The sequence below is a fragment of the Squalius cephalus genome (genome assembly GCF_949319135.1).
Source record: "Squalius cephalus genome assembly, chromosome: 1".
Taxonomy (NCBI): Eukaryota; Metazoa; Chordata; class Actinopteri; order Cypriniformes; family Leuciscidae; genus Squalius; species Squalius cephalus.
In genome coordinates, this window is record NC_137122.1 from 16168691 (window position 1) to 16221826 (window position 53136).

A 53136-nucleotide genomic window follows, 5' to 3' on the forward strand; every position below is an offset into this window, starting at 1 on the left:
ATAAGTTTAAATAGGATTTCAGTAAGTTGGCTCTCTCAAGCCAACTTAATAATGTGTAATGGCTGGAAGTCAGTTGTAGTTATTGTGTTTCTCTATTTTCTGTTCTGGGTTTCTCTTTCCTTCAGTGATTCTGCTTGTTAACAGCAGGTGTTCATCACTAATGCTCAACAATCACTTACATATTCACTTAATTATCTCACTGCAACACTGTCTCAATGTTACTTTTTACTCTTTGTAGTGTGTATTTTCCTGTGGGGTTGAAAGGGTTAACAGTGTACGATAAAAAGACACTCCCACAAAATGTATTTTAACAGTAATAAACTGTAAGTTATGAAACAGGTTTATACTGGCAACACTGTTGCCAGTAGTTTTCTGTACGGTCTAGTTTTTTGGGTCACCGTTGTGCAGAAGAGTAGAGCCCGTGCTTTAGTCCAGGAGAAGATCTACAAACATCGATGATACGCTGCGTGTTGCTTTATTTAACAGACGGTGACTGTGTAGTTGCTGGTCTAGTGGAAATCTTTTTATGTACAATATTTTGTTAATGGTTTCAAATGATTAAGTTCACAGTAATTCTTTGCTCACATTATTTGTGCATTATAAATTTTAGTTGATACATTTAAAATGACAGTTGGTCCATTTAAGGCAGTCGGTTTCTACAAGTGAAATTAATTAACTCTAAATTTAGTGCATTTTTACAGTAACTGTTGCCAGTATTTTACTGTAAAAAAGCCTGGCAAGGTCTAACAGTGCACAGACAAAGCCATGATCAATTAAAGCACTACTAGATTGTTAACAACATGATAGAAGAAGAAGCACACAATACTTTAGGCACAGCAAGTGTATAGACATTCATTTTCAGGGTAATTCAGTGTTTGTCTTCTGTATATGATCATTTACAAGTTTCTCACTGAACTGTGCACATTTTTTCTTTTACTAGTTTTCTTGTTGCAGTGATTGCAAGGTAAATGGCCTCTGCATGTCTGAATCCTTTGCTCTCAGCCTCCTTTATGGTGCTCTCCTTCTCCTCAAGGGTCACCTTCTCCAGTGCTCTGCGAATATCTGATACATTCACATTAGAATACATAAGAAGTTCTCCCACGAACGTGTCAGAAAAAGACTTCTTAGCTTCATGTCGTGACTCCTCTGCTAAACGCCAGTATAATTCTTGCCATTCTGTTTGATTTAGCTGTTTGTGCTGCTTTTTTTTCTCACTGAGTATCTGCTTCTGGATCTCCTGAATGCGTTTTTCTGCCTCCTTAAACATCTCATTTGAAAAGTATCCATTTTCTTCCATCATCTTCTCTATTTTACTGATCAGATCTTTGATATGTGGGAAACTGGCAGACTCATTATCCAGACAAAAGAATCTGTTTCCACAACTCTCTACAAGTTCTTTAAGAGCTGGTTCACCTTCCTGTAGATACTCTTCAATTGTTTTCTTTCCTTTCTTTAACTGATTTTTGTGAGTGAACACGATCATGGAATATTTTTGCATCTGTTCTCCGAACACTTCTTTAAGTTTCTTTATTGTATTCTTCTCCTCCTCAGTGAATCGACCCACTTTAATGACAATAATAAAAGCATGTGGCCCAGGAGATGCGAACGTTATGCATTTTCCTATTTCAGTTGTAATCTCATCCTCACTGAGTTCAGTATCATAAAGTCCAGGCGTGTCGATCACTGAGATCTCTTTACTAAACCTCACTGTAGTTTCTGAATGACACTGTTTCGTCAGAGAGTTTAAACTGGCTGAAGATTCAAACACGTTTCTGCCGATGATGGTGTTTCCAGTGGCACTTTTCCCAGCTCCAGTTTTTCCTAGCAGAACCAGCCTGATCTGGTCTTTCCCCGCATCTGGAAATAAAACAAAATTATCAAATGAAACTAAGGCAGAAAGATCAAATCACTGATAAAGGCAAATAAAGGCACAATATGTAATTTTCCCCTCTACAGACGACGGAAAAGAATCCAACAATACTCGGACAGGAAATCATGTTCATGGATGAGCTAATGTACTGAGTTATTAACATAACTAGACACCTGACTTTCAAATGAAAGATTGGTATCTTAGAGCACACCCAGGCTCCTAACCGACAACGAAGACTTGACAGAGCAGCCATCAAGTATTATACATTATACTACAGGGCCGTTGAATGCTTGAATCTGATTGGTTGACGAACGTTCTAAGGTGTGCATTATTTTCAGGGAAACGCACAGCTAAAGTAGTTCCAGGCAGATCTTGACCGCATTACAGTTCCATATCACTTCGCGTAGTTAACTGTAATAACGGAAAATAGGATACAATTCATAACAAGAAAAAACATTTAGCCCCATGCGCTTGATCTGCAATTTTCAATGTCTAGCTTCACAATCAATGGAAACATGCAGTTTAATTTTAATAAATAAAGTATATAGTCCTATCTATAATCAATAGAAAATTAAACTGAATAGGCCTATAGGCTAAATAAATGGATAGTCCTGCAGCACAGATTTTTATTGCAGATAATATAACAAATAAATAATTATTGATAGGCCTACTTGTTAAAAGGGCTTTGTGTTTAATTTATTTGGCTAGTCTACTGTCATCTGTCAATAATAGAAAAGAAAAAAAAAGAATGAACAAATTAATTCAAACGAATTGAATTAATAAATAAATAATAATATTGACACACATGCTTTTCTGTCTCATTATTGCAACATATCTCTCTAATAACTGCATTAATAACTGCATAAAGCCGGGGACACACTTTAAGGCCGGTTATGAATGTAATTTGATACTTATGACTGATCATGCCCAAACGCGTTTTCAGCGCGTTCAGTCTGTGTTCAAAGTCGGTCTTTAAAATCTGCTGCAGTCGATGAAAACAGTTAGAGAATGTGTCAGCTAGTCGTGTGTCCCCAGCATTAGTCTGCTATCAGTGGCTCAAACCTCCGTTACTAACTCTAAAATGATGTTTTGGAATTAGCAACGGAGGCATGGGATTAGACGCGTAAGAAATTAGTCCTACATACAAGAGCGTTTTAATGACAAAAACTTTACAAACGTCTTGAAATACATAATCTGAACAATGTTTCGAGGTGTGGTAACTGTAGTATAAGCGGAATAACTGACTTCAGGCCATTGAATTATTAGAAAAATAATTACACTTATTACATGAGGAAGTTTTTTTCCAATAATTAGAATCTCTGTTTTTTTTCTTCAGAATTACATATAGGAAGTTGCTAATCATCCAGTTCCCTTTCAGTCGAGAACGTCAGATGTAGTCAACGTGTTCTTCGTACTACTAATTAATCAAGCCAATTCAACATTGGCGTGCGTGATTACACGCTCCGCCCCGCAGCGCGGGTATAAACACGGAAGTGGACGCATGCACACTAGCGTGACTTGAAATGTATTGAGTTACAATTACACTGTAAAAAATAAAATCGTAAAAAAACGGACTGTCAGCTGCGGCTGTCAAACAAAAACCGTAAAAATAAAGTAAATTATCCTAATTTAAATAAGTGCAAAATACTTTTACAGAAATCTTTTTTAACAGAAACACACAGTTAAAACACAGTTATTTCACATTTATTTTCTGATTTTTTTTTTACTGAAAAACATGCAGTTAATTATATGCATGATTTGTTGTGACTATACGTCACTACATCAGCAACTACACAGTTACTGTCAGTTAATTAAAGCAACATGCAGCATTTCATCAGTGTTTCTGTGCTCATCCTGGACTGAAGCTCCGGCTCTACTCTTCAACACAACGGTGACACACAAAACACACCATACAGAAACACTTTAAACCCCAACAGAACATTAAACACTAACAGATCTCTCAGGATCTCAGCATCTTCACTTATTACAATCCAGACTTTATTTCTTTCATACTAACATTCTTATTGAGAATTAACAGAGGTTTAGAAGTTGAAGTTTTATTGAAAAGAATAAAGTTTGATGTCACCATGATGGAGATCAGTGTTTGCTTTAGTTGGGCTCTTGACCTTTTAGTGTTTAACTTTAATGTTTCTCTGGCAATCCGGAGGAGCTTCCAGATGAGCGCGCTGGTTCCTCTGTAGCGGACCGACCAGTAGTTTCATTTGGGGCTCCAGAGAATAGAATGTCTATCGCAGCATCAGAAGGGGAGCTGGCCTCTAGAGATGCCGACTCGGCTGCGCTGCCTCCCTCTGGGAGACCATCATTGCCCGAGCCGGATCCAGAAATGTCAGCTATGCTGAAAAAGGCCGCCGAGGCGGTAGGGCTCGCGCTGAACCCTCCATCGTGTCCCGAACCGTCTCGGTTGGATGATTGGTTTCTCGGTACCTTTCTTTCCTGAAGTGCATGAGGAGCTTACGAAGGCATGGACGGCACCTTTCTCTGCCAGAAACTGCCTAAGTAGCTCCTCCCCCCTCACTACCCTTGATGGGGAAGCGGTTAAGGGTTATGAGGCTATCCCTCCGGTGGAGCGGTCTGTTGCGATGCAACTGTGTCTGACGGCCGCTGTCTCATGGAGAAGTGATCCTCGTCACCCCTCTAAGGCCTGTAAGTTCTCGTCCGCTCTCATGGGCAAGGCTTACAAAGCCTGTGGGCAAGCCGCTTCCTCTCTGCATGCCATGGTGCTGCTTCAGGTCCACCAGGCCCAGGCACTCATGAACATGCACAAGGGTAGTCTAGACTGTGAGCTCATGGGTGAGCTCTGCACTGAAACTGATCAAGGTTGCAGCTTGCGCGATTGGTTCAGCGATGTCCAGGAGCGCCATCTCTGGCTCAACCTGGCTGATATGAGAGAAGCGGACAAGGTTCGGTTCCTGGACTCTCCCATTTCACAGGTTGGGCTATTCGGCGACGTGGTGGAGAATCTTGCCCAACAGTTCTCTGCCGCTCAGAGGCAGACGGAAAATTCAGTGATATTCATCACACCTAGTGTTGAGCAGTGCCCCTGTCTTGCGCGCGCATGTCGCTGTCCTACTGGCGAAGGACGCGATATAGCCGCTTCCTCCAGCCGATATGAAGGCCAGTTTTTACAAACTCGTTCTTCATGTACCCAGTATGTGGTGGGTCATGACCATCTTGGCCCTGTGTCACTTGTTATGGGCCCTTTCTATGAAAGCCTCTGTCCAAGTTACTACACAGAGTGGCAGTTTAAAGCCCCGCCCTGAAGCTTGGTTTGCAGCGTTTGACCTGAATGACATGTACTTCAGATCTCTAACCTTCCGCACCACAGGCCATCCTGCACGTTGCGTTTGAGGGTTCGAAGTATCAGTACAGAGGCCTACACTTTGAGTGCTCCATAGCCAGTTGGGTCCTCAGGTCAACTGGGAGAGAGTAATCTCGCCCACGGGCTGAGTATCTCTGTTCCAGTATGGAGATGGACTCGGTCTGTCTGGTCAGTGCTAATTCAGAAGTGAGAAAGGGTCCCACTGAAATAATTTTTGGCAGATATCATATGGCAGATGCAGCCACTTGGCTTCCTCCGTATGAAAACCACTTCAGCACTGGCTTAAGCTCGAGTCCCGAGGTGACCGTGGCAGAGCAGCACATCCTGTGTGACAACAGATCACCCCGGCCTGCTGCCAAAACCTCAGCCTGTGTCCGAGAAGCCATGTATGAAGGGCATGCTTTAACAGAGGCCTGGGCGACCTCCGACTGCATTGGTGTTCATTACTGTTGCAGTTCCCTTCGCTTCGAGCCACCGCTGCTCAGCGAGCTGGTACTGGTCTGAAAAGCCAACTTTAGATTTTCTCTGACTGCTTTAACTGTGTGTTTATAAAACACATTCATTATAGCATGAAAATCAGAGAGAAAATACCATCAGGTGCTGCAGGCTATTTATTGAGAATTCATTGTATGAGGAATATTTACTACTACTATATTTCACATTTTTGAGAATAATAGCTCTGTGACCCTGCTGAATTCGAGCCAGCAGTGACAAACAAATAATCTGAATCAGCGTATGAATCTTAACAACGGTGACAATCAACAAAATAATCAGATACAACTCTGAACATCACAAAAGAAGCTACTAAAAAGTTGCAACAAAAACAACAGCAAAAATAAAAGCAGATAATAATAATAAAAGAAAATACTAAGGCAATTCAGCATAATTTATTCACACTGCAATGCATGCTGGGAGATATTGATGAGTTTTAATTGATGGCTCCCATCATGCACTGCACTTTTATCATCACTGTTGTTGAGATTCATATGCTGATTCTTGATGTCTGTGTGTGTCTGAGATATACAGTAATTCAAACCTTTATTGTGCACAATGTTTTTAAAAAAATTTAATATAAAATTGATGTACTGCAACAGCAATTAATAACCCATATAATCAAAGATAAGACTCTATGAGCTCAGTGAATCAGGCCATTATATGGTGATTATGTCATCATCAACACATAACCAACACCACCTTATTCAACATGTCTTATAAACACAGAGATAAAGCAGCCAGAGAAAACTAATGCTAGGGTCAAGGGCACAACTAAAGAAAACACTGATCACCATCACGGTAACTTTAAATGAAACAATAAATAATCAACATCTAAACCTCTGTTAATACTCAAACAGAGGTGTAAAGTCCAGGTTCAGAAAGAAAAAAGTCCTCCTCAGTATTTTGTTCCAATCACCTGGATTTGCTAATTAGCTGTTTTTCAGCCAGGAGATCAAACTAATTAGTGAAATCAGCTGACTGAGTTCATAGGTGGAATAAACATTAGGGATGGGCATTTTTCAAAAATATTGCATTCGAATATTCGGGCTCATAAAATTCGAATATTCGAATATTCGTTTATTTAAATGACGTTTAACGAAAAATACATTATTTTTTAAGGTATTTTTTTTTTTTTACGTTTTGTCACCATTTCTGAAGAAGCTTACGATTAGGCAATATACACAACAAGCTTACAACATGTGTTAAAGTTTTCTTTTAATTGAAAACATTAAACAGTAGGCCTATGTGTAAACAAAAATATATAAGAACAAAAGGATATAAGCTCAAGCAGCGCGAACGGAAAAAAACGCCTAATAAAGCAGAGTAGCAGATTGCGCCAGTTATGCTACAGAACGTAGGCTACACATACACTCGAGTCAGCATATGATTATCGTGTTTATATTGTTTCACGTTCATGTTGAGAAAAACAATAATATCCACATGGAGGGACGCCGCGAGCAATTTATGCTCGAGTGAGAAAACGCGCTGCGCTGACAGACGTTTCAGAGAAACAAAGATAACGGTGTTCTAGTTCTAAGTTTCTAACAGCACCCTGCACTTTCTGTTCTTAAACCTCTCTCTCAAAGAAAACTTAAAGGAACAATATACCTAAAAATCATTTTACTATTAGATAAGTTATCATCAGCTGCGCTTACCTGCAGTCGTGATGCAGTGATAAACAGCTGTCTTTCCTCAGTCGACTGCTGTTTGGATTTCATGTGATTTCTCATTGTGGTGATGATATTATAACTCCAGATTAATTAATTAATTTGATCAAAAGTAATTCCATTTTGTAAAATCATTTAGTAACCTCATTTTCGACTAGTAATTCCAAACTTCGCGAGGCAGACGACGACATTATGATAAAATACAAACAACTTGTTAAACACGCGCCACAGTGCCACCCAGTGCATTTAATTATAACTGCGAGTTAGTGCTTGGGATTTATCAGGGATTCAATGCATTTACGACCCGCAAAGTATTTACGGCTTCATAAATTCGATAAAATTCGAATAGTATTTTATTTTCCTAATAATAATTACAGATCGAATATTCGAAAATTCGAATATTCGTGCACATCCCTAATAAACATATGGCAGGACTTCTACTTTCTGACCCCTGGACTATACACCTCTGATTAAATCAAATACTGCTTCAGTGTTACTTTAACACCCTGGTGGTGGTTCCCATATGAACACTGAGTGGTGTTAATTTAACACCGGTGATTTTACTGTGCACTTAGTGAACAAATCACCATATGTTTGTATTTTTGGAGTCATTTATAATGGCAACATGTAAAAGGCACTTACAAAAGACCTCAGGAGCATCCATGCTTGATCTCCTCGTTTGTTTCATGATAAATTTCCCTTTTTTCTCCACCATCATTCCTTCTATCTTCTGCAGTAGTTCTTGTATCTCATCGTCTGATTTACTCTTGTTATTGAAACAGTGAAACTTTCCTCCACATTCAGTCACCAGTCGCTGGAGATCTACATGGTTTTGTAGATGTTCATCAATGGTCTCCTCCAGATCCTCCAGTTCATCTCCATGTGTGAACAAAATCATGATGTAATACTGAACTTCAGGACCAAATAAACCTTTAATGAAATCCAGGATCTCCTCCTCATTTTGCACAGGTTTTTCTAGAGGAACGGTGATCAGAACTGCACTGAGACCTGCTAAACATAGTTTTATCAGCTCTTCTTTCAGTTCTTCCAGCTTCTCCTTATTCAGATCTGGATCCAGTAGATCTGGAGAATCAATCACACACACCTGCTTCTCTCCTTTCTGTGTTTTACCATCACACACTTCAGACTCATGATTTTTAATTTTAAACTTCTTTTCTCCCAGTATAGTGTTTCCAGATGAGCTTTTCCCAGAGCCCTTCCTGCCCATTAGAAGAATCCGGATCACTGGATCATCTGAACTGGAGCTGATCACTGACATCTCTGAAAGATACAGAAAATGTATGTATGTATATATATATATATATATATATATAGTATGATATGTAAAAATTATTTTATTTATAGATATTATAAACAGGCAAAGTTAAGTCATTCTTATATAAAGAAAAGTATAGAAAAAAAACAAGACTTTTACAAGACTAAAAATCATATTTAAATCATATTAAAACTCATTAAATAATAAAATAAATGAAAATATATTTGTTGTTAATCTGTTAATTTGTTGTTATAATTATTTGAGTTTGCTAGTCAACATCAACATAACTTAAACATTACTACATCTTCAACATTTTTATTAAACAAAAACATGAGCAGTAAAATTACACACAGGCCTATTTCTGCAGCAGCTCTTGTCTCACTTGCAAAGAAAAACAGATTCCATCTCCCTCCATATTAAAGGTGGTATCAGTGATTTCAGGCCCAAACATAAATGATCACATGCATCTAATCTTTCCTAACAATCTGCTAGCTGCCCGCCCCATAAGCAGGCCGTCAAAAAACTGCGTCTCTGTAGGCAGCCTCTGAGATCTGCACACAAAAACAATTGGTTTCACCACCACTCAACCAAAATAAATAGTGTTCCAACCAATCACCGACAGGGGTGGGCGTTGTGAGGTTTTCGTGTGCAGCCGTGCACGAGGTCCAGTTCTGGTTTATTTCTTTGCTCTTGGCTGACATGTGGCATTGCTATGGCCTGCTTGTGGCCCAGATCTGGCAAACAGGAGTGGCCCACTCAAGTGCCATCATTCCACGCTGCATGTGGGCCAGATCAGTATTCCACAAGTGCCAGATGTGGGCCGGATCTGGGCCGAAACAATGTTGCTATCTGGATTTTCAGGCAGTGGGACCAATTAAAGATCAAGGATAGAATACTGTACAGCTCAAACTCATTTTCACTGAGGGCCACTTCAGCATTTTTCTGCCTGCCCAGGGAATGGAATGACCCAAAGATAGGACTACATTTTGAACTGCCTTAGGCTGGACATACACAGTGCGATTTTTTTTTGTCCGATTTTTAGTAGAATTCTGATCTGTGAGACTCTTTCTTACATCCAGTTGCAAAATGGATAAACCATAATTAAGCACGTCTTCCAATCCACCTGCGATGTAGCTCCACAGGTGTCCCTTTTATTAATTTACTTGATAATTAATTTCACATTTTTAACTTTATTTACTCATGTATTTAATATGTACTAGATTACATTCATACAAAAAAGTTATTTATATATAGCTGGTCTGGAGAAAACTGTGATGTCAGCTCCCCAGTTCACAAGCACTTCACCATTCCACAACATTTTTCTTTTATGTTGATTATATATGCCTACATGAGCCTTGCCTACACTGTCAGAAATAGGGGTACAGTAGGAGTCCATTTCTGTCCCCCAAGGTACATATATGTCCCCAAGCATTAAAAGGTACATATATATACCATTTCTTTTAAAGGTTAAGGTACAATATCAAAAGACAGCCTCTGCTAAGTAATTAGTAAAAAATTAGTAATAAGTAAAAACTACGGTTTTAATGATACCTTAATCATTTAAGGTAGATTTTAACTTATCACTATATTTGAGTAGCCTTGAAATAAAGGAAATACAAGTTTTGTAAGTCAATTTACTGATATTAAATCATTATAACACAGCAAAACCTCCAGTGTTAATTGAACTCTCCTGGGAGTTTACATGGCTCCAGACTCAAGAGTGTTAAAATATGAATGTTAAATTAACAATGAAGTTTGTTAAAGTTAATGAGCTAATTAAGTGATTCATTGAGTGATGATTGACCATTATTGAAGACACCTGATGTTAACAAGCAGAATCACTGAATGAGAAAATATAATTTTTTAAGACACTGTTATGGTGATCAGTGTTTGCTTTAGTTGGGCTCTTGACCCTTAAACTGTTAACATAAGGTTTTGTTTGGCTGTTGTATCGGAGTTATAACTGCCAGATGAATAAAGAGAAATGTTGTTCAGGTGGTGTTGGTTATGTTTTGTCATAATCATAATTTGACCTGAATCACTGAACTCATTTAAAGGTCCCATTCTATGTGATCCCATGTTTCAAACTTTAGTTAGTGTGTAATGTTGTTGTTAGAGTATAAATAATATCTGTAAAATTATAAAGCTCAAAGTTCAATGCCAAGCGAGATATTTTATTTAACAGAAGTTGACTACAAAAAACGGCTGGATTGGACTACACCCCTCTACATCCTGCTTTAATGATGTCACTAGAACCGTAACCTCCGCCCACAGGAACACAGGCGTATTGATGGCGAAATGTCAACAGACGTGGTTGATGTTTATCTATAATCGGATACCGCAAAAGTTTAATTCGAAGTTGTTAGTTTGCTCTGTCCATTTCACCACGGACTGTTTTTCTAACCTGGAATAATATCAAGCAGGCTTCTCTCAGCGTTTCATACTGACGAAGGGGGCAATTTCAACTATATTCCAGCAAGCGGTAAGTAGTGATTTAATATGGAAGTAGCGATCACTCTTCACATCGTTCGTTTCTCTTAGTAGGATGAAAATAATCTTACTTAAACTGTGATTAATATACAGAAAGTGATCAAAGAACAATCCCTTTCCAATCGCCCAAGCTATCAATCACACAGCGCGAGTTTATCTGGACACTTGCCAAAACTCGTTATGAAATCAATGACGCTGTTACACTGCACAACGAAGCTCTTACTGTATTTATATGCCTCATGTTTGCATTGGTGAAATCATTAGTGAGTGCAGAAACTGCGTTGCAATGATAAGATCTTTCACGCGATCAACAGACTGTCATCTGCTCAGTGCTCATCACTGCAACCTTTTATGTGATGGTAATAGATCTAAATACTTAAAAAACTTCTCATGATTCGTTAATCCCGATAGCTGTAATAGTAAAAACGTATAATAGCTGTAATAGTAAAAGTTTTCCTGATAGTTCCACATGTAATGCCAGATATTTCATATGCAAGCATGTCAGCCAATCACAGCAGAGGGCGTTTACACTGAAGTCTCACAGCAGACACGCCCCTTCAAACAGAGTGTTCAAACCAGGGAATGAAATCAGGCTAGGAAATATGCCTTTTATTTCTAAATTATAACAATTTTTGATCTAAAAAACATACTAACATTATAAGTAGGGATGGGCGATATATCGCACGATATTGTTATGCGCATCTCGTCAGTAATGCCGGTTCCCTTGATTAGTAGTAAATCGCCATCACCTGCTTTCAGATGGAGTGGTGTTAAATTAACACTCCTGGGGCTGGGAGTGTATATGAGTCCACACTCAAGAGTGTTAAAGTTAATGAGATAATTAAGTGATTAATTAAGTGACTATTGAGCATTATTGAAAATACCTGATGTTAACAAGCAGAATCACTGAAGGAGAAAATCACAAATTGTAAGTTACCATTAAGGTGATGGGTGTTTGCTTTAGTTGGGCTCTAGACCATTATATGTTTACTTCAATATTTACTGTTGTTTGTCTGCTGTTATTGATTTCTAACAGTTAAATGAACAAAGTAAAATGTGATCTGATAGTGTTGGTTATGTTTTGACATAATCATGCTGTGATCTGAAAAAGGAAACTTATTGAGATAGTTTGTTTTAACTTGTTAGCAGCAGTTTTGTGGTTCTTCAGCCTATGATTATTGGTACTTTACTTATTCAAAATATTAGGCGGTGGGCCAAGTCCGTCTATCTCGTTTAGTTTTTGATTTGACAGTTACCCAGCAGCTGTCTGGCTCATTTTTTTTATTTGTCTGTATGAATAATTCACAAAAAGATTACCGATTGTTTCCAACGCCAATTGTTGCACATTAAAGTATAAAAATAGATTTAATTTCGCTAGCTGATCACAAACGTTGGCCGGAGTGAGATCCAATCAACGCTCGTGTTGTTACCTTGTTGAATTGATTTGGCCAATCACGTTATTCGTTGAACCGGCGTCGCGTCAGTCTGAAGCCAAATCAACCCACCCTGGAGAGACCGTTGTGTCTCGGCAAGACAACGTCAAGGTAAGATTTGTTTTGCAATGATTATACACCCTTATATCTTAATGCTTTTCATATAAGTTGTATTTAAGACTGCAAGCTATAAAATGTTTTTTTTGATGAAAACAGTAACGTTAGCCACGAAAGAATGTTGGTAGTGGAGCAGTAAAGCTAGGTCTAACGGTATGTTGCTTAGGCTAATCCAAAATAATCATTCGGTACATACACAATGAACTAAGCAAAGAGTATTCAAATACGGGATAATTACGGGAAAAATATTTAAACGGGAAGACAGCAGGAAATAAGTCTGACTAAGGGAGAATCACGGGGTAAACGGGAGGGTGTGTCCAGGTTGGTTACAGCAAGCTACCTAGGCTACAAGTAAGCTAGACTAATTATCAGCTAAAAAGAGTGCAAACCAAAACAAAGAAATGATTTCAAATCAACTTTATAGTGGTAGTCATGGAGTTATTTAAGACAATTATGGTTGATTGTCACGATTGATAGTGGTTGGGCTTCACCTACATAACAGAACAGGTATACTGTATGGTGGAAAAATATTTTAGTTAAAGATGGCTGTTTTTGAGTTATTTAACAAAATTATTTGTGGTCAGAACTGCAGTAGTCTTGGCAAGCTCGTTTAAGATGGTTAGCATCTTAATACAAATGTCAAGATGAAAAGTGTGATTTAAAATGAGTAATGTGCGCTTTCTGTGTTTATTTATCTGAATATAATTCAGTTGTTTATCTAACTCACAGACACGGACAGGACAACATCATACATATCTCTCCACACCCAAATGACAACAGAGGTGATCGTTGACAATCATCACATCAACAGCACCATGATGGAGCAGGTCAAGATCACAGAGTTGCTTAGTATCCACATCACAGATGACCCATCTTGATCTATCGACACCACCAACAGAACCTGGCACCAACAGTTGAGGAAGGCTCATCTCCCAAAAATCCATCCTCTTAACTTTCTATAGGGGAATCATAGAGAGCCTCTTCCTTCCACCCCCACCCTCCAATAACCTAAGGGCAGCTGATTGACTCTTGCACAAATACACTGGTAGTTTACACTATGATGCCGCTACATTGGTTTATTTTGAAATTTGCTATGAACATTTGACCCCACTTACACACAAATTGCACTGCCTTTTGCTGCTTGTCATGTCATCCACTTACACAATAACACTATATTAATTAGGGATGAGTCACGATTTTCGAATATTCAATTAGCTGATTTTATTATAGAATAGGATGTGCGGGATGATTGTCTTTAAAAAATCCCCATGTTTTAGTTGTGGTTATAAGTTTCAGTCCTAAATTCACATAAAATTTTTATACATTTAATAAATATATTCTTAATATTTGTTGTTTTCGTTTCTATGTTTGAGCTTATTTATCTCAATATTAATAACAGTCTGGTTAATTTTGAGTCTTGAATTGTAAACTCTCAAGGGTTGGATTTTTAAATATATATTGGTTGTGTCTATTCAGAATGACTTCTGAGCAGCTACCTTTTTATTTGGGGTATGTCATGTATGCATCACTTGCCAAAATTGGGGCTGACTAGTAAGGGGTTAAACTTATATAAATTAAACGTATGTTTAAGTTTTTTAACTTATATTTAAGCGTCACACCGCTCCGCTTTATTCATATGCTCTCATTTTATTAATACAAATAATTTAGTAGCCTATCCTTGCCTTGTTTTTGAATGAATAAATCAAATTTTTTTCTCAATCTTTTCCACTGGCCAAATAGTATTTTTAATTGATTTCTATTTTTAATGGAAACAGATAGACCTTGTTGTGCATTATTTGCACGAAACCATTTTCTCAGACAATCTGCTATTATCATAAGCAATTAGTTAAAACATTAAAACACAGCATGCCAGAGGAGAAGTGTTCAAAAGCATTGCATCTACAACAAATATTTATATTTATTGAATATAAAAATGTTGTAACTTCTCAGTAATTATTTCATGTAGTTAAAGTGTTTAACACCATTAATGAGAATGGCATATTTAATCTAAATGTTTATATCAGAGGTAAAACATGTATTATTTTATTTATTTAAACCGTTATTGTGAACATGCACTGTATTTATGATTAGGACTTTACAGAGATTTACGGTTTTACTTCATCTGCCGTTAGACAAGCTATGCGTCAGTTTCACTATATGGCCCAGCTTTCTGGCCACTGACAAAGATGCCTCCGCCGTAGAATCTGTGTTCATTATTTACATTGGTTGTCAAGGAAACGGGAGGTTTTCTAACGTTATGATTAGTACTCCTGCTTCTTTGCCGGTTTAAAAAAGTAAGAGTTTGTAAGGACATTTTGCGTCAAATGTGCATACAACAAAGTTGGAAACAATGTCTATAGTACTTGTACGATTTTATTACATGACCTCAGCAAAAAAAAACGTAGACAGCTGTGAGGTAAGTATTAAATTCGTAATTTCGAGGTCCGGCCCACCGCCTATATTTAATAAACATTGTTCTGATCAATAGATGTTCAGATTACTTCATTTAAAACACAGACATTAATAATCAGCCTGTGAATCTCAACAATGGTGACAATAATAAAGCATGTTGCAGTGGCTGCCACCAATCACAACTCATTAATGGCTCCCATCATGCATTGCGGTATGAATAAATTATGATCTGAATTGTCTATGTAATTTACTTTTCCTAATTGAATATTCTGCTCCTCACCATTGTTGAGATGCATAGACTGAATCTTGACATCTGTGTGTGCCTAAACAAATGATTTTTTTTTAAAACAACTTTTAAGAAATCCTTTATATTATATAAAAAATTCTGGGCATTTATGCAGATTCACAGTTATGCTGTAACCAACAACATAATTCAAAGTCAGAAAGAAGGATCTTAATAAGTTCAGTGATCAAGTTCAAATGATGAATGTTATAATATAACCAACATCATCAGACAACTTTTTTCTTTGTTCAACTGGCAGTTATAATTCAGATACAACAACCAAACAATATCTAAAGTAAACATATAATGGTCAAGAGCCCAACTAAAGCAAACACCCATCACCACAATGGTAACTTACAATTTGTGATTTTCTCCTTCAGTGATTCTGCTTGTTAACATCAGGTGTCTTCAATAATGCTCAATCATCACTAAATTAATCACTTAATTATCTCATTAACTTAAACACTCTTGAGTGTTGACTCATACACTCCCAGGAGTGTTAATTTAACACTGGAGTTTTTGCTGTGTACAAAGTGCCGTAGTTAACTGACAAGCTGAGCCATATCGCATTAATTATTGCTGCCGATACGTCCGCGATATTGATGCGATATGGCTCAGCTTGTCAGTTAACTACGGCTCTTTGTAGTAAATGCCGCTCCATCTGAAAGCAGGTGAAGGCGATTTACTACTAATCAAGGAACCGGCTTTACTGATGAGATGCGCATTACAATATCGTGCGATATATCGCCCATCCCTAATTATAGGGGCACCCCTGGAAACATTATTAAATAATAAAAATAATCCATGGAATGGGACCTTTAAAGTAGGGCTGCACGATTAATCGCATGAGATTGTTATGCGCATCTCGTCAGTAAAGCCGGTTCCTTGATTAGTAGTAAATCACCATCACCTGCTTTCAGATGAAGCGGCATTTAGGGCTGAGGAGATAATTAAGTGATTAATTTAGTGATGATTGAGCATTATTGAAGACACCTGATGTTAACAAGCAGAATCGCTGAAGAAGAAAATCACAAATTGTAAGTTACCATTAAGGTGATGGGTGTTTGCTTTAGTTGGGCTCTGGACCATTATTTGTTTACTTTAATATTTACTGTTGTTTGTCTGCTGTTATTGATTTATAACAGTTAAATGAACAACGTAAAATGTTAGTTTATAGTGTTGGTTATGTTTTGACATAATCATGCTGTGATCTGAAAAAGGAAACTTATTGAGATAGTTTGGTTTAACTTGTTAGCAGCAGTTTCGTGATTCTTCAGCCTATGATTATCAGTACTTTACTTACAATTCAAAATATTTAATAAACATTGTTCTGATCAATAGACTTTCAGATAAATTCATTTAAAACACAGACATCCATCAGCCTGTGAATCTCAACAATGGTGACAATAATAAAGCATGTTGCAGTGGCTGCCATCAATCACAACTCATTAATGGCTCCCATCATGCATTGCGGTATGAATAAATTATGATCTGAATTGTCTATGTAATTTACTTTTCCTAATTGAATATTCTGCTCCTCACCATTGTTGAGATGCATAGACTGAATCTTGACCTCTGTGTGTGCCTAAAAGAATGATTTCTTTTTAAGAAATCCTTTATATTATATCAAAAATTCTGGGCATTTATGCAGATTCACTAACCAACAACATAAATCTAAGTCAGAAAGAAGGATTTTAATGAGTTCAGTGATCAAGTTCAAATGATGATTATCATAATATAACCAACACCATCAGATCACTTTTTTCTTTGTTCAACTGGTGATTATAATTCAGAAACAACAGACAAACAAAATCGAAAGTTAATAATATAAGGGTCAAGAGTCCAACTAAAGCAACCATTGATCGTCATAACGGTAACTTACAATTTGTGATTTTCTCCTTTAGTGATTCTGCTTGTTAACATCAGGTGTCTTCAATAATGTTCAATCATCACTAAATTAATCACTTAATTATCTCATTAACTTAAACACTCTTGAGTGTTGACTCATACACTCCCAGGAGTGTTAATTTAACACTGGAGTTTTTGCTGTGTACAAAGAGCCGTAGTTAACTGACAAGCTGAGCCATATCGCAGTAAATATCGCTGGCGATACGTCCGCGATATTAATGCGATATGGCTCAGCTTGTCAGTTAACTACGGCTCTTTGTAGTAAATGCCGCTCCATCTGAAAGCAGGTGATGGCGATTTACTACTAATCAAGGAACCGGCTTTACTGACGAGATGCGCATAACAATATCGTGCGATTAATCGTGCAGCCCTACTTTAAAGTCTAATCTGTGACTTAAATGTATATTGTTGATTACAGCATCATTGTGATTCTACAGCATAAGATCCAGAATTTTTAAAATAATCTAAAAGATTTCTTAAAAGTTGTTCTGATTAAACAAATCTTTCTTTTAGGCACACACAGACATCAATAATCAGTGTATGAATCTCAACAATGGTGACAAACAGAATATTCAATTAGGGAAAGGAAATTACATAGACAATTCAGATCATAATTTATTCATACCGCAATGCATGATGGGAGCCATGAATGAGTTTTGATTGGTGGCACCCAGAATGCACTGCATCATGCTTTATTATTGTCACCATTGTTGAGATTCACAGGCTCATTATTGATGTCAGTGATGTCACAGTGAATCACAGTGATGCTGTAATCAACAATATACATTTAAGACTGAGATTAGGCTCTAAATGAGTTCAATGATTCAGATCAAATTATGATTATGTCCAAACATAACCAACACCACCTGATCAACTTTTCTCTTTGTTCATCTGGCAGTTATAACTCAGATACAACAGCCAAACAAAATCTAAAGTGAATGAATTAAGGGTCAAGAGCCCAACTAAAGCAAACACTGATCACCATAACGGTGTCTTAAAAAATATATATTTTCTCCTTCAGTGATTCTGCTTGTTAACATCAGGTGTCTTCAATAATGGTCAATCATCACTCAGTGAATCACTTAATTAGATCATTAATGTTAATTTAACACTCATATTTTAACACTTTAACACTCTTGAGTCTGGAGTCATATGAACTCCCAGGAGAGTTCAATTAACACTGGAGTGTTTGCTGTTGGACCTCAAGGTATATATATGTACCTTTTTGAGGATCAAAAAGCATTAAAGTTACATATATGTACCGTTTCTTTTAAAGGTTAAGGTACAATATTGTACCCTTGAGGGTACAGCCCCAGTGACAAGCCATTGTACCCCTAAAGGTACAATTATGTACTTTATTTTCTGAGAGTGTATGTAGAGCCAGCCCTGATTGGCTGCTTGAATCTCCATTTAAAAGAATGTCCAGTTTGTGGTCTTTTTGATTATTTTGGCCATCGGTGGAAAAGAAGTCATAGCACGGTTACTCATGGTTCTTACAGGACTTTCAACCGAGGAGGTCCTTCAGAAAATATCAGAAGCAGGCGTAGAAGTAACCGGCGTCGAGATGAAAGGAGATGAAATGGACTTTCAGGCAAATGATTCTTACTCAGATGATAATAATTTATATGTCACAGTTAGACATTGAGTTTAAAATGAAATGTTGGAAAATGTGAAAATGAAAAGGATTTAATAAATTCTGATTTTAATTCAGTGTGTGTGTAATATATATATATATATATATATATATATATATATTATTAGTCAACGATAGTACCCTGTCAAAGCCAATTGTGTACCATTTTTGAAGGGTCCATTTTTGAACTGTTAAATAAAGGTACAAAATTGTCACCACAGGTACAAGACTGGTCTCTTAAGGTACAAATCACAAGGGTACAATATTGTACCCTTGAGGGTACAGCCCCAGTGACAAGCCATTGTACCCCTAAAGGTACAATTATGTACTTTATTTTCTGAGAGTGTACAGTGAGTCTGTCCAGTCATTGAGCTTGAAACATTGTCTTGTACTTTGTGTGCACATGCATTCTGTACTTGACTATTGATTAAATGGTTAATATTTTTGCATCTGGCCCTTTCGCTTAAAATGACACAATTTGTGTGTTAAAATGACTTACACAGTGAATGAGTTAAAATTAACACAAAACTAGTAGTCCTGGAGCTCACCCACACATGTGTCAAAATTTAACACAGGTTGTGTCATTTTTAACACATTCTTTCTAAGAGTGTAGATGAAAACAGAGGGGGAGGTGGGCCCCTGGTTTCCCTTATAAAGCGTCGTCGGGAAAACTAAATTTGCGTGTCTACCCCAAATTGATAAAATAAAATAAAATAAAATTCTTAATCAAAACTATAAGGAAACACCAGTAATTTGTTTAGGCTTGGTTTGTAGGGAATTACAAAACTGCGCACATATATTCAAACGCACATAACTATAGAACCAATTCTTAATGCGCATGTGACCGCCATCAGCGTTTCTCACAGGTTCGCGTTTAAAGTCTGTGTAGAGAGAATGGTGTCATCTTAGCGGCCTCTAATTTAATAACAAATGATCGTTGCGACGGAAGTGAATCAATCAAAACTAACTTTAGCTGGAAAATAACTTTATTAAAGAACCGCTATAAAGCCAAAACAATCTTACCTTTAATTATATGTTTATCTCTGTAAAGCTGCTTTGAAACAATCTACATTGTTAAAAGCGCTATATAAATGAAGATGACTTGACTTAACTTATTGTTTTTTTGTTTTTTTATAGTTGGAAACGGTGTATGTGCAATATATTTATTATAGTTTGCTTTGCAATACTCTAATAACAAAGAGTAGTTTTAGTAGTAGTGTTTAAAAAGCACATCTGTTCAATAATTAGCAATGCACACACTGTTAAAAATGTTCGTAATTTTAACAGTAAAAAACTGTAAAAAAGCAACGGAAAAACAATGTTAATTCCTTAACGGTATGTACCCTTACTATATACAGTGAAAAACTGTAATAGCTCTCACGGGACATTTCATGTAATTGTACATTAATATACTGTTAAATGTACAGATTTTGGAAGTACACTGTAAAAAAAAAACTTACCGTTGCATTTACCGTACCTTACCGTAAAAAATACGGTAGCAAATGTTTACTAATTTTACAAAGTTTTACATCATCGAACTAAAAATTACGGTGAAAAACTGCCAGCTGGTTGCCAGTACTTTACCGTAAAAAATACGGTATAAATATTTATGTTTTACGGCATTGAACTAAAGTTTACGGTAAAAAACTGGCAGCTGGTTGAAAGCGATTTACCGTAAAAAATACGGTAGTAATATTTTAGATTTACGGCAGTGATCTAAATATTACGGAAAAAAACTGGCAGCTGTGGTTGCCAGTACTTTACCGTAAAAAATACGGTAGAATTGTTTTTGCTTTTACGGCACTGAACTAAAGTTTATACGGTAAAATACGGTAGTAATATTTTAGGTTTTATGGCATTGAACATTGAACTGAACTTTTATATAAAAAATAAAAACCTGCCAGCTGTGGTTTCCTGTAATCTAATTATTTAGAATTACCAGAGGTTTAGACGTTGATGTTTTATTGAAAATGATAAAGTTTGAAGTTACCATTATGGAGATGAGTGTTTGCTTTAGTTGGCCTCTCTGACTTTTTAACTTTAGATTTACTCTGACTGCCTTAACTGTGTGGTTATATAACACAAATGTTATGGCATGAAAATCAGAGAAAAAATGTAACCAGGTGATGATGGCAGGTTAATGATGAGACAATCGTCATATTGTGGCCTGATTCACTGACCTCATAAAGAGTCTTATCTCTCACTTTGAGCGAAGTGATAATATTGATTATAATATTACAAATAAATATTTCATATTATTGAGTATAATATTTCTGTAAATGAGCAACAGATAATCTGAAGAACTTTAAAAATACATGGTGTAGAAAAAAGGATTTAAACTACTGCTTGATTTAAACCAACACAGACATCAAGATTCAGCGTATGAATCTCAACAACGGTGACAATCAACACAATAATCAGATAAAACTCTGAACATCACAAAACAAGCTACTAAAAAGCTGCAACAAAAACAACATCAAAAATAAAAGCAGATATAATAATAAAGGAAAATACTAAGGCAATTCAGCATAATGTATTCCTGCTGCAATGCATGCTGGGAGATACTGATGAGTTTTGATTGGAGGCTCAATTAGGGCTGGGCGATTTAAATCGCGATATGGTTATGCGCATCTCGTCAGTAAAGCCGGTTCCTTGATTAGTAGTAAATCACCATCACCTGCTTTCAGATGGAGCGGCATTTAGGGCTGAGGAGATAATTAAGTGATTAATTTAGTGATGATTGAGCATTATTGAAGACACCTGATGTTAACAAGCAGAATCACTGAAGAAGAAAATCACAAATTGTAAGTTACCATTAAGGTGATGGGTGTTTGCTTTAGTTGGGTTCTAGACCATTATTTGTTTACTTTAATATTTATTGTTGTTTGTCTGCTTTTATTAATTTATAACAGTTAAATGGACAAAGTAAAATGTTATCTTATAGTGGTGGTTATGTTTTGACATAATCATGCTGTGATCTGAAAAAGGAAACTCATTGAGATAGTTTGGTTTAACTTGTTAGCAGCAGTTTAGTGATTCTTCAGCCTATAATTATCAGTACTTTATTTACAATTCAAAATATTTAATAAACATTGTTCTGATCAAAAGACTTTCAGATAAATTCATTTAAAACACAGACATCAATAAACAGCCTGTGAATCTCAACAATGGTGACAATAATAAAGCATGTTGCAGTGGCTGCCACCAATCACAACTCATTAATGGCTCCCATCATGCATTGCGGTATGAATAAATTATGATCTGAATTGTCTATGTAATTTACTTTTCCTAATTGAATATTCTGCTCCTCACCATTGTTGAGATGCATAGACTGAATCTTGAAATCTGTGTGTGCCTTAAAGAAAGTTTTTTTTTTTTTAAACAACTTTTAAGAAATCCTTTATATTATATCAAAAAGTCTGGGCATTTATGCAGATTCACTAACCAACAACATAAACCAAAGTCAGAAAGAGGGATTTTAATGAGTTCAGTGACATCTGTGTGTGCCATCATTGATTCACAACTGCCATCACACGATTCATTTTTTCTCTGATTTCCTAGCCATAATCAACATGTCTTATAAACACAGAGTTACAGCAGGCAGAGAAAAACTAAAGTTAGAAAGTCAAGGGTCAAAACCCCAACTAAAGCAGTCACTGATCTCCATCATGGTGACTTCAAATGAAAGAATAAATCGTCAACATCTAAACCTCTGTTAATTCTCAAACAGAACTGTAGACGTCTGACAGAAATAAAGTCAGTCTGGTTAGTAATAAGTGAAGCTGGTAATGCTGTTTGTGGAGTTGTTTAATCCTCCTCTGCTGAGATCTTCACAGATGTAATGTTTTTTTATCTTCAGTTGATTTCATCTGAGGCTGTGGCTGAAGTCAGTTGTAGTTCTTGTGTTTCTGCTCGTCTCTTTTTTCTGTTCCTGTTGTTTCTCTAAATGGACATTCCCAGAATTCCCTGTGTGACACTTCACATTTGATGCTATTTAATTTAAATAATTATGTTTCTTCTTGGTTTTTGTTATCAGTTTATATTATATTTTTTTGGTTTATATTACATCATATATTGTTTAATGAATGTTTATGCCATTATTTGGAGTCACGTGTGTATGTCACCATGATGGTGTTTTGTGTTTGTGTGTATGACACTGTGCACCTTCTCAATATTACCATGTACCTCAGATTGTAAAAAACTAATGGTATACTTAAATCATCGTGTTTTTTTTTTTTTTTTTTTTTTTTTTGCCATTTGTGTTATTATGATGGTTTTCAGTATATTGCAAAGATATAAAGTAAACTTTAATACTTCAGTGAAATTTAATGATAACATTTATCGGTTTATATAATATAACGGTTGTCCCGTGAAAACTAAAAGGTTCCTACTGTATTTTTTATGGTAAAGTACTGGGAACCACAGCTGATGTTTTTTTTTTTTACCACACATTTAAATCCTGCTGAAGGTTTTTTTTTTTTTTTTTTTTTTTAAGTAAGGTTGCTACCATATTTTTTACGGTAAAATACTGGCAACCAAGCTAACGTTTTTTACCGTAAATTTCACAGGGGTTTTTTTACATTGTGTTTTTTTGCCCGTAAATTTAAATCCCGTAAAACATAAAAGGTTGCTACCTTATTTTTTACGGTAAAATACTGGCAACCACAGCTGCCGGTTTTTTACCGTAAATTTCACGGGTTTTTTTTAACAGTGCACATATTTTTTGTCAACACCGTCAGTTTTTCGTCAACAGCGTTGGATGTATGTTTTGTTAATTTTTTTGGGGGAAAAATATTCTTCCTTCAATTTATGTTGTTTTTGTAATAAAGGACCATCTGATCTACATCCTCTTATGTTTTATTTATTTAAGGAATTTGTTTTTACAATATTGAAATTAAAATCAAAGTTTGAAAATGCAAATATTTTTCATTTTTTCGAGTTTTCAGAATAGTGTGAAATCACAACTTAAGTTTATATATTGTATTTTTTTTTTACATATCAGAGTAACTAAACACTATTACAATATACTTCAGAACTTTAGATTCTTGTTGGATTGGAATAATTAAAATTGTATACTTTTTAGTGTGTCTGACGGAGTTGATACAAATCCAGCTCTGAAGGGAAACATGTTTATTTGTTAAAAATGTGTTTTTATTTAGAACCTGTTCCTGTACATGGTTAAATAGCTAAGACCTTTCTCTGCAGAAACATACAACTCTAATTGATATAGTGTGTATTTTAATATTGATATAGTGTGTTTTGTCCCGACTCTCAAGAATCAGGGATATAGCCTAGTAAAAGTTTTTTTTGTTGTTGAAAGTTTTGGGTGGGCCTGTTGAAAAATGGGGCCGTGCCTGAGCTACAGGACATCGTCTTTCAAAACATAACCTGCGCGAAAGAGAGAAAAAAATGAATGCGTCATTGTACCCAGCACTTCTGAAAATGCACTTCCGAATGCGTCTCTGTCCCCAGCACATTTTCAAACCAAACTGACACCCATGCTTTATTGATACCTCTATCAGACAATGCCTATTTTTTTGGATGTAGGTATAGTCAGATAACAATATTTAACAATGTATACATATATTTTTCATTTGATGGTTCAACCGCCCGCCAGCCGCCCGAATTTAATTAAAATAATATTTTTCGTCACGTCATCCGCGGTTTATCCGCGGCTGTAACCGCCAACCACGCATCTCTTGTGCAACGTGTTGAAAAGCTTTGAGTAATGCATTCAAGGGATCAGTTTATAATCCCACCCACTTTGAAGCGGTTCTAACCTGCAGTGGAAAAGCAAACAAACCGAGCCGAGCCGCGCTGAACCATGCAGTGGAAAAGCGCCTATAGTCTCTTTAAATCTGTGTGAAGATATTTCTTACCTGTCGGTGATGAAGGTCCCTCTGCCATCTTTAGTGAATGAAACTTCAGATAAATCACAAGAATAATGCTTCAAACAAAACATTAATAAATCACACTCTTTAAATGAAACTTGTCGAGGTTTTGCTCAAAAGAAAAACTGAGAGCGCAGTAGCTGTTGAGGTTAGCTTTACATCCACTTTGTTTGTGATGAAAAACTCCTCCTTCAGTTAGTGTCTGTTCTTCCTGTTAAACCGGTTAGAGGAGGAATGTTCATCTTTGTTTCTGGCTTCCTTTGCAACATATTATATGTTTTGGTAAACTAAACACTGTTACAAAGACCACAACCTATGGAAGGAAATGTGTAAAGGAAATGTGTGATTGTATGTTGTATGTTTAGATTAGTTATGTTTGTGATTTAGTTAATAAAACTTGTGCGCAATACGTATTTGGTTCTGATTCTCTGCTTGCAACAAAGTTTATTTCATTATTTAGATTTTGACTACAGGCTCTTACTTAGTAGTAAGAAAGACATTTCCCTCCCCCGGAAATGAATATATCTTAGAATTAATGAACAATAAACACTGATTGATCACGGGACAAACAGGTTGATTGATTGTAATATTAATTTTACTACATTAAATTAATTCTATTAACTGATCCAAATATTCATAATTAATTAACATAATTAATTATCACAAGTTATGATTGATTACTAACATTTATTTTGAGCTAATTTGCTACACATAACAGAAGTAAATCTGGAAAGGAAATACTGTGACAGAAATTGTGACAAAGGAAAGTCAAGAACCTTGGCTCCTATAAATGGTTGACATCAGTCACTCCTCCCTCAGCTCAGTTTAGTTCATATTTCAGTAACGCTCCTCCCTGCATGTTTCTTAGTATCTGTCTCACACATTAAAGCTGACAACGCTCTCTCAGTCTACAACCAGCAGCTGTTGGGACGAAAATCCTTCAGCTTTCATTGTTTATTTTAGTCAAGGATTCGCTTAAGGTATGTATTATGTTCAATATCTACATTTTGTTTGTCTTTTTTTTTTTTTTTTTTTTTCCAGAAATAGTCCAGTTTGAATATTTTACTTTCACATTTTAACTTTTAATAGATTGTATGTAATGATGTTTGGGTCAATCTTCTTTTTGAATTTTTTGGTCCTCTGACTTCAGCGGGAATCAGAATTCTTGGACAAAATCCTTTGTAAAACTAGAGAAGTTTTTGAACTTCACATGACACGTCACATTTATGAAACCGCTCTGTATTGCATTGTTGTGTCTGTGAACTAAAAAAAAAAAAAAAAAAAAAAAAAAGGTGTGGGATTCATTTTGAATATTTTCATTTAGAAATTGCTAGTAAATTTCACAAATAATTACAAAGAAACTGCAAGTAACATGTTGAATCAAACGTGAAATGTTGTAGTAGGAAAACTGAACTAGGGGTTTCTTGTAAAACTTGCTCCAATAATCTCTTTGGAGTTGGAGGAGCCAACATCCACACAGCAAAAAGTCCAGTGTTAAATTAACTCTCCTGGGAGTTTATATGGCTCCAGAGTCAGTGTTAAAATATGAGTGTTAAATTAACACTCAAGAGTGTTAAAGTTAATGAGCTCATTAAGTGATTCATTGAGTGATAATTGACCAATATTGAAGACACCTGATGTTAACAAGCAGAATCACCAAAGGAGAAAATCAAATTTTTTAAGACACCGTTATGGTGATCATTGTTTGTTTTAGTTGGGCTCTTGACCCATAAAGCATTAACTTTAGATTTTGTTTGGCTGTTGTATTTGAGTTATAACTCTCAGATGAACAAAGAAAAAGGTGATCAGGTGGTGTTGGTTATGATTTGATAATCATAATTTGACCTGAATATCAACTCTCATTTAGAGAGTCAGGTTTACCTTGTTGATTACAGCAGCCTGTGATTCTACAGCAAATTATTTTTTATCATTATCAATATAGTCCAAAATATTTCTTAAAAATTGTTCTGATAAAAAGACTTAGAAACTTACTTTATGTAGACACACTGACATCAATAATCAGCCTGTGAATCTCAACAATGGTGACAATAATAAAGCATGTTGCAGTGCATTCTGGTGCCACCAATCAAAACTCATTCATGGCTCCCATCATGCATTGCGGTATGAATAAATTATGATCTGAATTGTCTTACTAATTTCCTTTTCCTAATTGAATATTCTGTTTGTCACCATAGTTGAGATCAATACACTGATTCTTGATGTCTGTATGTGCCTAAAAGAAAGATTTGTTTTATCAGAACAACTATTAAGAAATCCTTTAGACTAGTTAGAAAAAAAAGATCTTATGCTATAGAATCACAGTGATGCTGTAATCAACAATATACATTTAAGTCAGAGATTAGACTCTAAATGAGATCAGTGATTCAGGTGAAATTATGATTATGTCAAAACATAACCAACAAAACCTGATCAACTTTCTCTTTGTTCATCTGGCAGTTATAACTCAAATACAACAGCCAAAGATAATCTAATGTTTACAGTTTATGGGTCAAGAGGCCAACTAAAGCAAACACTGATCACCATAACGGTGTCTTAAAAAATGAGATTTTCTCCTTTGGTGATTCTGCTTGCTAACATCAGGTGTCTTCAATAATGCTCAATCATCACTCAATTAATCACTTAATGAGCTCATTAACTTTAACACTCTTGAGTGTTAATTTAACACTCATATTTTAACACTGACTCTGGAGCCATATAAACTCCCAGGAGAGTTAATTTAACACTGGACTTTTTGCTGTGCATTGTAAAGCTGCATCATATGCTTAACAATTTTGTATTAATTTAATAATCACTTACATTATAAATAAGATATATTTGTATGTTTTTCTCTATAGTTGCTCTCTATCAAGCATTTTCATATGCTTGTTGTGACTTGTCACAAAGATAACACTTGTTATAGATAACACTTGTTAGAGAGACTCCCTACTACCAGAGAAACTTGTAATGATGGATGTGAATTGATCTGATATTAGGTTGAATGCACTTTTGATTTCCCTTTTGCTAATAAAGTCCATCTGAGAATCAAACAGCTTCTAAAATAAGCTTCAAGCTTCAAACTGGACTGAGTTGCTTTAATATAGGCTTTATATATCTGTTGCTATAACATAGGCTTATATCTGTACAGCATCAGTGGGAGATTATTATTGACACAATGAATGAAGTTTATTGAACAAACACTCTTATGATGGTGCAGGCGCTAACTAACTACAGTGATGAGGAGCATTTCAGCACAAACAGCAAAAACTCCAGTGTTAAATTAACTCTCTTGGGAGTGTATTTGACTCCACACTCAAGAGTGTTAAATGAACAATGAAGCAGTGTTGAAGTTAATGAGATAATTCAGTTATTAATTGAGTGATGATTTACCATTATTGAAAACACCCGTGACCCGATGATAACAAACAGAATCAATGAAGGTGAAAAATCACTATCTAGTGTCTGCTTTAGTCGGGCACTTGCCCATTGTATTTTTAACTTTTGTTAACACTAATCACTGTTATGGTGACTTCAAATGAAACCCATTAGAGTTAATCCTCTGTTAATTCCCAATAAACCTTTTGTAGACGTCTGACAGAAATAAAGTCAGTCTGGTTAGTAATAAGTGAAGCTGGTAATGCTGTTTGTGGAGTTGTTTAATCCTCCTCTGCTGAGATCTTCACAGATTTAATGTGAAGAGTTTGGTTCCAAAACGCGATAAACGCCATTTAAAAAAAAAAAAAAGAGTTCCCGCAAAAATCAGTATTGTAGGGTCGGTATTGAAAAGTCAATTTAAAATTTTACGTAAAATGCGATATCCGCTGTGTTATTCTGTCATGTTTTCTCCCTTTCTTTCCAAACCGCGACAAACGCCAGTCTCCTTTCTCGGCAGAATGCGATAAATCCGCTCAACCAATCACAGCGCACCATTCCACGCATTGTAAACAGTAACGGTGGCGCTCTGAATACACCCGGCATCCTAGTTTTTCCTATCTACTTTGTACTTTTTGATCAACAATCAAACAAATTTTTTTATAATTTTGACGGCATTGATGAACCTGGTGGTTTCTGCGGTAGGGAAGAAACGTAAGCCATCGAAATATAATCATTTACGTGAGGAGATTAAGAAGACGAGGCACGCGGGAGGAGGAAAAATGCCGGCTGTTGCTTGTTCTCACACGACAGCATCAAACTTCAGTCACGCTGACACGTTGACCCCAGGGGATCTTTTGAAAAACTTTCAATTGTTTTACTCAAAGTCAACGAAAACCGAGCAGGACCAAGCCATTTAACAGATGATCGCCGTCAAAAAAGTTCAGGAGGTATTTCCAAGCGATGGCTGATTGAATGTATTTTTAGTCCAGTGCCTGTAATAAGATATTGACCGAGTTCAGAGGCTGTCATATGTGGATCAACTTATTTTGTTGTGTATTTTCAACAGTTTCAATATGAAAAATAACTTTTATATTGATTCAATGGATTAATTGCATTTTGAAAAAAAAAAGTGTCATGAATTTATTGCATTTTGGGGAAAAAATGATCAGTTTTTATAATAAATCTTTGAAAATCAAAATCTGGATTTGAATTTTTTTTGTTATTATAACCTAAAGATGCTATGTGAAAGTTTGAAACAGAAAATAGTGGTTTTCATCTTGCCACATTCTTGGTAAAGAAAACACATTTTTACTCAAATTAATCTAAATGGATTTATCGCGTTTTGGAACCAAACTCTTCATGTCTTCTTTTCTCTTCAGTTGATTTCATCTAAGGCTGTGTCTGAAGTCAGTTGTAGTTCTTGTGTTTCTGCTCGTCTCTTTTTCTGTTCTCTTCTTTCCTTCAGTGATTCTGCTTGTTAACAGGCTTATTAAGGCTGAGATGACTTCATATTTAATATACACAGACTTTGTGGCTCAGATAAGGTCCAGTTCTGGTTTATTTCTTTGCTCTTGGCAGACATGTGGCATTGCTATGGCCTGCTTGTGGCCCAGATCTGGCAAACAGGAGCGGTCCACTCAAGTGCCGTCATTCCACACTGCATGTGGGCCAGATGTGGGCCGGATGTGGGCCGGATCTGGGCCGAAACAATGTTGCTTTAGGTTTTGTTTGGCTGTTGTTTCTGAGTTGTAACTCTCAGATAAACAAAGAGAAAAGTTGATCAGGTGGTGTTGGCTATGTTTTGACATAATCATAATTTGACCTGAATCACCAATGTCATTCAGAGAGTTACATCTACCTTGTTGACTACAGCAGCACTGCAATTCTACAGCAAATGGTTTTCAGCATTTTCAATATAATCCAAGATATTTCTTAAAAATACTTCTGATAATAAGACTTTGAAAAAGACTTTATGTAGACACACTGACATCAATAATCAGCCTGTGAATCTCAACAATGGTGACAATAATAAAGCATGTTGCAGTGCATTCTGGGTGCCACCAATCAAAACTCATTCATGGCTCCCATCATGCATTGCGGTATGAATAAATTATAATCTGAATTGTGTTTACTAATTTCCTTTCCCTAATTGAATATTCTGTTTGTCACCATTGTTGAGATTCATGCACTGATTCTTAATGTCTGTGTGTGCCTAAACCAATATTATAAAGCTGCAGACTCAGAGCCTACTGCAGCTACAGTCCCGCACGCAGAGTCCCGCATTCTCAGACCCCTCAGTTTTTGAGACAGCGCCTCCTGCTGTTCAGAAGATGTATAACACCCTTATCCAAATGCCATTGAAAACAATAGGATGCAATATTACGGTCTCGTTTAATTTAAAGTTATCCAAATAAATATTTGCGTTCCCTGCTTAATGCATGTGCCAAAAAACTCATTGTGTTCTCTGACTAACAAATTACCCAGTAGTTATTTTTTGAGCGTGGGTGTAATTGAAAGAAAATTACTGATGGAAGGGATACAATTAGCCTACAGAATGAACTATCTTCTGAAAAATATTATGTGATATTATATTGCTACAATGTTTTTTTTTAATTCAAATGCCAAATTTTCTTTCAGTTCAACCTTGTAATGGTCCAATTAACATTATACCATGCTAGCATTACAAAACTTGTTTTTTGATATTTTGAATGCAAAGCAAAACTCAAAAAAGAATAGACAAAACAGCAATAATAAACAATTATGTACTTTATTTAACGATCACCTAAACATCATCTTGCTGTAAACAGGACAAAGCAAAGAAAAAAGGAAGAAAGAATTGTGTTAGTGACTTTACTTTTCGTCTTCAATTGCATTAAAAAAACCCTCCTCATTTATAAGTCGCTTTGGATAAATGCGTCTGCTAAATGAATAAATGTAATGTAAATGCATAAGGTAAAATAATTACTTTCTGGCAGGCGAATGTTCCTTCTTTTTTCATTTTTGCAAACGCTGTCAAATTCCTCTACTTCACTAAAATAAAAGATGAATGCCATTGTCAAAAATATTGTTAATACATAGTGAAGGCATAGTAAATTTGATTATTAGGCAATTGTATGAGTTGTAAATGGCTGGCAACAACCTCATATCACAGTTAAATTAATATTGATTCATTTTAATACTTACGTTTTATAAGAATTAATTTAAGTAGTCTACATAAATTATATAAAGTAAAATAATTGCTCCGGCATTAATTAACGTTAATTCAATTTATAGTTTTAGGACAAAAGGTCCGGTAATTTAAAAAAAAAAGGTCAAACGGTAAATCTGATTAAATAATTAATGATGACATTCTTTGATATTAACACACTTAATGTATTTAATTGGTCTACTTTAATGTCAACTAATTTTTATAAAAATTTTACAATGGCGTGTCCACAAAAAGTCCAAGGTTAAAGGCTAACGTTAGCTATCAAAATATTTTCGGGCAAAAAAGGGGAAAAAACATACATTAACGGCTCAAATTTTGTTACAGACTATCTTTACAAATATTAAATGGACTATTCATAGGTTGGTGTATTGATGAGCTATAAAGTAGTTTGATTAAAAAAGAAATCGAATGAGTATGATTCGCTAAATAAAATTGATGATAGCCTACTCACGTTTCGGCATAAGTTCTTCACATGTTTATCCGATCCAATTTGATAGGAGGCGCTGTCTCGAAAAACGAGGGGTCTGAGAATGCGGGAGTCTGCAGCTTCATACTACTCGCCTAAAAGAAAGATTTGTTTTATCAGAACAACTTTTAAGAAATCCTTTAGATTATTTAGAAAATTCTTTATCTCATGCTGTAGAATCACAGTGATGCTGTAATCAACAATATACATTTAAGTCAGAGATCAGACTTTAAATGAGTTCAGTTATTTAGGTCTAATTATAATTATGTCAAAACTTAACCAGCACCACCTAATCACCATTTTTCGTTGTTCATCTGGCAGTTATAACTCATATACAACAGCCAAACAAAATCGAATGGTAACATTTTAAGGATCAAGAACCCAACTAATGCAAACACCGATCACCATAACGGTGACTTAAAAAATGAGATTTTCTCCTTCAGTGATTCTGTTTGTTAACATCAGGTGTCTTCAATAATAGTCAATCATCACTCAATGAATCACTTAATTTGCTCATTAACTTTAACAGTCTTGAGTGTTAATTTAACACTCATATTTTAACACTTTAACACTCTTGAGTATGTAGTCGTTTAAACTCCCAGGAGAGTTCATTTAATACTGGAGTTTTTGCTGTGTTATGATTTAATATCAGTAAATTGACTTACAAACCTTTTATTTCCTTTATTTCAAGGCTATTCAAATAAAGTAATAAGTTAAAATCTACCTTAAATGATTAAGGTATCATTAAAACCTTTAAAAAAATTACTTAGCAGAGGCTGTCTTTAGGTATTGTACCTTAACCTTTAAAAGAAAAGGTACATGTATGTACCTTTTAATGCTTGGGAACATATATGTACCTTTTTGACCCTCAAAAAGGTACATATATGTACCTTGAGGTCCAATAATAAGCCCTATGGGTACGTTAGTGTAGATTGTACCTTGGGGGACAGAAATGGACTCCTACTGTACCCCTATTTCTGACAGTGTACTTTTTACTTTTTTTTTTTACCATAGATGCACTGGTGGCTAAGTAGACAGGCTGGTAATATTAAATGCAATAATGTATAATGGCTCGAAGTCAGTAGTTCTTGTGTTTCTCTTTTTTCTGTTCTTCTTGTTTCTCTTTCCTTCAATGATTCTGCTTGTTAACATCAGGTGTCTTCAATAATGCTCAAATCATCACTTAATTAATCACTTAATTATCTCATTAACTTCAACACTGCTTCAGTGTTAATTTTGACACCCTGTAGTGTGGACACATATGTACACTGAGAAGGGTTAATTTAACACTGGGTGGATTGCTGGTGGCAGTCTTTTCATCACGAGTGCTGTGTTATGAGTGGTGTGTAAACTTGTATGTGTGTGTGTGAGTGTTGATGCACAGGTGTATGGGAATGATGACTTGCCGTGGAGGACTTATTGTGCCCTTTATTCCCTGCTGTCACGCCTTGGCTTCTTTACCCTAAAACTCAGATGTCCCTGACTTCTCCGGTCGCTCTTTGTGTATTTGGTTAAATGTTATTGATGGTTCTTTCTCTGTGCTTTTGTAAAGTCTTTTCTTATCTTAATAAAATGATATTTTTCTTTCATATCCACATCTCCTGCCGATTCACTGTGAGCTAACCTGTGTTGCCTAATTAGGAAATTTCATTTAGTATTGTCCCTGGCAAGATTCCAGGATGGAGCAGTCGCTAGTTGTCAGTTTTTAATCCCTCCGCGTCTCACCACATATAACAGACTTTAATTAAAGTGTTCTCAATCTTTATAGGTTAGTAGTACTGTTCAGGTTTACAGTGTAGCACGAACACTGCAACAGGCAGAACCGGTCTGTCTGTGAAAGAGTAATCCAGAAATAGCTCAGTAAAAGTAAATACACACAAGGCAGGATGCAAACACAGGATCAGAGAACTGGAAAACCACCGGCAAGAACAATGACAGGACATGAGCAGATTACACAACAATGCCTACAGATTACACAATACAGGCTTTAAAACGTAATTTGTGAAAAAAAAAATAGATTATAGAACTTACTTTTGTAACTTAATCGAAATACTTTAGAATACTAAGGTATGTAACACAAAGGGTCCACCAAACATAGGACTTGGTTTTCCTCTGCATATTATTTTAAAACATCAGTTTTCCACAATATTTTTTGAAGGAAAAAGAACAGAAAATCGTGCAAAAAAAGAAAAGAAAAAAATATACAGGTGCTCAAGAAAGCAACATGATGCGGTGTGATGCAAAAGAGATGTGTTAAAAATGTGTTTTAACACATGTAGTGTGTGTGCTCAGGGACAAAATGTTGTGACAAATTTAACAAAATAGATGTGTCATATTAACACACAAATTGTGTAATGATTTAATATCAGCAAATTGACTTACAAAACTTTTATTTCCTTTATTCCAAGGCTACTCAAATATAGTGATAAGTTAAAATCTACCTGTATCATTAAAACCTGTAAACAACAACTTAAAAAAAATAATTAAAAAAAATGGCTTAGCAGAGGCTGTCTCTTGATATTGCCCACCTCTGTATCACTTCTTTGTGCAGACTCTTATGTAGGCCTTTCTGTAGATTTGGACTTACCTCGCCATCTCCATGCGACCCTGAAGGACCTGTGAGATAGGATTCAAGTGCCTATACATACTCAGGTCAGATGTGTCTTTTGATTTGCGCCATTTCCTCCTCGCTGCCCTGGGTGAGGGAAGAGAAGGAAGACAAAGAAGAGGAAAGATGGGAGGGAGAAAGTGAGCGCAGGTTTCATCAGAATTTCACCAGAATGTTGTCTTTGATGCAGTTGCGTGTGTAAACCAGGTCCAGTTAGTTGCCTGATTTGTGAGTACCTGTGGTGATGAGTCGTTTGAGATCAAAAGAGGCTAGGAGAGAGTTAAAGGTGGGGTATACCTATAGGCAGGTTTTAAAAAAAAAACTTTTTCCCAAATTTGTTTAAACTGTCTTTATATACCAATACATAATTCAAATGTAAGTACTCTGAAAAAGAGAGTATAAACATCGAGTGTCTGTAGTACTCTCAGGGCGCAATAAACACAGCTACTTATTTCCATTCAGAACGAATGAAATGATTGGCTGGGCGACTGTCACTCTCCCTCACTACCATGGCTACCACCCCCGCGGCTACAGGAGCTGCCCACATGCGCACACCCCTTTGACTCGAGGAGGGGAAGAGGCATGGAAGAATCGATAGTGAGTGCTAACAGCCATGTTAGTTGTTTATATTCATAATGATAAAGTTAGGTATTTTATTACATGTGATTCTGACATGATGTCACTACATGCACTGCGCTCCTCTCCGCTCGGCGCTGGCAAACGCGTCTGTGGCAAGGGGGGCGTGATCTAGCGAAGTCTGTGACGTTTTTAAGTTCTTCAACTCATTCATGTGTGGTGATGATCACTAGTAGGATTTAGTTAAATTGATGTTTCTAGTTAGCTCATGACGTCTTTTTCTTAGTGGATTAAAATGAAATAATCTCACAGTATAAATATTTAATGGCAATTGACCAATCAATTTCCTCAAATGAAGTGCGTTATCTCAGGTTTTAATTCAGTACATTATTAATAACAGTAACATACTGTAAAGATTACATTAAAGAACTGTAAATTCACAGCTGCTCTTGTTTTGCTGCTTTTACATGTGTGCTGTATAATTTTACAGTATAATTGTAGTTTATGATTTACAGTACTCTTGTAAAATTTACAGGCTTACTGGCAACCAAAATTGCCAGTAAGTTGCTGTAAATTTTACAGCAAATTGTTAGTGCTGTATTTTTACTGTTAAATTGTAGTTGATGTTTTACAGTACTCTTGTAAAATTTAGCAACCAAAATTGCCAGTAAGTTGCTGTAAATTCTACAGTAATTTTTTTACAGTGTGTATACCTAGTTTCTCACTGTCGTTTCTCCTAAAACTTAACCCTTTCTCTGCTGTGCCTTTGAGATAAGTACATGCTTCACAGTGACCCACTGTAGGCTCAGCAAAGAATTGTGACAACCTGCTCACAACAAAACTTAAATCTGGTCTGGTGCAAACAGTCAGATATATAAGACTTCCCACAGCCTCTCTGTACATCCTGGCATCTTCCATCTTTACTGCATCCTCAGTAGTATACTCTAGCTTTTGCTCACAGGGTGTTTCTCTTGTTCTACAGTCTTGCATATTAAAACACTGTAGTATCTTGTTACTTTTCCTGTGACATCTTTACACACCCATCTGACTGACTAAAATCGATACCCAGAAAATGTTTAAGTTTGCCCAGATCTTTCATTTTAAACTTTTCTGCAAGCATCTATTTCACATTTTTCAGTCTCTCTTTATCACTCACTGCAATGAAGTCAAGTCATCGAGAAATCAAGTCATCGACCCATATGATTATGATCACCTTTCCTTCTTTTGACTCCTTGGCATAAACACAGTGGTCTGCTGGGTTTTGTTTAAAACCATCCTCAGTTAGGCAATTGTGCAAAACCCTATTCCAATTTCGCCCGGATTGGTTTAGACCATAAAGCGATTTCTCTAGCTTATAAACTATACCCTCTTTCTCTTGATAGCCTTCTGGTGGATTGATGTCAGGCCCGGAGTGGGTAATCGGGAGAATCGGGAGAATTCCTGGTGGGCCGCTTCACTTTTGGGCCGGTCGAGGAATAAAATTTTTTTTTTTTCACATTTCAATGTCACGTTAGTTACATTAGGCTACACACATTCCGCATTCTGACAGCGCAGCGCGCAGCCTCTGGGTTGTACCATGTGAGGGAGTTCTCCCCTCCCCTCCTATAGAGTTGGTTGGGTCCATAGCCCGTCTTTTCCAAAATGTTTTGTCAGGTAGGCTATAGCTGGGCCGGCCCTACAGTAACGGTACGCGTCAGGGAGGATGGATGGGAGGAAGAGGCCAGGAGGTATGGAAGCTTTGTTTCCGCCACAGAATAAAACATTTTAAAAGATAATTGTGACTTTTTATCTCACAATTGCGAGTTTACATCTCGCAATTCTGACTTTATTTCTCAGAATTGTGAGATTTAAAGTCTGAATTGTGAGATATAAAGTCAGAATTGCGTGAAATAAAGTCGCAATTGCGTGTTATTAAGTCAGAATTGCGAGATATAAAGTCAGAATTGCGTGAAATAAAGTCGCAATTGCGTGTTATAAAGTCAGAATTGCGTGTTATAAAGTCAGAATTGCGAGATATAGAGTCAGAATTGCGTGATATAAAGTCGTAATTGTGTGTTATAAAGTCAAAATTGTGTGAAATAAAGTCGCAATTGCTTCTTATAAAGTCAGAATTGCAAGATATAAAGTCAGAACTGCGTGAAATAAAGTCGCAATTGCTTATAAAGTCAGAACTGCAAGATATAGAGTCAGAATTGTGTGATATAAAGTCGCAATTGCGTGTTATAAAGTCAGAATTGCGAAATATAAAGTCAGAATTGTGTGAAATAAAGTCGCAATTGCTTCTTATAAAGTCAGAATTGCAAGATATAAAGTCAGAACTGCGTGAAATAAAGTCGCAATTGCTTATAAAGTCAGAACTGCAAGATATAGAGTCAGAATTGTGTGATATAAAGTCGCAATTGCGTGTTATAAAGTCAGAATTGCGAAATATAAAGTCAGAATTGTGTGAAATAAAGTCGCAATTGCTTAAAGTCTAAGTGAATTATTATTTAACCTTAAGGCTACATTATTTGTTAACCCATGGTATTAATACAAACTACACAATAGTACGAGCTGAACTGTTGCTTCATTTATCCAATTTAGAAAAAGTGCTAATTTGGAATTCTACCATGGAAAAAGTGGGCCGGTCTTGGACCTGAAACTCCTGGGCTGAAAAGTGGCCCCACTCCGGCCCTGGGTGATGTAGATCTCATAGTCTATGGGAGCGTGCAAGTACGCTGTTTTCACGTCCATTTGGTGTAGGAGTAAATTCTCCTGTGCTGCTTTCTGTAGCACAATCCTAACACTCGTCAAGTCTGCAGTGGGTGAAAACGTCTCCCCATAATCTACTCCCATTCTCTGGCTGTAACCCTTAGCTACAAACCTTGCTTTATATTTGTCTTTTCCATCTATATCAGTCTTGATGGAGTACACCCATCTACCCCCCACTGTTTTCTTGCCTATTGGTAGTGTTGTCGGGGTAAAGGTTTTGTTCTCGTTCAGGGACTGGATTTCCTCATCCATGACTTTTACCCATTCTTTTGAGTTAGCTGACCCCATTGCTCCCCCATAAGTCTGTGGAATGCCACACACGGCTCTGCAGCAATAGTCTACCGTGATGTGAACCACGTCACTATCACTGTCTTCAGTTACAAAGTCATCTAAGTAACTCGGTGTTCTTCTTTCTCTAGCCGGATACCTCCTACTCTTGGGTTCACCACTTGTCACACTCTGTTGTGCTTGATTATGGTCATTAGACCTTGTTTCTGCCCCTGGACTATCACTATGAGCACTTCTACTCCATACACTTGGCTCTGGAGCATTTTCTGTACTCCTACTCTGTGGGGTCTCGCTAGTCAGGGGTCTCACGCTTGGATCTGGCTCACCCGTCTGTGTCTGTTTTTCCACAGCTGCCTTGCTCACAAACTTCACTAGCCTGTGTTTTTGAACTTTGTTTGTATCTGTGTAATACACCAAATAAGCCGGGCTGTTCTTATCGTAACCTACAAAACACCCCATGTCACATCTGGAGTCAAGTTTTCCCTTTTCCTGTTTGTAAGTATAGCATACAGATCCAAACTTTTGCATCTTAGATACATTAGGCTTCTTGTCTGTCAACAGCTCATAAGGAGTCTGCCCTGTACGCCTGTTGAAGCACCTGTTGCGTACCATTGCTGCTGTTTGTACTGCGTAGGGCCATAGCTGCTTTGGTAGTACACTTTCAACTATCATACATCTACCCATCTCAAAAAGAGTACGCCAACCCCTCGCTGCAGTTCCGTTTTGGTGTGGGGAATACGGAGCTGACGTTTCATGTCTGATATTGTTTTTCCTCAACAGCGCTTGAAAATCACCACATGTAAACTCCGTTCCGTTATCGAATCTGATGCACTTCACTTTCCCGTAAGGGGATACATCTGCTAGGAACTTTTCCGTAGCCTGTACGGTGTCACTTTTCTTCTTTAGAAAATATACAAATACTGCACCTGATACACGCAGTGACGGATTAATTGACAGCTGCTGTCAGACTCTAAAATGGAGAGTGACTCACAGGGTCGCAAGACGACGTAAAGAACATGCATCTGATGAGTTTTACTGAGTTGATGTCAATAGTGCGCGCTCTCTGTAGGAATATTCATATTTTGCCGCTATGTGGAAAAAAATCCAGGAAAATGCGCTGGCGCGTTTGTCGACCCCAGAGGATTATCTTTAGCCTAGCCATAAATTGTGATTATATATATGATCACTCACATCAAGACGCCGCTGCGGTGGTGGAGTCCATGCAGGAGGAGCAGCGTTTGGCATTGCGTCGCTTTTCAGCGCGAGCTGTGTGGAAAAGCCCATTTCCTCCTCTATTGCGTTGCAGAAGCAATCCCACGTAAAATGCAGTTTGCACACTTGAGCTCCTCTGGCGCCTAATTTCCAAGTCTGCTGGAAAGCTATGCAGTCCAGCAATACTGTTGCAACCAGCAACACTACACCTACATACCCTCCTGACCACTGTACTAAATACAGATAAATCTACATGAACTTGAAGCTATCCTAACTGATGCAATACTATGCGTGGTAGCTCGTACCAAGGGAGGGCGTGGTGAGCTGGAACCTGCTTACGTCACCTGCCACCGCTTACGTCACATACCACCACAGACATCCAATAGGAAAATTCACCTGCAGTAGCCACCGTTCAACCTGAAGAGGGCAGCACTCAGACGTTTTTACACCATATATTGTAGAATTAAAACACTTTATACCCAAATGTAAAAAAAGTTACTCGAATCAATGAACAGCACTAATAAAGCCCCATTCTTACAGATCATTAACTAATAAAAGTTGGTTTAGGGTTTAGTTACCCTTTAAAATGATTTCTGAAGGATCATGTGAAACTGAAGTAATATGAAGACAGTGACTGGAGTAATAATTGACATCACAGGAATAAATTGCATTTTAAAAATATATCCAAATAGAAATCTGGAAATAGCCCAAGCAATGTAAATAAAAACTAACTCATATGAAATTGTATCCACAGCTGGAATAAGTCGCTATTCAAAATAAGTCCCACTCTTCTTCTGAGGAGTTAGTTGGGCAGTTTGACTTTTGACTTTTTTTTTCTTTTTTCTTTTTTTTGTGAGTTTGTGGTTTTTGTAACAGTGATTATCACACATAAACACATAATTTGTTGCAAAGGAAGCCAGAAACAAAAATGATCAGGTGATACAGTTTTCAACAACATAAAATAGAATAATGCACTAATCTCATCATTGACTGAAAGAGATTTATTGATGTTACCAGATTATCACAAAATATTATGTGAATATAAAAAAAAACACACAAAAAAACATAGATATCAATAATCAGCAAATGAATCTCAACGATGGTGACATGTTTCATGCTGCAATGCATGCTGGGAGCCACAATAGTATAAAATGCATGTCTCCCAGAATGCATTGTGGCATGAAACATGTCACCATTGTTGAGATTCATATGCTGATTCTTGATATAGGTTTGTCTATATTCCAATAATAATTTCATAGTCAAAATTCTGTATATGTAATCTATTGCAATAGTGTATTGTTAGTGTATATAATCTATTAAAAACAAATAACCACTTTTGGTCATTGACGTGTAGTGAACTATTCTACTTTATCTTGTGGAAAACTATATCACCTGATTATCTTTGTTTTTTGGTTTTCTTTGAATCAAATTATGTGTTTTGGAAAAACTGGTTAAACTAAACTAAACTAAACTAAACTTTTACTAAAAGTCAAACTGCCCAACTAAATGAGACTCTAATCACCATAATGGTGACCAAACATTTTCAATAAATTGTCAACATCTAAACCTCTGTTCATTCTCAATAATAACTTATGTAGACAAATGACAGAAATAAAGTCAATCTGGTTATTAATAACTTAAGATGGTAATGATGTTTGTGCAGTTTTTTAATCCTCTGCTGAGATCTTCAGAGATTCAATTTCTTCCTTTACCTTCAGTTGATTTCATCTGAGGCTGTGTCTGGAAGTCAATTGTAGTTCGGTTTCTCTTTCATTCGGTGATTCTGATAGTTTACAGCAGGTGTTCATCACTAATGCTCAATCATCACTTAATTAATTACTTAGTACATCATTAATTTTAACACCAATTCAGAGTTATTTTAACTCCCTTTAGAGAGGGACCAAATTTATTCTGAGCAAAGTTAATTTAACACAGGGATTTTGCTGTCTATATCTTGTTATTTTCATATCTTGGCCACCTGTCATGAGAAGAATTACCTTGACCTATATCTTATTCCACATTTTCTGTATCTTTCAGCGATGTCAGCGATCAGCTCCAGTTCAGATGATCCAGTGATCCGGATTCTTCTAATGGGCAGGAAGGGTTCTGGGAAAAGCTCATCTGGAAACACTATACTGGGAAAAAGAAAGTTTAAAGTTAAAAATCATGAGTCTGAAGTGTGTGATGAAAAAACAAAGATCGGAGAGAAGCAGGTGTGTGTGATTGATTCTCCAGATCTACTGGATCCAGATCTGAATAAGGAGAAGCTGGAGAAGATGAAGGATCAGCTGGTCTCTCGATGTTCAGCAGGTCTCAGTGCAGTTCTGATCACCGTTCCTCTAGATAAACCTGTGGAAAATGAGGAAGAGATCCTGGATTATAATAAAGTTTTATTTGGTCCTGAAGTTCAGAAGTACATAATGATTCTGTTCACAGATGGAGATGAACTAGAGGATCTAAATGAGAGCATTGAGGAACATCTAAAAAATCAAGATCATGAGGATCTTCAGCGATTGGTGAACGAATGTGGAGGAAAGTTTCACTCTTTTAATAACAAGAGAAAACTTGGTAATCAGGTCCCAGACCTATTGCAGAAGATTGAAGGAATGGTGATGAAGAACGATGGGATATTTATCAAGGAGCAAATGAAGAGGAGTGAACACAAGGAGACTACTGTCAGTTGTAATTGTAAGTTTTTATTGTAATAATTTGGAGCATCTGTAAATGCTTTAAATTTAAATCTAACACAACCAATGTCTTTTCAGTTGATTTCATCTAAAGCTGTGGTTGAAGTCAGTTGTAGTTCTTGTGTTTCTCTTTTCTTCAGTGATTCTACTCGTAGTCACCAGATTACTTAAATTATCAAACAATCATCACTGTATTAATCACTTAAGTATCGAATTAACTCTTACACTGCTTCAGCGCTACTTTTAACACACGGCTGGTGGTTCCCATATGAACACCGAGCGGTGTTAAATTAAACACCAGGTAACTGTACACTGTAAAAAAAAATCCTAATTTTACAGAAAATAACTGTGATTTTTTTACGATCATTTTCTTTCATTTTAAATTGTACTCAAAACACTGTAAAATTACAAATAATATCTGTAAAATAAAAATTCAGCTGTTATTTTAGGTATTGTGACATTAATGACAAATTACAGTAATTCACACTTTTTATACAGAACATTTGTTGTATTTTTCATACAGTATTTTTTCTGTTTTCTTAAATTACATAAAAATGTATGTAAAATTACAAATATAATCTGTAATTTAACAGAAAGAAAACAGTTAAATGATAAAATGGTCAAATGACTGTCAGCTCCCCAAAAAACTGTAAAACATCCTAAATTAAATAAACTGAAAAACACTGTTATTTTACAGGTATTTCCTGAATAATCACGATCAAAAACCTTCATTGTAAAAAAAATCGTAAAAAAAGGGTCAAATGACTGGCAGCTGCGGCTGCCAAACAAAAACCTTAAAATTAAAGTCAAATATGGTAATTTAAATAAACCGAAAAAGCACTGTTATTTCACAGGTATTTCCTGCATTATTATAATCAAATACCTTCATTGTAAAAAAATCGTAAAAAAAGGGTCAAATGACTGGCAGCTGCGGCTGCCAAACAAAAACCCTAAAATTAAAGTAAAATATTCTAATTTTAATAAATTGTAAAAAACTTTAAAATAAATTTGATGTCACCATGATTGAGATTAGTGTCTGCTTTAGTTGGGCTCATGACTTCAATTTTTAACTTAGGTTTTTCTTTGGCTGCTTCAACTGTGTATTTCATGCACATTTGTTATAGCAATAAATACTGGAGAAATTTTCTGTAAAAGTTTTTTGCACTTCTAAAATGGGATATTTTACTTTATTTTTACGGTTTTTGTTTGACAGCCGCAGCTGACAGCTTTAAAATAAATTTGATGTCACCATGATTGAGATCAGTGTCTGCTTCAATTGGGCTCATTACTAGGGCTGGGCGATTTAAATCGCGATATTGTTATGCGCATCTCGTCAGTAAAGCCGGTTCCTTGATTAGTAGTAGGGGTGTCGCAATATACCGGTATTGACGATAATCGTGATATTCAAAGCATGAAATATCGACATCGTGTTAATTTAGAGCAATACAATATACCGGTATTGGCGATATTGGCGTTTTCTAGACGCAGCGCTCGTCCGCGCCTGCGCAGCTAGAGTGAATCAGTGAAACACTCTGTCCACACCCGAAAAAAAGTAAGCTCGTCGGTCATGAAACCCCTAAACCAAATTTTCTGAGATTTTAACAGAGGTATGTGTGTTGAACACCATTGAAGACAATGTTAGCATCTGTTAGATTTAATAGTAGGGGGAAAATGGTTAAATTTGAGTTTTTTTCCGCTATTTTCGTCTTCCGGGTTTAAAATCTTCATCGTGTCCACGTCACAGGCAGTGACGTGGCAGAGCACTATAGTACTTTGATGACTCATCGGTGTCTCATAATTATTCATGTACTGAGTTTTCTTATCCAATGAGAAGACACTGCCTCTTAATTATTCATGACACCACGTGGAACTTTCCAAAGACAGACATGTCAAACTGTGATATCGCGTAGTAGATGAGAGAGGCAATGATGGGACGCGCGTTTGTTTTCGTGGTGCAAAAGTTCCAGTGCATCTTTCCCCGCGATGCTGCCCGGGCTAGACTCTGACTGCGGGCGGTGCCCATCAACCACGGACACATCTATGTGTGTGTAGCAACCATTCAACTGGAGAATGGTGGACTTGTACACCAATGCAGGTTTCGTCTTGCGAGTGATGCGGTCGCGAGGACTTTTCTATCGCTTCAGAGGGGTGTGTGTGTGTGTGTGTGTGTCTGTGTGTCTAAAATGTAACCCTGACCGTTTTACTTGCCTTTTGTTAAATAATCACTCGTTATTAAAATGTATATATTTCGATAATAACTCAATTGTATGGAACGTATGCTTAATTTGTGCAAACTTCTATGTCACTGTCTATCTTTATTATGTGGGTTCAGGGGGCGCGTAGATCTAGGCTATGTACGGAACGTTTTTTTTTTTTAAGCGGAAAATGTATTACTTTCAAATATATGCATTTATAGTGTGTATATAAACAAATATATATTTTATAATGACATAATTATACATATACATGTACATTTATATGTTTAAATACAAGTATGATTGCTATAGTAGGCTAATATGTAGCAGGTCATTCAGTTACTTTTGAAAGGACAAAAACAAGGTGTCCGTGTATTTCATTAGACTTTAACTTTGCCAGCTATAAAGAAAATCTAGCATTTCCTCATGTTTTACCACTGATTTTTAGTGACAGTCGATATGCATGGGCCACTGGCGATGACAGTTTCCCCCTCTCCCCTCTCCCCTCTCCCCTGCCATACCACACCCACTCCCCTCCCTCCTTCTCACAGCCACCACGCCCATTTAAGTTGCATTTTTCAAAAAGATTGTGAGCTAGACTTGAGCTGAAAGAGGGGGGTTTCATGACCCTTTAAGAACAGAGTTCTTCGGCTTCAAAGAAAACAGCACCTTAAAGGTGGTCGCACACTGGACGAGAAGCGGAGCGCCACGTCTTTAAAATTCGAACACATTCTGTATGAGTGTACACACACCGGACGAGAAGCACAGCGCGGTTCTATTCGGCGTCTGTCCAAGGCGCCCAGCAACGGCTCAGGACCTTGTTCAAAATCCTGCCGCGACACAGAGCGCAGAAAAAAGTGTTCAGATCACAGACTCAGCAACTATTGTATTTAATTGTACAGTATAATCATAACATAGTAGCCTACAGACATTATCTCAATTCCATGTCCTTAAACATAATGATATTGCTGGCCATAAACTGAGAAAGTGCGTGTCCGGTGTGCGATACCTCGAGTTGTCATAGACGCGACTCGGCTATTATTGTACTAGTCATCATGGAATGGGAAACGTGACAGTAACTGTTAACAGGGGGTTTCTGTGTTCATATATTTAATAAGGGGTGATTATTAAAATTAAGAACCCCGTTTTCTTTACTCATCTTATTTTTGTAGCCTAGGCTATTTGTATTTGCACTTGATTTTTTTTATTCAAATCTGCTATCTGCATGACTTTATTGGCGCCAGTGCAACAACAGGTTTAAGAGCTTTTCAGTTCTTCAGGAAACCTTCAGACAGTGTTGGGCTTCAGTTTGAAACCAGATAAACTTCACATGCTTGTCTTCCTTCACAAAAATTTGCCATAGATTGAGTACGCAAGAAGTAAAAATGCATGTGCCTTGTGTTTATCAGTATCCTTATGTTTGTTGAGTAAAAAAGAAAAACTATAAGTAAAAATAAATTTGACTGATAACCCCCCCCCATAGATTCTATAGATATCGCGATATATCGATATCGTGAGTTCTTTTGGCCACAATAACCGTGGTGTGAAAAATCTAACATCGTGACAGCCCTAATTAGTAGTAAATCACCATCACCTGCTTTCAGATGGAGCGGCATTTACTACAAAGAGCCGTAGTTAACTGACAAGCTGAGCCAAATCACATCAATATCGCGGACGTATCGCCAGCGATTTTTAATGCGATATGGCTCAGCTTGTCAGTTAACTACGGCTCTTTGTACACAGCAAAACCTCCAGTGTTAAATTAACACCCCTGGGAGTGTATGAGTCCACACTCAAGAGTGTTTAAGTTAATGAGATAACTAAGTGATTAATTTAGTGATGATTGAACATTATTGAAGACACCTGATGTTAACAAGCAGAATCGCTGAAGGAGAAAATCGCAAATTGTAAGTTACCATTATTGTGATGGGTAGTTGCTTTAGTTGGGCTCTGAGCCTTTCATGTGTTGGCTAATTTAGATTTTGTTTGACGGTTGTATCTGAGTTAAAACTGCCAGATGAACAAAGAATAAAAAGTGATCTGTGTTGGATATATTATGACAATCATCATTTGAACTTGATCACTGAGCTCATTAAGATCCTTCTTTCTGAATTCGATTTATGTTGTTGGTTAAAGCATAACTGTGAATCTAAATAAATGGCCAGAATTTTTGATATAATATAAAGGATTTCTTAAAAGTTTTTAAAAGAAAAATCATTCTTTTAGGCACACACAGATGTCAAGATTCAGTCTATGCATCTCAACAATGGTGAGGAGCAGAATATTCAATGAGGAAAAGTAAATTACATAGACAATTCAGATCATAATTTATTCATACCGCAATGCATGATGGGAGCCATTAATGAGTTGTGATTGGTGGCAGCCACTGCAACATGCTTTATTATTGTCACCATTGTTGAGATTCACAGGCTGATTATTGATGTTTGTGTTTTAAATGAATATGTCTGAACATCTTTTTGATCAGATCAATGTTTAATAAATATTTTGAATTATAAGTAAAGTCCTGATAATCATAGGCTGAAGAATCACAAAACTACTGCTAACAAGTTAAACCAAACTATCTTAATATGTTTCATTTTTCAGATCACAGTATGATTATGTCAAAACATAACCAACACTATAAGATAACATTTTACTTTGTTCATTTAACTGTTATAAATCAATAACAGCAGACAAACAACAGTAAATATTAAAGGAAACAGATAATGGTCTAGAGCCCAACTAAAGCAAACACACATCACCTTAATGGTAACTTACAATTTGTGATTTTCTCCTTCAGTGATTCTGCTTGTTAACATCAGGTGTCTTCAATAATGCTCAATCATCACTAAATTAATCACTTAATTATCTCCTCAGCCCTAAATGCCGCTTCATCTGAAAGCAGGTGATGGTGATTTACTACTAATCAAGGAACCGGCTTTACTGACGAGCTGCGCATATCAATATCGCGATTTAAATCGCCCAGCCCTACTCATTACCCATGAGTTTTTAACATTCGGTTTCTCTGGCTGCTTTAACTGTGTATTTAATACACCTTTGTTATAGCAATAAATGCAGGAGAAATATCAGATGATCTTGATCATTCATAAGTGATGTTACAGTCATCGTGATGATCTGATTCACTGATATGACAGCCAAATCTTTGAATATATTAGTTTAGATTACATAATATGTAGATTGAATTTAGCTTTATACAAAGTCTATAATGTCATAATTTCTCACATGATCCTTGGCAACAATACTGTAATAATCTGAAATTTAAAAAGATATATATTATATGGAAAAAGTTTTGAGCTGGTTAATTTTTTTTTTTTTTTTTTTTTTGTAGTATAGACATCAAGAATCAACATATGAATCTCAACAATGGTGACAACCAACAAAGCCTTTTTGTGACTTTATAGTAGTTCAGATTTTTTTTTTCGTTGTCACCATTGTTGTGATTCATACGCTGATTATTGATGTCTGAGTGAGTCTATATAATCCTGTCAAAACATTTTCTGTATAATGACTTCATAAAATCTGAGTATCACGGCACTGCAGGATCTTATATAGCAGTTTTATCAGGCAAAAATTAACAACTATTATTTAATTACTTAATCAGATATCACACTTCAGGTGGTATCAATGAAGCAGGACACTACATGATGACTATTGTCACTAAAAAGAGACCAACATCATCTGATCTGCTTTTCTCTTGGATTCCTACCATAACAAATATGCATCAAAGACACACAGTTAAAGCAACCAGAGAAAATTTTAAGTTAACACTAAAAGGTCAAGAGCCCAACTAAAGCAAACACTGATCTCCATCATGGTGACATCAAACTTTATTCTTTTCAATATAACTTCAACTTCTAAACCTCTGTTAATTCTCAATAAGAATGTTAGTATGAAAGAAATAAAGTCTGGATTGTAATAAGTGAAGATGCTGAGATCCTGATAGTGTTTAATGTTCTGTTGGGGTTTAAAGTGTTTCTGTATGGTGTGTTTTGTGTGTCACCATTGTGTTGAAGAGTAGAGCCTGAGCTTCAGTCCAGGATGAGCAAAGAAACACTGATGATATGCTGCATGTTGCTTTAATTAACAGACAGTAACTGTGTAGTTGTTGATGTAGTGACGTATAGTCACAGCAAATCATGCATATAATTAACTGCATGTTTTTCAGTAAAAAATCTGAAAAAATGTGAATTAACTGTGTGTTTCTGTTAAAAAAGATTAATGAAGATTTCTGTAAAAGTATTTTCCACTTATTTAAATTAGGATATTTTACATTAATTTTACGGTTTTTGTATGGTAGCCATTGCTGACAGTCATTTGACTGTTTTTTATGGGATTTTTTTACAATGAAGGTGTTTGATCGTAATAATTCAGGAAATAGCTGTAAAAAAACACTGTTTTTCCGTAAAACATTTAAGGAAAATTTCTGTAAAAGTTTTTTGCACTTAATTTAAATTAGGATATTTTACTTTATTTTTACGGTTTTTGTTTGGCAGCCGTAGCTGACAGTCAATGACTGTTTTTTTACGATTTTATTTTTTACAGTGTAGCGTTTGCTTTAGTTGTGCTCTTGACCCTTGACTCATTGACATAAAAAAAATCTCTGGCTGCTATAATTGTGTGTTTATAAAAGCACAATTGTTGTAGCTAAAAAAGCCATGAGATCAGGTGATATTGGCTTTTCATTGATGATGAAGATGATATCATCATGTAATTGCCTGAATCCCTGATCTTATTTAGTGTCTAATGCTTTGATTATATAGAACTTGTGGTTTAAAAACTATTTAGTGCACAAAAAACATTAATCTATGGCATTACTTAGACGCACACAGACATCAAGAAACAGCATATGAATCTCAACAATGGTGACAAACAAACAAAATATCCAGATAATCAGATCAACTCCAGCTGCATAATTTATTAAAGCCGCAATGCATGCTGGGAGATATGGGTGAGTTTTGATTGGTGGTACCCAGCATGCACTGCAGCATGGAGCGTTTCATTGATTGTCACCATTGTTGAGAGTCATACACTGATTCTTGATGGCTGAGTAATAATGTAGAGGAAAAAGTTGAATGCACTAAATGTTTTTAAAATCCTTTATATTACTTGATAAACATCACTGCTCTCATGCTGTAAAATTAAACGGCTTCTATTAGAAAATAACATAAAAACCACAAGTGCTATATAATCAAAGCATTAGACACAGAACATGATCAGTGATTTAGGTATTTACATGATGATATCATCATCATCATCATCAATAAACAGCCAACATCACCTGATCTCATGGCTTTTTTAGCTTCAACAAATGTGCTTTATAAACACATAATTATAGCAGTCAGAGAAAATTTTATATTAAAGTGTCAAGGGTCAAGAGCACAACTAAAGCAAACGCTAACCACCATCATGGTGACTTTAAAATGTAACATTTAAATGATTTCATTAAAATTGAAATTAAATAAAGTAAATCTGGTTAGTTTTAAGTGAAGCTGCACGGCCATGCATTTCACCTTTTTGTTTGGCAAAATGACATCAGCAGAGGTCAAAATCTTGACATCAAATTGACATCGACACTTTGACGTCAATATGACTTTCATTTTTGACCTATTTCTTGACGTAATTTTGACATCAAGGTGCCCGCTGGGTTACTGTGCAATGTTCTCAATGCATCTGCAATCTCATAATTTTGTAACAAATTATGTGCACTGTCACAAAATCCACAATCGGATATAAAAAGCAATGCACTTAAATCTATCCAGAAAGGATTTACGGTGAAGAGGGAGACAGTCTGGTTACGGTTAAGTGTTCTCGACCGAGATGGCGTTGCCTATAGACGAGTGCCACAATCCTGGTCTGAAAATTGTTTTCGCCTGTAAAGTCCGGTGCAGTGCTATAGCCTATTTTGTAATGTCCCAAGACAAATGGTAATGGCATGTTGGTATAGCAACATATTCACCATATTTTGACTTTACTCACAAAATATTAAGACTTTATTCTCATAATGTTTCGACTTTAATCTCGTAATTTTAGATTTCTTGTTTTTTTTTTTTTTTTTTATTATTATTTTTTACGCTGTGGTTTAGGGCTTCTGTAGATCAGGGATTTGATCTTTCTGCCTTAGTTTCATTTGGTTTTTCTGTCTTATTTTCAGATAGATGTCCAGAGAAGTTTGATGACATTCCTGAGAGGAAAGACCAGATCAGACTGGTTCTGCTGGGAAAAACTGGAGCTGGGAAAAGTGCCACTGGAAACACCATCATCGGCAGAAACGTGTTCAAATCTACAGCCAGTTCAAAGTCACAGACGAAACAGTGTCAGGCAGAAACTACAGTGAGGTTTAGTAAAGAGATCTCAGTGATCGACACACCTGGACTTTATGATACTAAACTCAGTCAAGAGCAGGTTATTCCTGAATTAGTAAAATGCATAACATTATCCTCTCCTGGGCCACATGCTTTTATTATTGTCATTAAAGTGGGTCGATTCACTGAGGAGGAGAAAAATACAATAAAGAAACTTAAAGAAGTGTTCGGAGAACAGATGCAAAAATATTCCATGATCGTCTTCACTCACAAAAATCAGTTAAAGAAAGGAAAAACAATTGAAGAGTATCTACAAAATGGTGATCCAGATATTAAAGAACTTGTAGGCAGTTGTGGAAACCGATTCTTCTGTTTAGATAATGACTTTCCCAGTTTCCCACAATTCAAAGATCTGATAGGTAAATTAGAAATGATGGTGGCAGAAAATGGAGGGCACTTTAAAAATGACATGTTTGATGAAACAGAAAAACACATTCAGGAGATTCAGAAGCAGATACTAGATGAGAAAGTGAAACAGCACAAACAGGAGCACAAACCGGTCACTCAGACAGAATGGCAGAAAATATTCTGGCGTTTAGTAGAGGAGTCACGACATGAAGCTAAACAATCTTGTTCTGACACATTCATAGAAGATCTTCTAATTCACAATAATGTGAATGTATCAGAAATACGCAAAAGCCTGAAGAAGGAGGTGTCCCTTGAAGAGAAAGAGAGCACAATAAAGGAAGCTGAGAGGAAAGGAATCAGTCGTGGGAAGGCAGTAGGTCTTGCAATGAAAGCTACACGAACACTAGCAAAACAGAAGCTGTGCAAAGTACAGTGAAAGACTCAAAAATGATCAATAATGTTTTGAATCTATTGTGTGTGTGTGTAATGAGAGAGAGAAGTAGAGTCAGATGATCTGACTTAAGATCAGTGTCTGTTCATTGTACTTTGCTTAATACATCTGAGATGATTTGAAAAAAAGCCAGATCTTCTAATCATGATAACTGATATCTGGCTAATTTGGTTTTGAGACACGCTGTGTAGATATTTAGCACTCAATGTGTGTTAAAATGTAACTTTGGATAGAATAGCACTGGGTGGACGGCGTTTTTTGTTTATGAAAAAATAGGTATATTTTATATGGTATCATATGGCTTCAATCTTTTGAAATATCTGTTCAAGAAAACACTGCTTCTCTTGGCACCTTCTCCTCATCCAGGGAATTATTTGTCAAGGAAATTGAAGACGTTACAAATAGAGTTGCATCTCTGGAGAACACAATTACTAACCTCATGAAAGAAAATGAAGTCCTTCGCCAGTTTTGTCTGGAACTGGATGAATATAAACGGAGATGGAACTTCCCAGCTAACAGACTTTAGTTATAAGAACATTCTCCAAATATTCAGTGTTGGTTCTGGCAATGTAAAAAATGTCCAGTTTTCTTGACATTAGGGGAACATGTTTTAAAATGTATAATGTTCCTCAAGCGTTCTCAAACGTCAATGCAGAAATGTTTTCCATAAACACCTACAACTGCTGATAAAACATCACCTTAATAGAAGTCAATGGTCAAGAGCCCAACTAAATGCAAAGCAAACACTGATCTCCATGATGGTGACCTCAAACCAAACATTTTCAGTAAGACATCAACATCTAAACTAGGGCTGTGCGATATATATCGTGAGATTGTTATGCGCATCTCGTCAGTAAAGCCGGTTCCTTGATTAGTAGTAAATCACCATCACCTGCTTTCAGATGGAGCGGCATTTACTACAAAGAGCCGTAGTTAACTGACAAGCTGAGTCATATCGCATTAATATCGCGGACGTATCGCCAGCAATAATTAATGCGATATGGCTCAGCTTGTCAGTTAACTACGGCTCTTTGTACACAGCAAAAACTCCAGTGTTAAATTAACACTCCTGGGAGTGTATGAGTCCACACTCAAGAGTGTTGAAGTTAATGAGATAATTAAGTGATTAATTTAGTGATGATTGAACATTATTGAAGACACCTGATGTTAACAAGCAGAATCACTGAAGGAGAAAATCACAAATTGTAAGTTACCGGTATGACGATCAATGGTTGCTTTAGTTGGACTCTTGACCCATATATTATTAACTTTAGATTTTGTTTGTCTGTTGTTTCTGAATTATAATCACCAGTTGAACAAAGAAAAAAGTGATCTGATGGTGTTGGTTATATTATGACAATCATCATTTGAACTTGATCACTGAACTCATTAAAATCCTTCTTTCTGACTTCAATTTATGTTGTTGGTTAATGAATCTGCATAAATGCCCAGAATTTTTGATATAATATAAAGGATTTCTTAAAAGTTGTTTAAAAAAAAAAAATTCATTCTTTTAGGCACACACAGATGTCAAGATTCAGTCTATGCATCTCAACAATGGTGATGAGCAGAATATTCAATTAGGAAAAGTAAATTACATAGACAATACAGATCATAATTTATTCATACCGCAATGCATGATGGGAGCCATTAATGAGTTGTGATTGGTGGCAGCCACTGCAACATGCTTTATTATTGTCACCATTGTTGAGATTCACAGGCTGATTATTGATGTCTGTGTTTTAAATGAATTTCTTTGAATGTCTTTTGATCAGA

At 36.3% G+C, this 53136-nt stretch overlaps 2 protein-coding genes across 2 annotated transcripts; one reads left to right on the plus strand and one right to left on the minus strand.

Moving 5' to 3' along the window:
- Positions 1–205: 205 nt before the first annotated feature.
- Positions 206–25101, minus strand: LOC307162705 (GTPase IMAP family member 8-like). The gene is made up of 3 exons (XM_079878216.1): positions 24804–25101; positions 8015–8653; positions 206–1857 (listed from the first exon to the last, which is right to left on the minus strand). Exons 1-3 carry the CDS (start codon positions 24829–24831, stop codon positions 908–910), a joined length of 1617 nt encoding a protein of 538 aa, XP_079734342.1. The 5' UTR covers positions 24832–25101; the 3' UTR covers positions 206–907.
- A 571-nt stretch (positions 25102–25672) lies between these two features.
- On the plus strand, positions 25673–52270 carry LOC307162654 (GTPase IMAP family member 8-like). Its single transcript, XM_079878116.1, has 3 exons — positions 25673–25795; positions 41334–41984; positions 50351–52270. Exons 2-3 carry the CDS (start codon positions 41336–41338, stop codon positions 51343–51345), a joined length of 1644 nt encoding a protein of 547 aa, XP_079734242.1. The 5' UTR covers positions 25673–25795; positions 41334–41335; the 3' UTR covers positions 51346–52270.
- The last annotated feature ends 866 nt before the right edge of the window (positions 52271–53136 follow it).

Bases quoted from the DNA above. Each gene is read 5' to 3' on its own strand.
- LOC307162654 (XM_079878116.1), top strand. From the start codon at position 41,336: ATGTCAGCGATCAGCTCCAGTTCAGATGATCCAGTGATCCGGATTCTT. The intron at 41,985-50,350 runs GTAAGTTTTTAT...TCTTATTTTCAG, and splicing joins GACTACTGTCAGTTGTAATT to ATAGATGTCCAGAGAAGTTT.
- LOC307162705 (XM_079878216.1), bottom strand. From the start codon at position 24,831: ATGGCAGAGGGACCTTCATCACCGACAG. The intron at 8,654-24,803 runs GTAAGAAATATC...TGTATCTTTCAG, and splicing joins GGGACCTTCATCACCGACAG to AGATGTCAGTGATCAGCTCC. The intron at 1,858-8,014 runs GTAAGTGCCTTT...TTTTATTTCCAG, and splicing joins GGATGCTCCTGAGGTCTTTT to ATGCGGGGAAAGACCAGATC.